This window comes from Micropterus salmoides, unplaced genomic scaffold (genome assembly GCF_014851395.1).
Source record: "Micropterus salmoides isolate LMB-PRFRI ecotype aquatic unplaced genomic scaffold, ASM1485139v1 Ms_hic_scaffold_19, whole genome shotgun sequence".
In the NCBI taxonomy this organism is placed as follows: domain Eukaryota; kingdom Metazoa; phylum Chordata; class Actinopteri; order Centrarchiformes; family Centrarchidae; genus Micropterus; species Micropterus salmoides.
The window spans coordinates 22,983,934-23,056,022 of record NW_024041039.1 but is presented as its reverse complement, the minus strand read 5'-3'; the positions used below and the strand labels follow the sequence as shown (position 1 = coordinate 23,056,022).

At 40.3% G+C, this 72,089-nt stretch overlaps 1 protein-coding gene and 1 long non-coding RNA gene across 3 annotated transcripts; one reads left to right on the top strand and one right to left on the bottom strand.

Moving 5' to 3' along the window:
* Positions 1 to 22,881: 22,881 nt before the first annotated feature.
* On the top strand, positions 22,882 to 68,115 carry LOC119910570 (fibronectin type III domain-containing protein 5-like). Of its 2 annotated transcripts, none has more exons than XR_005445647.1 (6): positions 22,882 to 23,823; positions 50,080 to 50,195; positions 59,449 to 59,647; positions 66,907 to 66,996; positions 67,130 to 67,319; positions 67,690 to 68,115. XR_005445647.1 is itself a non-coding variant. In XM_038729239.1 (6 exons), exons 1-6 carry the CDS (start codon positions 23,766 to 23,768, stop codon positions 67,747 to 67,749), a joined length of 657 nt encoding a protein of 218 aa, XP_038585167.1. In that variant the 5' UTR covers positions 22,882 to 23,765; the 3' UTR covers positions 67,750 to 68,115. The 2 variants fall into 2 exon arrangements, 1 of the variants encoding a protein (XP_038585167.1); XM_038729239.1 differs by having other exon boundaries at positions 67,130 to 67,263.
* On the bottom strand, positions 35,242 to 46,952 carry LOC119910571. Its single transcript, XR_005445648.1, has 3 exons — positions 46,843 to 46,952; positions 46,237 to 46,629; positions 35,242 to 36,956 (listed from the first exon to the last, which is right to left on the bottom strand). It is a non-coding gene; the product is annotated as an uncharacterized LOC119910571 (long non-coding RNA).
* Positions 68,116 to 72,089: the final 3,974 nt, after the last annotated feature.

Here is a 72,089-nt window from a genome sequence, read left to right as displayed (position 1 = left end):
ATGGCTTTGACTTTGTCTTAGAAAAGTATTTTGCTTCAATACATATTTAAATATTGACAGGCTTGTTGTCACGCTTATCACTTATGGTGTGTATTTGTTCGGCAATTGAGTTTAAATATTAACAATCTTTCTGCAGAATCGCTTACCATCTCTTTAATATATACACACACTTACTGTTTCCATCCATCGTCAACCGCTTATCCTATACCTAATTTTTTTTTTTAACACACACACACACACACACACACACGCTTACTGTTTTCTTTCTTTATTTTATTTAATTTTTCATATATTTTAATATTTCTAACAAACACACATACGCTTTAATAACTTTACGCTTTAATTACTTGTTTAATGAAATGTATGGGGTTGATTGTTCTCAGGTAGTTTGTATGATGCTTTGGCAATATTGTTGTTACACATTTATGCCAATAAAGCTAATTTGAATTGAATAGTGTCCTTTCCTGACTTTCAGTTAACACCATCTTATGGTCAAAATTAAAATTAGTCCAATAGCCTGTTAGCATGCTCATGTTTTACATTCTATCTGTATTTGTTATTTTTTGTTGTAACTTATAACTGCTAAATTGAATGTTCATGATTGCTTTAATTCTTGTTGTTTCATATTATTTAGCCCTATAGATTTTGTCGTCATTCATCTTCTTTCTTTCTTCTTTTTCTCTGCTAAATGTGTTTGGGCAGCAAAACTGCTGCACAAAACCTCACTGAAGTGGCATTGGGTTACATATTCCACCCACTACTCAGGCTAAAATGCCACATAGACCTCATGGTGGCGCTATAACAATCAACTTTTATCAATTATCTAAACGGCTTCATTTAGAGTCAAACTTCTTTCATCATTTTAATCTCTGGATTCATCTGCATCTTTGTTCCAATGGTCTTCTGCTCTAAATGTCAAATTATGCGACTTTTTATCACGTCCCAGATGGTTTCACCAATCAACCCAAAACTTTGTCAGGATTATCTACGGACGTCGCTGATCAAAAGAATTCTGATACTTGAATCTGTTTGTGTTTTTTCATACATTTTTACTTTTGTGTCTTTATGTACAATTTTATATAAATGCTCGTAAATCAAAATTGGCTCAGGCTATTGTAACCAAACTTGACGCATCTGTTCAGGTGCTCAGTCCATGCTCCTGGGATGTTCTTCCACTAGGGGGCACTTGCAAAGATTTCATACCTCGTAATTCACTGCATGGATTCATACAAAATTCAGTTTGCACGATCAGGGTCACTACTCAGTTGATGCATAAGATGGCACTCTCTGATCTCAAGGAGATGCTGTAAAAATCAAGTTTGCGTTTCTGTAATTATCTCAAAGTCCAATTCTTTCATCACTTTAATCTCTTAAATCATCTGCATCTGTTCTTCTCCTCTGAAAATGTCAAATGTTCCATTTTTCAGGACTGGCTTGGATCCCAGTCAATTGCTGTAAGCTTGATGTAAGCACTGGCAACATTACTTAATCATTCATGCAAAAAGCACTGAAGAACTGAACCGAACTGTTAGCAGTGTCATTGTGAGCATGGTAGCATGTTGACATTAGCATTAGCTAGGGTGACCATAAGTCTTTTTTGCCAACATCCTCTTTTGGGACCCAAAAAATGCGTCCGGCTGAGATTTCAAAATTGCCCAAAATGTCCGAGATTCTGCTTTTGCTTTCTAAGTCAACATTCATTGTGTGCATTGAGAGTCAAGACTATATGAAACTGGACTGTAGGAAAGGCCCAAAGGCTTGCAGATTATATAAGCAACCTTGTGAGATGTACATTTACTTGAAGTACACACATGCACAGTATGACCTTTCCTCTTGCTAATGCAAGATAATGTCCTAAAAGTGTCAACATCTCATTTGTCACTAATGTAGCAGCAGTGATAGTGCTATGGCCACTTCTGAACCCTGACTGAAAATTATTTAAAATGTTTTTGTCAGCTAAATACTGTTTTAACTGTACATTCACAAGTGATTCCAAGATCTTTGACAGAACAGAGAGTTTTGATATTGGACGGTAATTATTCAGTTTTGATGGGTCTCCACCTTTATGTAAAGGGAGGACTTTTGGGAATAAAAATGTGCACTACAGGCTCAGCAATAATATCAGCTGACACTTTTAACAGAAAGGGATCCAGATTATCTGGACCTGCAGACTTTTTGTGATCAATGTCTGAGGGCTTTATGAACTTCTGACACTGAAATCGGTTTAAAATTAAAGTGTTCCCGATTTACATTTTCAGATGCTGACATGGGACAGATTTATTTACGGTTTGATCAAATATGAATCCAGCCTGAATAAAGTGTTTATTATACTGATTGACTATAGCTGCTTTGTCTTTTATTTCATCTGAACCAATGAGAATCTGTTCAGGGAGGTTTGAGGTGACACGTGCACTTGACAAAGATTTAACTGATTTCCAAAACTTTAAAGGGTTGTTTAAGTTTTCTGTGATTGACTTCAAATAAAACTCAGATTTGGACTTTCTAATCAAAGTACACTTGTTTCTTACAATTCTAAATGCAGTCCAATCAGCAGAAGAGTTGGAGAATCTAGCTTGTGCCCACATTTTATTTCTCAAACAGATTAGCTCTGATAGGCTGTCTGAGAACCAAGGGTTGTCCTTACCACTGATCCTAAACCTTTTGATTGGTACATGTTTATTTACAATGGAAATTAAATTTGAATGAAATAAATCCCATGCCATTTCAGCATCTGAAAACAAAGACACCCTGCTGAGATCACTGTGATACAGATCATGCAGAAAAGCCTGTTCAAAACTTTTAAAATGTCTTTTTAGGATGATGCGTGTTTTTACCTTGGGGATTTTTGTATTTCTCCAAGCGACTGCACAATGGTCACTGACGTCATTACAAAATACGGCAGTTGAGGTATATTTATGAACTGAATTTGTTATGATTAAATCAAGGAGAGTAGATTTTATTTCTGCTTTGGGATTTATTCTTGTTGGTTCATTAATAAGTTGCACTAAGTTTAGGTCATTATATAAGTCTTAAACAATCAGAGTTCCTAGAAAGCCAGTCCCAATTCATTAAGTCATTAATTTCATGTAATATTTCGGATATAGATTGGAAAGCATCCTTTGAGGCAGATGGAGGTCTATAGCACCCAACTACTGTAATATCAGAGTCTTTTGAGATATTCACTTTCACGGTCAGAATTTCAAACTGTTTAGCTTTAGTTAGTGACAGGGTTACAGAGCTTATAAACTTAGATTTCACATATATGGCAACCCCACCTCCTTTGCCAACCCGGTCAGTTCTATAAACTTTATAACCTTCAATAGAAATAAGTTCATCAGATACAGATTTTTTTTAAGCCAGGTTTCAGAGATGATAATGATATCAGCATGGTTGTATTAGCCCAGGTCTTGAGCATATCCATTTTAGGGACAAGGCTTCTAACGTTTAAATGTATGGCCATGTCTGAAATCTGAAGGAGTGACTAAGGATTGCAAAGTGTTAGGAGGACCAGGAACAGGACCAGGATTGGGCTAAATATTACCAGATAACATCAATAAAACCATAATCATACAACATAGTTTTTGTTTGGCTGGGTAATATTTGTCATTACCACTGTCCTCTATGAACTGAGAAAAAAGGTAATCTGAGACAATAAAATAGACATTTAACAGCAGTAGGTTCTGGAGATACAGGGTCTTATTAACTTGTGAACAGTTTTTTTTGGTTACACAGGTTGATTTTCTGGCGGTATCTCTCATAATGACTTGTAGATGAAGTTGAGAAATGACCACAATTTAACTTTATTAATATACTGCTTCTCATTTTGGTCATATTAAGTTCATCTAGTACAGGGCTGGACTGTATAAGTATGAAGAGTATAAACAAATCATGATGTCAAGTTACCAGGTTTAGTTGAAGACAGCCTTAACAGGGGTGAACAGTAGCTTGGAGTCAAAAAGTCAGGGCTACAGGATGGAGGCTAGCAGGGAGGCTTCCAGGTGAGAGTTAGCAAGCAGGGCTAATAGCATCAGGCTAGGAGTAGGGCTATCAGTAGCAGGCTAGCAGCAGGGCATCCAGGTGGTGGCTAGCTAGTGGGGCTAGCAGCAGAGCATCCAGGTGGTGGCTAGCTAGTGGGGCTAGCAGCAGAGCATCCAGGTGGTGGCTAGCTAGTGGGGCTAGCAGCAGAGCATCCAGGTGGTGGCTAGCAAGGGCAGCTAGCAGCAGGGCATCCAGGTGGTGGCTACCAAGTGGGGCTTGCAGTAGGGCATCCAGGTGGTGGCTAGCAAGCGGGGGCTACCATCAGGAGGCTAGCAAGCAGAAGTACCAGACACAGGCTACCAGCAGGGCATCCAGGTGGAGGCTAGTGGTGGCTAGCAAGCAGGGCTATCAGCAGTAGGCTAAGAAGCAGGGCTACCGACAGCAGGCTAGCAGCAGAGCTACCAGTAGCAGGGTAGCAGCAGGGCATCCAGGAGGTGGCTAGCAAGCAGGGCTTCCAGCAACAGGCTAGCAGCAGGGCATCCAGGTGGTGGCTAGAAGCAAGGCTACTGACAGCAGGCTAGCAGCAGGGATACCAGTAGCAGGCTAGCAGCAGGACATGCAGGTGGTGGCTAGCAACAGGGCCACCAGAAGCAGGCTAGCAATAGGTCATGCAGGTGGTGACTAGCAGCAGGGCTAGCTGCAGCAGGCTAACAAGCAGGGCTACCTGTAGCAGGCTACTAGCAGGGCATCCAGGTGGTAGCTAGCAAGCAGGGCACCAGGTGGTCAATGTCCAGGTTTTAAGTTGAAATTCAGCCTTATCCGCAATTAAAATAATCCCAGTATGGAGAAGAATGTCTTGTTTTTCGGGAGTATACTCATTTGAGTTTAAAAGACATAAAACATCACAATAAAAATCTTGAGATCTCAAACACTAAGATCCACACATAGGTGTGGCTTGGCTGCCATCTTGGATCATCCCTTCCTCGTTACTTTGTTTGGGACTATTTTCAGCTGCAGATTTGGTGTGCATGGGCTGTGGCTCAGGAGGTAGAGCGTTGCCTGTTAATTGGAAGGTTGGCGGCTGTTCCACCAGTGTGTGAATGTTAGTTTCTGTTTGAGCACTTTGAGTGTGTGAATGGTGAATAGACTAGAAAGGCACTATACAAATACGGAGCATTTACAAGTTGTTCCGGTTGTCCACCACTGTATTTAGTCCAAAAAAAACAGCTACAGTTGTCATTTTTATTTTTCAACTTCCCGCTATATTTCTACAGGTTTTGAGCATTGCTGCTGCCTCACCATCATAAAACGTTCTCCCCACAATCAGACTGTCACCAAAACACTTCAATATGAATAGCTCATACTACTACTAGTACTACTGTGCCATTGTGACCAACTCAAGTTCAATGAAGGATGAACAACAGAGTGTTAAAGAGAGTAGGCGTGTGAAAGTGACCTGTTCCATCAGAGGCTGGACTGAGGGGGCGTTTGGCGGGAGAGAGACTTTCGATTAGAGTCCAAGTCCAACGTTCAACTCACACTCTGAAGTGAGAATTGGTGCTTTGCCTGCTGCAGCTCTCCAGTGGGCGGGCTTCCTTGAATACCCAAATGCTTCTCTCTCTCTCTACTATACACATACAGAGACAAACACATATACTGATGCATGCAAGTGGAAGCAACAGAAAGAAGGAGAAGAGTGAGGATAGGAAAAGAGATGAGAGACAGAGGCAGTAATATCAACAGACAAATATGAAGCCATCCAAGACATGTCATCAGACACGAGTTTCATTTCTGTTTTGAACAGTGTGCCTCAGCTCAGCTGTTTGGTTGATTTCACACAGACTCACAATCCTGATGCTAAACTCATTGTCACGACACACAGATTAGATTTTTTTTCATGTCTGCTTAAAACCGGGTGGGCCCACACAGGATCGGATTTTTCCACAGTTCCTCGTCTTGAAGGAAATCTCTCCTCGGAGATGAACACTGGTGCTCGGTGGCCCATTTAATTGAGAGAGGCACTGAGTGACAGGTGAGAAGGATGATGGGAAGGCTGCTGCCACAGTGATGTTGGATCTGTGAGGATCCTGCTCGGTGTAGATGCACTCAATTTACTGACCTGCCACGGGCACAAGGCAGAGAGAAATGGCAAACACGTAGTTCCTCCAGCTCAGGGCTCTACAAATTATTTACAAGCACACTGTGCGAGTAAAGACTACAACCTACCGTAATCTCCCCCACCACCCCACAACTAATCTTTCAAAGCATAGTTGGACTGGCCACCAGGAGCACCAGGAGAAATCCCAGTGCGTCGGTCGGTTTGAGGGGTGCTTGAGCAGCCTGTTATACAAAATCAGCAACAGTGTAAATAACCCAATATAATTGTAATTGTAATACTGTAATATTAACATGTCGGTTGTGTTTTGAAGTAATTTTAAACTACTGTAGCAATTTCTTGTATTTTGTTTAATGGGCTGACACAAGGTTTGTGAACTAGTGCTAAACTATGCTAATGCTCTGAAACTGTATGGTAGGTAGCCAATTTATTAGTTGTTTTTGTTTGTTTGTTTTGTAACCAGCTCTTACATTGGTTTTCCGATTTGTAATAAATCCAAAATCATCAGTTCAAGTTGACCATCTTTCGCAGGATATGCTACAAACAGAGAAGCTTCGTCTGCAGCTGAAACCGCCAAATTAGTGAATGGTCATAAAGTTGTTACTGTGATGTAGAGACAGAGCTCAGTTAAAACTTTATGGATAAAAGATACATTTGTTACAGATTAATAACTGTAACGGGATATACAGCTGAAACGAAGCTGTGTTTACTGGCTTCTCATGACCCGCCCTTCTCTGCTTCTGATTGGCTAGTAGTCCTTAACTAGGAACTGTGTATGTGCGACTCCCAACAAAGATCTTGTAGAGGCAAGATGTGTCACTCCATAGCTAAAACGAAGCACACAACAAGAGGTGCAAAAAGGTGTTTTTTGAAAATGAATCCATAAATCTGTTATGGTACAACCCCTAAATACTGAAAATGAGCATAATATGACCTCTTTAACATTATACTAACAGTATAGTATAAATGAACATTGTACTTCTTATTTAATGTTATAATATTACACTAATACACTGATTTATGCTAGTTACTACTCCAGATTGTGGATAGAGCAGTGAATGTAGATTTAGCCAGAGCCATGATGCCATTTGCCAATATTTGCTCCTGGGAGCAACATGTTCTCCTTGTTCTGTTTTATATCTATTTAACTGAAGTTGTTGTTTAAAATATTTATCAGTAATCTTGTTTACAGTGTGGCGTGGGTGGTGCTGGTGTGTCGTGTATCCGTCCCTGGTTCAAACACTTCAAGTCCCACAAGATACAAGACACAATGCACCAATTACAGCAGAGTTTTCTGTTAAGAGTGTGTTCTCTTCAATATTTTAAAAAGCATTGACTTTTAAGTAGTATTTTAAAGGCCTATGCCAGTGTCCAGATACCAGGGTCTTCGCTTTCATAGTCCTCACGTGGTTTTCACATCAGAATTGCACACAAGGAGAAGGAGCACACACATGTAGTATCATGTGTATATAATACATTGTTTGTTAATAATCTCGAACATTTTTCACATGTGCTCCTTGGGAAAAAGGTTAGCATAGAGCCCTGCATCTGAGTGTGTCATTCATATGGCCGGTAGCAAGGAAATGAGCATTAAAATATAAGAATTGCTACTGTAAATTGAGCATACTGTATGGCAACTCTGAGCATGAGTAATGATATTAAATCTACATTTTACATCGATTTTTGTTTGTGCGTGTGCACCCATTTGAGTAGGAAGACAGACAATGCACTAACAGAGGCAACAATTTAACTAGATGTCTGTGGGAAACATTCGTATATTGTTAGTGTGTAAAAGCACACGTGTTTGTGTGTGAGGCAAAACTATGCTACCTCTCTGTGTCTGTGAGGGAAAAGAGGGTGAAGAAGAGAAAGGGCAGCAGAGACAGCAAGGGCAAACCACACACACACACACTCAAAGGGCAGTGTTGCTTTGAGTTTTTTGAGTAGCACATCAGAGCAGCAGGAAGACAAAGCACAATTTTTAGAGATACACTACAGAATGCAGCAGTTTCAGGAGGCAAATGAGCATTGTGGCAAGTGAGTAATTGTGTTCCTTATGCCAGTGATTCTGCCCACACAAGCTCAGTGTGACTGCTTACAGGGCAGCATGGAGGGTGTGTTTCTGTCCTCCTGTTGCTATAATTTATGTTTATTCCTCCTGTGTGAACTTGCTACTCATCAAGGATGAAAGGGGAGAAATTCCGATTTATCATAATTTATCTTAACCGTTTTGTTTTCTCATTCCTATCACCAAGTTAACTGCACAAGCAGTAAACACATCACAAGCCATCATCACCACTTTGGTAAACTTAAGGTGAACGCACTGAACACTATAAGGGACAGAAGCACAACAGGGCTGCCATGTTCAAAAAACAAATTAGAACTAACCTTTAATTAGTTTGAAGTCATTTGAATGCAAATCACAACTAGCAAGAAGGGAGATGGCAAAAGGAGCAAATATTCATACAATGACATCATGGTTCTGGCTAAATCTACATCTGACCACTCCAGAGGCACTATCCAGCTGGAGGAGGAACTAGTATAAATTTGTGGATTAGTACAATATTATAACAATAAATAAAAGGTTTAATGTTAGTATAATACTTATACATGTATAGGTTACACTTTATTTGTCTTATGTCTGCTGACAGATTGTTTATAGTAGGCCTATTTGTAACATTTTAACAGCTTAATGATATTCAATAATTCAACAAATAAAATTGTTTTCTGTCGTGTTGAGATTTTATTAGGGCCAATATAAGTGTATTCAATATAATTTCAGATAATCGTTTCATATATACCACTAGCATAATAATAGTTACATGGTATGTTGTTCTCATTCATTAAATCCTTGTGCAAGAAAAATGCTCTACATGGTGGTTAGTATAATGTGTTAATGTAAGTGCTAACTTGTCGATAATCAGAACCACTCATACAGAACGAGTTCAACATTTCAAAAGTTTGCTGTAGCACAAGTCAACTGTTGTGTATAATTTTAGAGCATTATAGCCTAAATTGTTATTGTTAGTTATTAGAGCAATGGTGGTCTACATTATCGTCATCAGTGTTATTTTATATTGTAAAGTTGGGATCATAGTGTTAAAGCTCTATAGCTCTGAGAGTATGTGCACCTTTTTGTATGTAACTGCCTAGGCTCAGCAGTAGCACGTGTGTGTGTGTGTGTGTGTGTGTGTGTGTGTGTGTGTGCTTTGGGAGCAGAGTGAGGGAGCACAGTAAGACAGCACCAAAACACCAGCTAAGGAATATGCAGAAGTAGATTTTGTGAAAATTGTGTTAGAAAACATACATCAATATAGTCCATCACAGTAAGAATGTCTGTTTCTAGTACAGAGCACAACTTATTCCACAAAGTCAGTTATGGTTGAAATAGTATGATCAGCAGAGGGCATGCAAAGGACATAGAGAGGGGGAGCAGTGCAGTCAAAAAACTGACATCAGTGCAGTCAAAAACAATCACAGTTAAATAAAAATCCACCAAATGCTGAAAGATTGGAAAACAGAGAGAAGAGAGACACCCAGTCAAAGTAAAATAAAAGTGATAAAAATCCACCAAAAGCTGAAAGGATGGAAAGCGGTGGTCGTGGTGGTGGCTGAGGCACGCAAAAATCTGGGACTTTCCCAGCTCCAGATCAGCAGAAAAGAGAGCCAAGAGAGTTTGTGATGCCAAGAAACAAAGCTATAAAGGAGGTCTAAAAGGAGGTGAAAGTCAGTTGTTACATGATTTCTTGTCTGGTAACAGAATGGGGCTCTATTTTGCATCAATCTCTCACCATCGCCAGTGGAACTTTTGTATTCTAATTGGTGTCTGTTTCTGTTGATAATAAAAATGTTGGTAAATTTTCAAGCTTTCTTATCTGGCCCAAGTCTTGAATTTTTTTACACGACACAACCTTTTTTAATGTTCCGCCCCATCCAGGCTGTGATTGGTTGGTTCATGAAAAGTACCACTGATGAGCAACTTTATGCACACGCTTCACCAAAGAGTAAAATATAATAGTGCCGGTACATGTCAAAGCAATGCAAAAAATGCACACAATGAGTGCTGACTGTAGGCAGCAAAAGCAGAATCCCAGACATTTGGGGCGATTTAGAAATCCCAGCCGGACGCATTTTTTAGCTCCCAAAAAGACGACATATGGTCACCATAGTTTATAGTATTCTGTTTATTTCAATGACCCGATTTTTTAATGATTGATTAAAATGAACTTTTCTTTTGGCTTTTGAAGGGGGGCGTGACAGACAAAGTTTGAGAACCACTGCTTTAGTGACGAGCAACTGTAAGAAAGCTTCATTTTACCTAGTCAGCAAAAATTTATACCTTATTTATGATTTTTTTTAAATCTATGATCAATCTATGATTATGTGTATGCATGCCTCACTAGTTGCAAAAAGAACAACAATAGCCAAGTTCAGTAACAGGGCACCATGGCACACAATGGGTCAGATGAAGAGGTCAAATGTGAACCAGGAGCAGTTTGGGTAAAAATTTGACAGCTTGGCTTAATTTCCTCTTACTGTGGTTTGTTTATGTAAAACTTGTCTAATCGTTTGACTCACCATATTTCTTGCCCCATAAGACTGTTTATTACCACATACCTTGATGAGTACCATGTCATGATCATAGCGAGTGTGGCCAAAACTATGGAAATAAGAATTTCATTTAACCTAACATTATGCATTTTGTGTTAATGTTTCATTTTTGTTTATACAAAAACTGTGCGTGTGTAAGGTCAGAGAGATCAGTAGATTTGACAGTCCTATCAGTGCCAAGGAGGATAAGGTGAACTCTCTACTGTCACAAGCCACTGAGTCGCTTGTCAAATGTGCAATTTCATCATGTCTTCCCGTTTTTTGTGCATACACAGACTCTCTCTCTCTCACACACACACACACACACACACACACACACACACACACACACACACACACACACACACACACACAACACCTCACCACCTTCACCACTCCTCTTGCTTTATGAATATTCATCAGACAGCGGAAGGTGATGTCAGCCTTTTTTCTTTTTTCAGCAGCCGCAGTAGTTTTCCTGAGTGCTTTCTTGGAGCACTGGTACTTCAATGACATTGCAGATCAACAGTCAGAGTGGCAGAAACCAGATGCAGAAGCAGCTTAGGGGATTTCTCTCAATCAATCTCTGCTGTTTCATCCCAGATGATCTGCGCACACTTTGAGCTTTTAGAAGTGCTGGAATTCAATGCGGCTTTGATGAACACTAGGGGGGACTTTGCAAATGCCGATTTCTGTTTGGATGTTAGATCATTGGCAGCGCTGGGTATAAGCAGAACATCGTTTGGCCGACTGTGCGGCCCAGAAAGTGAGATGTTTTACTTATTGGGCTATGAATCAGAGAGTTCAGCACTTGCACGCCCACAGAGAGTTACCTAAGCTGCTATATATTTTTTTCTGCTTATCCAATAATCATTTCAGGGAACTTATATCACTGTAATTGGAGCAAACTACAAAGTTCTACTCCTAAAAGCTGGAAAAATTAAAAAATGAAATAAAACCATCTGTGCGTGTCAAAGCTTATGGTGCAGTTAAAGTCAATGAAAAGTTCAGCGCACATTTACCATTCCACAGACCACCAGACATAAACAGGAGTGGTTTACTATTTTTTTCTTTCAAATGCACAACAAGCAGGTAATTTCTTTCACTTCACAAAGTAAACATTAACTCTTCCCCATTAAAGTAAAGATTATGGTCTTGATGAATTGGTGCTGCAGCAGGAGTCAGAAAGCTTTATTCCAATGAGGCCTGCCACAGCCTTCCATAAAAAATAAAAATAAAAAACACTATGCAATTGTGCTCTGTGATGCAAAACGTGGCCAATTAAATTGACTTCTCCTCCAAGGCAAGGAATGCTCCCTCTCCACTGTAACTATTCCACCAAATCAAATCATTCAGCTCGAGCTAACCTGAGAGCAGGCGCCTGTGACACTCATTTCAACACAAACAGCCTCCACTATAGTTTTATCGTCCACTCATAGGGTTAGTTAAGGCAGAAGTGCTGACCGTGGTGCTGAATCCAATGGCTGTCTCATTCATGGGTTGATTCATGGCAGACATTATTTGGGTGGACGGCCTGATTGCCTGCATGAACAAGCTGGACTGCCCTGACCCAGAGACCTTCTCTAAATCCCGCTGTCTCATATAACGAAACGCTTAAGGACTGCAAGATGGTATCAGAGAGCCATTTAAAAAAGATTACAAAACAAAAAATAAAGATAGACTGGAAATCAATAGATGAAGCGTTACCACAAGTCAAAGATGATGAAAGAAAGAATAAACAAGGGAAGAGGATACTGAAAGAAGACTAAACCCAAACAACAGTCAGAGAGATAAGACATTCTTGTGGCCAAGGGGAGAGACTGAATGTAATTAATGAGCCTGTAATTCGTTACTCAGGATGTTGGAGGGAGGGTGTATATGGAGGCAGAGGAGGAGGAGAGGAGGAGGAGAGGAGGAGGGAGGAAGCAGATGACTGTAAATGCATCTCTGACCCGACTACTTTAATCTGTCCCAGAGAGAGCTGGATGTGATCTCCTTGCTTAAGAGAGAAGTCAGGTCTGCCTCCTGCCGTCAATGATTTATAATCTTCTGGTCTTCGCCCTCATTCAGCATTTCACACAGCAGCAGGTGCAGAAAAAGCCAACACAAACACACACACACACACACACACACACATACACTGCTGTATATATGCAAACTGCAACAACAAGTGCATGAAAAGTAATTGCAACATTATAGTATTATTTATTATTTATTTATAGTTCTTACTCAAAACTTTAAAAATACATTTCTCACATGACAGGTCTTTATTTTTTACACAAAACCAAACAAAATCAGGCTTCTGATTCTGGCCAACCTCCACCAGTTTTGTCAGCTGAAATAACAATGGTCGCCAGCAGATTTCAACAGTTATAGCTAGCTGGCTATTTAACCCCCGGGAGTTGGTAAAAAACTGTGTCTCCATATTACTTTTTAACCTTTTTAGCTGTCTCTTTTTTTAAACAATATGGACTTGATGGCTACATACTTCAAGTATATAGTGCTAACAGGTGGTGAAGACAAGGAAATAAAGCATTGCTCTTGTATTGCAGGACATCTAGTCACCATTAGTGCAAATAAAAATGCAGATTAGTTTTAATAAGCCAGCTTTGATGCTGCTGATACAATAGAAAAATATATGTGGAGGAGCAACACAGAGGTTTTGTTTTTTTAGAAAGTACAGGTTGCTGCACTCATAGCCAATAGTCAATAGCCAAATAGTTAAATAATAAATCAGCCTCTGCTTTCAATGATCCAACAGGTGTGTGCAAAGCATGTTGACAGATGAAATTGCCCTTAATCAAATAGTCAGAATTTACAAAAACCAACAATCAAGAGCAATTTGCCTCAGGAGAGAGAGCACATTCACAAAGGCAGGCGTTTAGTTTTTGCTCATCAGAGGTGGCTGTTCTTTTCTCCTACTGTTAAAATTCATTTTGTTTAATTTTCAGTCAGTTTAAAGGCTTCATCTTCCGTGTTCTGCCATAAGAAGCTTTGAGTCACTGAGCTGCTGCCAGTTCCAATTTTCCCCATTTTTAAACGGGAGCGTGTCTTCCCACAAAACCTACAAATGATTTCTGAATCTGCAGCGCTGTAATGGGATTATGAGCAGGAACTCAATCATCCAAGAGCTACAGTTGCTCCACGTGTGAGAGGAACCTACGCATTCGCTCCATCCTAAAATGTCAACAGTGGGTGCCAATCAAAATGTTCAGACTAAGACAAAAGAAGGGGAGAGGATTTTTTTTTTCTTACATATTCCACATGTGAATTATAGTTCTTTACTTTTTTTCCTCTCACAGGTTTAATGATACCTTCGCTTGCAGTCACAGCTCAGTATTTTTTGTGTCTCCTCTCCCTGGGCCAGAGTCCCAATCCTATCAAGCTGAAACAGGAACAAAGACCGTGGTCCCTCGCCTCCTACCCCCTCGATCCCCACTTCCACCCCACACCAATCTTTAAAAATCCCCTCTTGGTCCTGGTCCTCACCTCTGAGCGACCTGGCAGAGCTCATAATCCAAACTTTTTTTGAAAGGCAGAAAAGTTCCAGTAAGCTCCAATGTTGCATCAGGAAATATTGCGTGCAAAATATTCATGCTGAGGTGTAGTTGCTGTTTCATTCAGTGTTTAACAAAAAAATGCTATATCAAGTTGTGGATTTTAGCAACTGTTTTGGAGTGCTTGCTTTTTTATAATCCTCTGTGGCCATTGTACTTGGTCAGATGGAGTTCTTACTTTGTGACTAAACGTGATAATGGCTGAGCTTCATGCCTCAGCAGTTTTAATTAAATGCATAACACAATGACTAATGCCCCCTTGCTGCAATATACATATTATTTTATATTCTATAGGAACTAGAAATGATTATATGGACCGTGATGGAGGTTCAGGTTTGAGGGTATTTGCTAACATCTGAACAACCACCTCATAATGTTGTCATGCTGGCAGCAGACTAAGCAAGATATCCAAGATGTTTTTATTCCCAGCCACCTTCAGGTCTTCTTGGGGTATCCGGTAGCATTCCCAGGCTGGATGGGAACACTTTAAGATGTTAAATTTTCTCTGTCATGATGTCTTTTCTTTCTTTCTTTGATTACATTGTCTCCATCTCTTCAGGCCTGTATAAACTGTGGCTACTTATTCAAAACATACTTAAAATTGAAAAGGCTTCACTTCCTGTGCTACAGACAGGACTGTAGCTACCATGTGGTTATTTTGTCTGTATTTTAAGAAGACATCCTTTTTTTTATTTGTAACTGGGACTTTAGGGAATTTACCAATTTAAAACAGGCATATCTCTGGTGTTTGATAGGCTATAGAGTCCAGTACTTTTATACTCGATATGTTTAATACAGATTTATTAGGCCAATAAATATATGAGTTGTTGTTGATGTTTATTTCTGGTAATTTGGGAAAAGCAGCATTTATTGCTTAATCTAATAGTATAACAAATTAGAAAACATAATTCATAAACAGCTAATTCACTAATTACATGCAAATATTTGTGAAAAAAATTATTTAGGCATTCTTTTGGGTGTCAGGTGAAATTTTTCTGAGGGCTAAAGGTTTTTCTGTTCGTACAGTCAAATTTAGCCTGTAGTTCTAACTTAAGTGTTAGTGGAGTATTATGCATCACCCAATTAAAACAGGTTGCACCTCACAAACTAGTTATTAAGTAGAGATTAATTATTAATAAACATTAATACCCACTAACTGCCAGGTGTAATTGTAGCTAACTGAACCTACTGACAAAGCTAACATTAGCTTGCTAATGTATGACCTGTTTACAGAAAGGGTTAGTAAGTGCGGTCAACAGCTGACCCTAAAACCTGACAAATGCTGTTTGATAATAATTCTTGAAGATTTTATATTAGGCTACATTTCACAAAAATAAGACAACATACCTCAAAATACAAAACGCTGTGACAATAACATTTGACTCACATTTGAGTCACAATAGTTGGCCAAGCGTATTTCTTTTTTTGTCTTTACTGAGCAATTTATTCCTCCATGGCATTTTTTTAACATGGTTGTACAACATTTTGTTCAACGAAGAGTTTAATTAAGGAGTGAAAAACATTCCAAGCTAACGAGCATGCTAACAACATCTAATTACCATGAATGTTTCACCAAATGAATTCTCACCCTTTGCTTTTGTGTTAAGTGTCTCTCGACAGATCACTAACTTGTCTGGTGTGATCCAGGCATTTCTTGCATTGTAAACAGGGAGGCAGAAGTGACCCGCACAGTCAGAGCTTCCTAAAGTCAGTGCTGGCAGAAGGGACAGTTCAAATAGCTGGATAAGCTGAGCGAGACCTCTATAACATTAAATGTTAAACTTCACGGCCTCGAGCCCCTTTTGAAAAATGACAACAGGGACCATACAAATCCTTTTCCCTGACCAAACACTACCACACACACTGAGATAAACACCGTCTCCCTCCACTGGGTAGAAGCTCACAGGCACATAGATGAAGTAGAATGTCCATAAAGATGTCAGATTTATTGCTGATTTTCTGCTTGATCTGCGTTTAATGTAGAAGGCTGTAAAGTATCAAGGAGGCCAATTTCCAGAGGCAAATTATTCGCTTGGGCTGAGTCCTTTATGTGTTTGCTGAGTGCTGAATTTAAAGACTATTAACATTCAGTTGGCCCAGGAATTTGAGAGACCCCCCCACACACACATGATTCAGCTGCCTGGGCTTAAAATGTGAATTTAGCCATAGCTATGTGTGCACCTCTATTTCGCACATGATTTCTGTATGATTATCAGTCAGGAGTTCATTTCAGTGTGCTTCATATGCATTTCTTAATTGGAAAGATCCTTGTTGATGCTCACAGGCATGTGATGAAAATGAACATAACCTGACATTTCTAACAGAATAAGCAAGGAAGAAGTGTTTTTGAAGTTTGCATGCAGAAATTGTAGAACATGGGCATTAACATCTTAGGGTCTTATATTTCAATTTTGCAGTAAGTCAAGGATAATATTCATGAATGCAAATTTATGAATAGAAAGCAAGAAAACTGTTTTTACATATTTGTAAAATATGTAATACTTTCAGTCTTCATTATGTCTTAACAGGATCATGTTTTAGTGGTTTGTTGTTTTGTATTGATGTGATGACATTAATGCAGATGAACGGATTGATTTTGAGTAACTCTACAATGGCTCAGATTAGATGAATACACAGAAATAACACAAGAAACATGGAAATGTTTGCTGATGCTGAACTTTAATTGCAGTAAATTTAAAAGCTTGCGTTTGCTGCTGGCCGAGATTAAAATATTAAGCAATAGCTTTTTTGCTAATGCTTAATATGTGTTGCATGTTTGCAGTAGTTAATATGAAACAGGCCTAACTACAGAAAGCAAACATCACTGATGATGATCATTGATCACGTTTTCTTGGTACACAGACGGGTCAGACACAACAGACATCATCGTTATGAGCTCTATAAATTAAAACACTGACTGAGTCTGCATCATCCAGTGGTTTATTAATTATGCTGCCAGCATTCTGACAGAATAACCTTAGGAGGCTGTCTACAGAAACAATATATTTTATGTAAGTCACTCAAATTATTCAGCCCTTGTGGTTATCAACTCCCCTCTTGACCCATTTCTTGATAACTTACTGACATCAGGTCATCTCTATACAGTGCACCCTAAAGAACCAGTTGTACCATCTCAGTCAAGTGGGAATATGATCACTCGAGATCACGGAGTATTTGTTTCATCCAGCCATCCACTGATCCATCCCTCAGCTCTCCACTCACTCAGCTGCTTTCTAAACTCAGCCTCTCTTGCCCCTGGTCCAAAATTGTTCTCTGAACACACTTTCCCTGAACATCAAACATGGCACTTTGACGTATTCTTCATTGGCGTGTATTGACACCAGACTGACTGAGAGTGGGACTGAAATAAATAGAAATAAGAATTGCATATATTTCACCATGACTGTCTGAAAAGGATGAGGTTTTATGTCCCTATTTGTGTGTGTACAGCACTGTGCAAACATTCAAGAGACTTTCAAGACTTCCAAGCTTTCAAAAATAGACATGTTAATAGATTATATTTATCAATTAACAAAATACACAGTGAGTGAACATAAGTAAAATCTAAATCAAATCAATATTTGGTGTGACAGCCCTTTGCCCTCAAAACGGCATTAACATTTTTGAAAGCATTCTTTCTTGACAGCATTTTTTTCCAAACCTACCTTAACCTTTTGCAATGCGACAGACCTGTGTTCAAATTCCCACTGTGACACATCCACCACTGTGTCCCTGAGCAAGACACTTAACCCCTAGTTGCTCCAGCAATTGTATGTCTCTTTGGATAAAAGTGTCAGCTAAATCAATAAATGTAATGTATATGTTGGTGTCACCTTTTCTGCAAAGGTCAGCCAATCCTGAGAGATCTTAATGCATCACTCATCATCCGGCGATGTTTTCTTACTGGATATTTGGTGTTACAAATGTTAGCAATCTGTTACAAATGTTAGGAATCTGTTTCTCAAGGCCAATTCTTATCAACGGCAGTGTCCGGCATGTACGTCAGTTCCACTAGAAGAACAATGGCACTTACCACAATAGGACACATGGGTCAGGGCTCACTGGCTCTTACACAACTCTGCAACTGGAATGTACTCTAGAAATGTCACACAGTTCATCTCTGTTAGAAACAGCTTTCAGTGCCAATATATTTTTGTAGCCTACAATGAGTCAGGTCCTGCATTTTGGTTCTATTTTCTACCCCAAAGATATCAGATAAAACTCCCTTTCCGTTCTTTTAAAATAGAAACAAGGACTCACCATAGACATGTGATTTTGGTTCCTCGTTATTCCTCAGTCTGGATATCAGCCATATCTGCACCACGCATTTAATACTCATAGCTGATGCCCTAAGCACCTGTTGTTTTTGTCCACACAAAGTCAGAATAGCGAGTGATGAAAAGTCCTCATCCTTGGTGGGGCACATGTGAAACTCGTGACCAGTGTTGGGTAAGGGTTACTGTTGATAACTTCAGTAATCACATTACAGTTACTAATAACAAAATCATCACGATACTTGCCTACTGGTTCTTCAACTATTCGCATAATGGGAGGAGAGAAAAATAAATCAAACGTGCGTGTTTGCGTAACACTTTTCTTCACCTCACTTTTGACTTTAGCGCCATTTCATGAGGATGCAGAAATGGCAGAGCTACTAAAGACGTCTTTGGAGGGGTGGAAGTATTGTATTAGTTTCACGAAAGCACAGCAATACCCTCTAGTGTATGAAGGTATTTTTGTGTCATTCTAAAAAAGGAGACAGCGATAGACTCCGTGGCCTTGCCGACGGTAAATATAAATAATCATTCATATAGCATATCTATCTAGCCTGTACACATTACAACTCCATCTTCAGTAGAGCTGAATGCTGCTCGGAGCCGTCTGAGTGAGGGGATTGTGGTCGTGGCCATGCAGTCAATGCTAACCCATGATTGGTCAGTCAAACCCACCAATAGAATCTCTTATTTTGACCATTTTTGACTCGCAAAACTCTCTCACTTGCAGGTTTAATCTGCAAAACTTTCTGACTGGCAAGGAAAATGTTTTGACTTGAAATCAAAGAGGACATATTAGCAATTAAAACTTTTTGTGACACAAAAAAGGCCTGTTTATTTTTAATTACAAACTTGATTTTTTATTTCAGTGCGATAAATATGCTCTCAAAACATTTTTTTTGCTTGCATTAAAAAGACACAAAAATACCTTCACACTAGTGCATCTGTGGCGAGACTCTTTAGCCTGGGCAGTCTCCGATGGGGAACAGATTGTCTGACAAACGATTTGAGAGACTCCTGCTCATCAGGTATAAACACTTATTTGTTTGGCGTGTCCAGTAAGTGGTAAAAATCTACTTTAAAGCCATAGTTTGGCAAGTGAGGTACAGTAAGTTTGTTGTGCGGGTTTGGTCTGTTAACTGCACAGTACAAATTACATTACTGAAAAGGGGAAGACTCTACCGAAACTATAATAATATGAGACTTAACGTACTTACAGTTCAATGGATGCACACAACAGTCGGAAACAAAGGCAGACGGAACATACCACTCTAAGAGGGGGGCGGAAAGTACCACTTGAAGATAGGGGGTGGAAGGTTCCATGTGTTGCTGGCCTTTTTAACAATTACATATGCTAAGTTTTTCCTTTGAAGCCTCACCATCATCTGATATTGTGATGAGGGCCAGTGTCTTGGTTTTTTTTGGAAATCAGAATCAGTTTTATTCGCCAGGTATGTGACTTTGGATTACAATGCTCACTGTGTTTTTTGTTAAACACTGAATGCTCACATGTGCTTACTTATACACTAATACAATAACACACTTTTTCAACATTATTTTCAACAAATTAATATTTTCACTAGATGGTTGGAAGGACAATCTATTTTAAGTTATGTTGTATTGTAATGAAATTAATTATTTAAAAAATAAATGTTTCCAATGAAATGCCAATTAAGTTCTAAGCATTATAGAACTGTACTGTAGCCTTGTTCTTCTCTTGACAAATGTTGGGCTGATGTTCACAGCTTTGTTGTCAGCTTTGTAATATTAAAGAGCATAAAAGAGAGATGTCTTTGTTCTCATTATAATAAGGATTTGTGTTTATCTGAGCATATAACTTGTTATTTGGCAGTTATTGTGCATCGCAGGTGATGTTACGCAGTAATCCAAAAGTAATGTAGCTAGTAGTGTAACTAGTTACTTTCAGCAGTGAGTAATCTAGTAAAGTAAGTATTACTTTTTAAAAAGTAACTTGTAACTTGAGTAACTACCCCAACACTGCTCATGACACGTGAAACTGACAGTGAATGATCCTACTGCAATTTATCGCCAGTGTAGCTTATGTGATGGTTAAGTCACGTTTCATATACATTAAAATTAATTCTTCATGATTAAAGTCCGTTACAACTGCACTTTTCTGTTTTGTGTTTATCAGTTCATCAATATTTCTACCTTAGTAGAAGTTTAGACTTTTATTTCTTTCGAATTACTGGCATTTCCACTCTACCAGAAGTAGACTCTCCACTCACTCTGCTGTGGTCTGGATGGACTATTTCTAATAACAACCACAGCGCATTGTAGGAGAGCTGAAGGGGTCAGGCCCACAGGGGAAAGGGAGAGAATGGGTCTCTGCTGTAGATGGTTTAGTATTGGGCAGCCTGGTTCATTTGACCAGACAAACACTGTGGCAGACATGGTGCAGGCTTGAAAAGTCTTTGTTGTTGTTTCACTACTTCAGCTCCAGTTTTTTAATTCCATTCAGGAGAAAAGGCAGCAAGGCATGAAGCCAAGATTTCTGAGCATAGAAGCAGAAGAGTGGCATAGATGAGAGGGAGAGAGTGGACAATGGATGTCCAAACCAATTACAGATTTGGGTTAAAGAATGGGGTGTCTTGGAGTGAACACACCTCTTTTGTAAGATGTTCCTTTTGTCAAATGTGGACATATCATGTTGTACCAGGTTATTTGTGCTTTTAAAAGACGTCAAACATGATATGTCAAGCACAGTGGAAAGGTAAGTTATTCTGACCTTAATTATCACTGTTGCAATATAAATCAGATATATCATTTAAATACCACATTTTAGTAACATGAACATACAAGAAACATTCTAATGCATTCAGAAGTAGGTTTTCTGATACTTCAGGCTTAGTGTGTGCAGCTTTTGGAGGGAAACAGTCTTGGGGTCTACTTGGTTTCTTGGTTTATGGCAGAGGCTTTTGAAGCTGGACTCTTAATGTGCAAAGGATCCTACAGAAAGAGGTTTCTGTGTGTAATTAGATTCTGACCTCCTCTTTCACACACCATCATCCTGAGGGTCACTTAATGTATGTATGAAAGAGTGGCATAGATTCTGGTTTAGGGGGAGCATTGTGCACTACAGTTTTATCACTTTGTTGCAACCCTATTGCTATACAGGAACATCTATATTTCTATATTAACAGAATAGATTGACTCTTTAATATGCAGATAAAAAACAGCTGAAGTGTGTTTTTGTTTTTTATATATCGCTTGTTGTGTTTACTTGACAGTGCCTGACGAAGATCTGGATCAAAAATGTTGCTCTGTTCCTTTAAATATACTGGAAGCTGTCAGTATAGTGTGCAGCTTATTTTCAGACTTCCACAGGATTTGAACATGTCCAAAGATGATTCTGAAGAATGTACTCTGAGAAAAATATGTTAAGAAAATGTTAGATTTGTTCCCAAACCCCCTGAAATTATATGGTAGGTTGGCTTTTACATTGCCTCAGTGAAGGGCAACATTTTGCTGAAGAAGCTCAAGAAGTAGCTAAGACTGTACATATGATCAGTATATTGCAGTGGTACAGATTAAACTACATAAGAGTATATGACATTGTTAAAATAAACTATTACACACACACATTTCTCAGCAATTGTAACCTATAGTAGTATAACACTGAAAGGAACAGTATATTTTGCTAATGATACGTTTAGAACATACTTTTCCAGTGTAGGACTTTAACCTGTAAAAGAGTATTTTTACATTATTACAACTTAAAGTCAAGTAAAGGATGTGAATACTTCCTTCACCACTGCTGCTCATGCATTATTGTGCTGATAGAGGTGTTTGGTCCAGTGCTTCTCTTTCTGTGTCCCTAAACTCTCTTCCTCTCTCTCCTTCTCTGTGCACACACACAGATGGAGGGAGAAAGCAGTACAGGAGAGTGAAGCATGCATAAACCTCCAGCAGTCACCTCTCCACCACGCGTCAGTGGCAGCAGACTGTGAATCGAGGTGCACAGCGGGGTGAAGAAAACACTTCTTGGGGACACAGCTGAGGGACAGTGTCAGTCTCCTGACTGGGGACTACACTCACCACACACACAGATATAATTATCCCGGAAAGCTGCAAGTAGCCTACACAGCCCGCTGCAGGGAAACCATCAGGTACTGTATGCAGACTTTATCCACTTCTCTACCCGCTTCATCAGGCGTTCTCAGTGCTTCTGAAACAACGTGAGCGCGCCCGCACGCGCGGGAGGGGGGGCTGTTAAAGTCAGTGGAAAAAAACAGTGGAAAGCAGATACTTTATCTTTGCACCGGCGAGTGTTTTGCGTGGGCCAGTGTATGCATATTTAATCGATGAGTGGGCAGCAGTAATTCAGTACTGGCTCACCAAGTGTACAAGTAATGCAGGAGGATGCGAGAGAGAGAAAGTAGCCATGCTCGATCAAAGGAGAGGGCTTTAGGTGACAAGTTTGCATTTGAAAGGCTCGTCCCTCGGTGTTGTGTTTCTGGAGGCCTGGAAGACGTCTGAATATTGAATTATTACAGCTGTTAGTGTTTCTGGTCTCTGCGTTTGTGATGTGAAATATGTGGGATGGAGAGGGCAGAAGACAGCAACAAATGGACAAAGGCTGCTACTATAACAATAACCTATAACAGAATTATAGGCCTGTAATTAGCCTATACTAACTAACTCTTTCATTTTATACTCCTGTTTCTTCCCCACATTTGGTGACTTGTATTTTTATGGATTTTTAGCCAGTTGGTCTTGACTGTCTTGCAGCCTCCCTCTCTCACCGTGAGCTCTTCAGGAGTTAGTGTGGCAGGCAGGGACAGCAGGCGCTCATATACAAAGCCAGCACGTTTCACTCTGTCTGCTGCAGCCGAGCGGCGCTGAGCACCACCTCCAGCATCTCCAGCAGCAGCAGCAGCAGCAGCAGCGGATCGGGGAGGGTTTTTTTGGAGCACACTTTGAGGACCAACGACGCGAGCGAGCGGCTCCAGGCACGAGACCAGTCGATAATAATGCTCACCTGGCTGGTCGCTGGTCGACGGTCGCCGGTGGCTCGGGGACGGTCTTGGCTGTTGATTGAGCGGAGGTGTTGCTGTCCGAGGTGCTGAAAAAGCGGCTGACAGACCGTCATTGTGCCTCTTCCAGTCGAGACGATACGCATGAACTGACGTGAATGCCGATCAGCACAACACACCAGCACACCGGCGGGTTAACACAGCACCCCCGGCCAGAGTAAATGGGACCGCACGTCGCCCCAGCGTTAGAAAGATGGAGAGATTTTCCCTGCTCGTCCTCAGCTGTCTCTGCGTCTCTCGAGTCACAGCGGGTAAGTTTATGTTTATGTGCAATCAGAGGGATGTTTCCGTGGATTCTGGAGCAGCAGCTGGCAGAGCTATATTTTATTGCCTAATTCTGCGAACCATGGACGGATTGCAGCGGCATGTGTGTGAAACGCTGCTGTCTCAGATTCTTACATGGAGCTGTGTTGTATAGGCTTTAGATTTTAAGCGGTAGTGCTGCGAGACGTTGCGTAGTCTATTGTATTTGTGGAAAGGCTGGCTGTGTTTGCAGACATTTCTGTGTTGTCATCTAATGAAACAAATATAAAGGGTTAAAGTCTGATTTGAACAATTCACAGGAGTCCAAACCAGGCAGTTGCATGTGGATTAATTCATGTTAGTGGGGCTAAATTGACCTGTAACAAACTATGTTGTTATCTGTCTCTTAAAGCAAAAAAGCAAAGGTGTGTGTGTGTGTGTGTGTGTGTGTGTGTGTGTGTGTGTGTGTGTTTGATGTGAGCCAAGCTGACCTTTTGAATCGCATTTCAGGCAGGTACTATAAGCTGCTGCGCACACATTTACAAGCGGAGTGACCTGAGCTGATTAACACGTCTGTCAGTGTGAAAACTAGAATATTGTATAAACATTTGTTGACTACTGATCATTACTAGACATTAGTATCCACAGAGCCCAAACTCAGAGTGCAGATCTCCCTCAGGTGTGTCTAGTCAGTGTTTCTGTACAGATGCATGCAGTGTTTTTAATAAATTGTTTTTGTACATTATAGTCTCAGTTTTCTTTAAGAAGAATAGTCTAATGTTATATTGTAGCATATGTAAGTGTAGGGCCTACTGCCTAATTAAGTCTAAGAAGGCCTATAAACCTAATAAAGAAACAATAAATAAGAAGATAAGGCCAAATTCCTGTATTTCGACATTTTTATTTATTTAGAACATTTGTTGGAACACAGCACACTAAATAAACCCCTCCCTACATCCCTCTCCCCGCCCATCCAAAGAAGAGATGAATCTCACTCAATTGTCCCTCCAGGCTCCCTTACTGTCAAGATGGCGTCGAAGAATACAAAAACGAGGATTTATTCATCTATTACTGTGCCTTAACTATGATTTTGGTGGATCACAACATATCAGGTATGGGATTAATCTGCAGATGCTCCAGTTCAAGTTGAGACCAAACTTTTCTAAGGATGTCAGTTTTTGAGACGCAGCTGCTAGGGTGACCAGATGACCACATGGGTAAAATTCGGGAAAGGGGAACTGGGTTTGGGTGTGGCCTCCAGTGCATTACATTCAGTGTCAATGAACAGCAAAACAGGTGAAAGTCAAAATTCAATGGTAAAATGTTTTATTTTTGATCATTAGAACATCAGGTTTTATTTTATTCATTTCACCAGTGTGTCATGTTTGCGTGTGAGATCCCCTGTCCTTGCGACTTCAACTTCCACTATCTTTATCTACACTAGAAAACAAAAAGGGGAAAAGAGCACACCTGCATGTTAGCCTACGTTTTGGCTCTAACAACACTGTTCACACAGTGTCCACGATACCCTGCAGTGCCAGTGGAGAGCAGAAACAGCGCCCATCTGTGGGCAACACCAAAAGAATGTTTCACGACGATCAGTATTAAATGTTTCATTAGGCTATAACTAATCAAAACTCAGGTTAAGTCTAATTTTCGGGACAAACAGGACAGGATGCGGCATTTGGGACATCTGCTCATAATTCGGGACTGTCCCAAATTGTTTCTAGCCTAGCTGATTCCCAGAAATGCGTTTCGCTGTGTCGCTATGTAAAATGACGAATACTGCTGAAAAGACAAAAGTCTAAGCTTTACGATAGGCTCAGTCAATAAAATAGGTTTTTCAAAAATTGTGAATCACTGCAACCAGGAGAAGTCCTTGAGCACACAGTCATAAATGTGCATAAAAATAATTAGGCTGATGGTTCCAGTATATGCGAGAGCTGCTGACAGATGACACACACACACACACACACACACACACACACACACACACACACACACACACACACACACACACACACAACCAACGCATGATCCCCTCCAGACTTATGTCTTTCGAAGATAATGAACTGCCACGAACACTAGAAAGACATGATGGGATTGCTGAGGAGCACAGTGGTCCTCTCACACAAATCCATGGAAACGATGGGTGTGTGTGTGTGTGTGAGAGAGAGAGTGAGAGAGAGAGAGAGAGAGAGAGAGAGAGAGAGAGAATATAAAACATGCTTTTTAGTGCCCAAACTACACACATACTCACACCTTAACTCACTGCCACACTTCACTCCTCCTGACACACTCTTGCCATCAAAACTCTGGTCTGGTTCGCTCGCCATCCTCCCACTCCTCAACCTTTCCACTGATGACGGATCACTGTGCTGCTTCTCTCTCTTGCACGCACACACACACACACACACACACAAACTTACCCTTATACAGTTTACTGGCACACTCCCTGTATTTACAGTTTATAGGCAGTATATTAACACTTCATAAATGGTTCATAATACACTGTGCCACCCTCTAATGAGCAGTGCATATTAAAGCATTTATTAAGTGTTTATACACATGTAGGAATTATCTTCATGGGGAGAGTATCATAATATAATTCCAGCTAGGTTTATTATCTGTTCATACACCATTTATGGATGCTTCAGTAGGGGAGTTACAGTTACAGATAAATACACAAATGAACACTTAAAATGTCCTTATATGTACTTACAGCCACATTATAGTGTGTAATAAACCTCTAAGTGTTGACATGCTGCTTATAAATGCTAAATACCTTGGTTAAAACATTGGCAAGAACAAGAGTAAAAAACAAAAGCAGTATGTGATTTGCCACCACAGTGACTCTATGGCCCAGTGTCTGCAGAAAAACATTTTTCTGCTCAGAATGCAAAGAAACAGGATGCATCAAGTCATCGTGTGATGTGTTTAAATGTTCACAAAACAAGCTCACAGTAAGGTCCATTCACTAGCTGCTCTGGAGCTTTAGCTCACATCAAATGATTTTCATCTGCAACATTGACCCGCAATGCAAACGCAGATGGAAAGTCTGGATTAAAAGGTCTTCTCCCACCCTGATTTGAAATCCTCCATTAACATTTGTACATTGTATTGTACTGATGAAGACTCAGTAGAGTCGAAATATTGCTCTGTTTGCACTAAAAGCTGCAAATCAAGTAGTGTGCTCCAGTCCCTTTTTCCGATGGATGAAGTCCTTAAAGTGCTAAGAAGGAGCGCCCCCTGTAGCTTAGGGGTTAAGACGCCAGAACCACCGCTTCTCTTGTCCAGCCTCTCTCTCTCTCCACTTCCTTTCATCTCTTGACTGTCCATAGTAAAAGCATAAAAAAGTGCTTAGCTACCATTTCATGACAATTAAGTGAATTTCATCTGCTGACAAATAGAATGTGAAATGACCAAAAGTGTCAGAGCAGTTACTAAGTGGACCTTGAAGTGAGATTGTTTTGTCAACAACTGTGCTCAAGGTCAAGGATAACTCCTGAACATCAGTGAGTCCAAATGTTTAGAAGACTTGACCACTTCAGAGACCTGCAGACTGTGTGTAGTCTGTGTAACTGCGTTCATTTTGGATTCACATCTCAACTCGATTCAAGTTTTTGTCTGCCAGTTTAATTTAGGACTTAGTCAGACACCTGCACCAGGAAAACCAGGCCAAATCGATTTTGAGGCAGAGTGGTGGACTTGCAGGAGTGAGTGGGTGTGCACCACAGCACTATAAAATTTACACCACGGTAACATCTTAAACGTGTCTGTGTTTATGGCGACTCATAAACAGTCTGTTGATCCTGGGAAAGGAAAGGTAATGATTCCATTTAAAATGTAAATTGGCTCTCTAACACATTCATGTGAATGAGGTCATAAATCCTTGTAGGCAATTTCCCCCAGTCCCTAACAGTTCTGAGTTTGGAGGAAGAAAATCAATGAATCAATCAACAAATTGAATAGTGATGCAAGCGGTGCAAGCTCCAGGCTGTTTCTTTGTTTGAGCGACGCTTATATTAATGAGTTCAGAGGTTATTTTTTTATGCTGCAAACCAAAAAAATCGAGGAAAGGTTTGGCAGCCACCTGCCAGGGGATAAATTCTCTGTGAGCACAAAATATTATGTGCTACATTCAAGTGCTATGCCGTCTAATGTGGCACCCATAGAGAGGAGTTAGAGTTTGCAAAAGCTACCCATCTTCTTCCCTCTCACACCAAAAATAAGAAACTGACATCCAATCAGTCAGAGAGATGCGTAAAAAAAGAGAAAAACCAAATCAATGTGGTTTCATAAGATTCTCTGCGCTTTGTTTCCTGATGTTATTGTTTCCACTTGGCGGGTTTTGTCACATGCATGAAATTAGATGAGTGATCGCCAGTGAACACTGTATCCATCAGAGGATAAGCTGACAGCGTGCAGGGCTTGTGTTCGTGGTCCGACACGGAAACAATGATGTGGTTAGTTTTACCATACACATTAGAAACAGCGGCAGAGTGACTTTTTGGTGTATTTTTAGTCCTTTAAATGCAACTCTGCTGCCCTGATTTTATTCAAATGACTGTCCTTTAGACCTGCTGGGTATCTGGGGCAGCCTCCTGATAGGAGAGCTGAATCATTACTGTTCCCTCTGAAGAGGCTATTTAACAGGGCATGGAAAGGTGTGTGTGTGTGTGTGTGTGTGTGTGTGCGTGTGTGTGTTTTTTTTCATTAGTTTCCCTCCAGTCAAATGTGTGAGCACAATTAGCTGTTTGTGATTATTAGCTTGTTTGCTGTTTGTAAGTTTTTTATGTGCAGTTTATTGCCCTTTTTTCAGGAACCTATTACAGTGCAACATGGTCACTGGGTTTTCTTCTTAAAAGTATGTTGCATCAGATTTGCGGTATTGACAGGGAAATACTTTTAAATTATGTGTGACTTTTTAACTTACAGCATTTGTTTATTTCACAGTGCTATTTCTACCATATATTTTCCAAGAAGACATAAACACATTGGCAAACCGCCACCACAGTTAACTTAAGTTTCAGAGATAAAGTGGACTTGTAAGGAGGGCTGCATCTCATGAATCCATCTCACCCACTCCAGTGATGACAGCTCCTTGTTACTACAGAAGCAGTGGGCCATTTCTTTCTAGATGGACAACAAATCAATGAAATAATCAAATGCTTTTATTTTACTTTACAAAAAAAACTACTAAAACAGGCAAATTGAACAACCAATCCTATTTTTGATCATCTATACACCAGAATATTTCATGGGAAATGGACACTAAATCATCATAGTTTGTACAGCACAAAAGAAAATGAATCCCTTCTCCCAAATCACACAACTCACATAATCTGAATTTTCCAACCTCAATTGCCAGAGGAAGAATATTTCTTTTCAACTGTGCAACATAATCTTTTGCTTCTTGATAATGAGACGTAACATAAAGTTCAGGGCTATAGAATTGTTTACTGCATATACATCTTTCATTTAAGATGTCTTCAAAATATTTTTCTTCAAACTTGAATATAAGCTCAAGAGTTACATGTATATTTGTGCTCTTTATTTGTTTTTTGGCTGCATGCACGCATGTATTTTTTCTATGTAGGTCTGTGTGAATACAGAACAAGCTTTAGAATGCAAATATGAAGCTAGAAGTAATTTAAAAGCTTGCCTTACTTTCTGTAAAAGTGAAAACAAAAAAAGAAAAAATATGTTGGAGACGTCCGTCCTCTTCTTAGCTTTGCTGTTATTGCTGTGACAGTACTGCCCAGATAATCTTCCTTATCTTTCTCGCACCCTCTCATGTTTCGGTTGTCACCCATCCTCTTACATTAGTGCCAGTGTTTGTATCAACATACTACTGCTGCTGCTCTTTCCTCTGGCACCTCGTCAGCCTCTTCTGCATTTCAAAAAGCCTCTTTGAGTTCCTCTTTGAGAGCTCGCCAATGGCTTAGTGTGACTCAGATAAAATAGAGCGATGGCCTTGTGGTTGAGAGCGAGGGCTCTCGCGCGCTAAAGCTGGCAGATCTGGTGGCAACACTAGAATTAACACCAAACAATAGGAACTAGAAAAACAAAGAGAAACATTTTGATTTTAATGTTTTGTTTGCATTTGTTAAGAGATGTCAGGATGGCAATTTTTTTTAGGAAAATGGAATGACAGAGGCATTAGAGGACAGATTGGTGCGATCATCTGGACACAGGGCCTGTGGGAGAAAGAGATGGCAATGCCAAAAGACAGACGTGGCAATGGCAGCTCGCTGACGCAGTCTGTCATCTGTTCAGTATCACGTCTGTCATGTTGTGTGTGCAGGTGGAAGACCGTCCGAGCTGCCATTTGGAGGGACAGAAATGCTTCCAGAATGCCATATACAGTCAACCCATTGTTAATGTGGATTAATGCTGTTGTGGACAAAGGCAACCACAGAGAAAAATGAAGACAAAAAAGATCCAAGACAGTTAGGATGAGATACTAAAAAAAGTTGTTCTGGCTGAAATGCTGTTCTGGCTGTTAATTCTCTAAAAATACTACATAATGGTAAACATTGGCTGTTTTAGTGTTTGTAGCTGTTAAATCGCTGCAGTATTTAATGCAATTCAGATAAACTTAACAGTATTATTTGTCACATTCATAAGTGACTTGTACAGAGATAAATAAATACTGTAAAATGATGCAGTATAGAGAGGTTTAAAAAACCCTTTGTGTCATACACAAAACAGACAGTGGGCACAGAACCACTTCAGTGCAATTCATTGATTACAAATGTGCTTTTTGTTTTAACAGTTTCGGCCTGACAGAAAATATACTTGTGTTAGTTAAATCAATTAAAATTAATTATCTTAATTCTCAGTTCTGCTCAGCACTAAAACAAGGACAAAAATGAGGTGGCATTAATGGAATAATTTCACACTGAAATAAATGATTTCCTTGTTTTTCAGATAAAAATGGAAATGCAAGCCTCCAGGAACGATAGATTAGTAAATCTGTGCGTAGGCCCCTGCACTCCTCCTCCTCCAGTTTTCCTCAGCAATCCAGCAGAGCATAAAAATATTGTTTTTTATTAGGTACTGGGCAGTCAAATCCACAGGGAGTCCAGATGGTGTGATTTTGCATTTGAGCAGTCTGCAGCACAGGTGGGCTCCCTAAGAGGTTACCTGCAATACATTCACCAACAAACACACACCTTTCCTTATTTCTCTCCTCTTACAAAAGTTTTGTCTCCTGTTGCAGAAGTTGTGTTTGACACAGAGAAGTCAGGAATGTATTTTCAATGCTTCTGTGTTGTTCACTGTAAATAGGACCATGTAGACAGACGTCTACATTGTTAAAGTGTATACATGTTAAGGTGTGTGTGTGTGTGTGTGTGTGTGTGTGTGTGTGTGTGTTTGTACTCTCCAGCTTATCAGTCAGTTTCCCATGATCAGAGATATTATTAATGAGTTACATTTACTCTGTTGCTTGTACTTTGTCTAACTTTTATGAGTAAAATGTACTTGTCAGAGTAGTTTTAATGTATCATACTTTTACTGTTACTTGAATAGATTTTTGAGAAGAATCATTATTTTTACTCCGCTACATATTGAATATACAATTACTTTTCATGTGGATGTAACAGATATAATGTTTCAACCACAGATCTTCTTCTGGTGAAAGTGAAGCAGTGAACACACCTGTATTTGATAGGCAATAAATTGTGAAACATCACAGTATTATCTCCTACATTGATTTGTTTGCCAAATCATAACGTAATATCGGAGACAACAAGAAAATATATTATTAAACAATAGAATGTTTTTAAACAATCTTTACTTATTGGTGTACTTAATAGTAATGTAGTATTTTGTAATTACACTTGATCGATATACACTGGAAATATGTGGCTGGCTATCTAATCAGGAGATGATGACTTGTCATTTCAATAGTGTGTTTGCTTCTTTACCTTTACCTGAGGAAGACCATCAGTAGGGGAAATTGTTTCAGTCAAATCCACATCAAATTTAGCAAAGTTACTTGCTAGTATTTTTTCAGTAAATACTTTTGTATTCTTACTCCTGTAGTTATTTTGATGACAACATTTACTTCTAGTTGTTGTATTTGTTTTGAATACTTTTACTTAAGTACAGCTTTTGGCTACTGTACCTACTTTTGCCCATGATCATCTTTTGTGCTGGTAGTGGCTAGTCTAGTTTGGTTGGGGGGCCTCAGTCTTCAGTCAGGGTCAAGTAGTCACCCAGCACATTCCTTTCTTAGGGCAACTCTTGCTAGAGAGTGACACAGAGATGAAGGGAGTGATGGATAGAGAAAGAGCAAATTAAAGTAAAATGCAAAAGGTAGAGGGGGTGCTAGTGTTAGAGCCACAGGAGAGAAAGACAAAGCTGGAGAGAGATAAAGAGAATGCTAGTGGCAAAAGAGAGTGAAACATGAAGGAATCATAGAGAAAATATTATTCACATTCTACCCCTCCACCTGCCTGTGACATCCATCCTCCCAGGCAGCAGCTACTATAGGTGTTACTCTATCAGCTGTGCTCAGCAGGGTTGCAACAGAGAAAGACCGGCTATACAGTGAGTCTGACATTAAAGACGAGAGAAGACGCGCTAATGTCATATTTATAACCTTAAATAAATCTGTGAGGTCCTTTAGCGTTATCAGCCCCATCCCATAATCCTGCTGCTTCCCGGGGGGTTTGCAACAGATTTGAGCGTAGATTTCATTAGCATTGGGCTTGACAAATAACTCAAATAATCAGACTCACGGCACTCCTTTTCCTTTGAATTAGCTGGCTTGTATTCTCTCTGCACACAGTGCTGCATTGATTTTCATACCCTGCCTTTTGACATTTAATTTGAGAAGTGTGTGTGTGTGTGTGTGTGTGTGTGTCTATCAGATGGAAAGAGGGGGAGAAAGATTCTGTTTTGCAATCCCACCCTCCCCACCTCAGCTTTCTTGTGGCCAGCGGGGTTGGAAAATTCATTTCCTATGAGTAAATAACTCATTTCTCTACAAAGGGACAAAAAGACCCTTAGGTGTGATTATTCAACTGCGCTGGGCTGCTGTGTACAAAGCCTGAATGGACCACAGAGAACGCACAGGCTCTGTTTCAACATACACATGCAGAAAGCATACACGTACAGCCTCCTACACACACACACACACACACACACACACAAACACACACACACACACAAACAGTCGCTCTGTGGCTGTTAAAGGAAGACATCCTAAATTAATTTAAAATTTAAATCTATAGCCAGACTTTAATTTTAGCCTCAAAACAATTCTTACATTTATAAGCTGTGCATCTGCCTACATTGTAAACCAGCTGATCAGCAGCCAGTGTGTGAGTAGCATGAGGCTAATCAATAGCAGAATAGTACATGAGTGACTCACAGCTAGGCTACCGTCTCCCCTTTTCACCCACCATCTCCTCTCTGCGCCCAGATTCCCATTGAAGTGTCAGTTACAGGCTAGAGAGCTTAACACGCCAGGCTATGGAGGAGCTGCCAAAAAGCCCTGGTGTAGTAGCTGTTCAGAAATATAGCGAGGGAGTGTTGGAGAGACCGACAGAGATGAAAGGAAAGCGAGACAAAAACAGATAGACAGTGAGGGTGTGTGCGTCCATTATAGTCACAAAGTGAATATGGGAAGAAATAGAGGAAACGTATGAGGTGGATATCCTGTGACAAGGGGGTGGTGAATACAGATCCAAAAGCTCTGGCAGTTGTATGAAACAAATGGCGGGACAAAGAAGAACAAAAGAGGCTATACATAGTGGAGCTCCCTTTTGTGGTTTATGTAACATTCAAGCAGTCAGAATGGAAACATGGTGGAACGGCTGGGAAACAGTAGGCAGTCTCTAATAAAAACGCATTATGGGCAGTAAGTTATAAAACATGACACTGCGTTACAGTGTAACTCCGATGCGATCACATGCGTTAGCACTTCTAAATTATTCATCAGATGCTTTTGCTTATAAATGAGACACATTAACGCCTTGTGCTCGCCTCCTCTCCAGAGTGTCATACTGTGATCCTCATAACTTCTGTGCGTGCGTGCGTGCGTGCGTGCGTGCGTGTGTGTGTGTGTGTGTGTCCACCAGGACGAGACCACGTGCCAAGGTCTCTTCTGACACATGCAAGGGCGAAATCCAGATCAGCACAAAATTCTGATGGCTTTATCATGGCACATTAACTATGAATGAAGGGGAGCTAATGTCTCTGCCAGCTGTATGTATGCTAACCCCCTTGAGAGCACAGCTCATGAGACTCAATAACATGTTAGCGGGGGAAACAAGCAGCAAGAAATTGTAATTCCCCCAGCGCTGCAGCGCAAGGCTTCTCCGCACTAATCAACATGTGCTAATTTACAGACACTAATTCCCCCATGGCCTCATGCTTCCTAGCCGTTATGGGTGCAGTACAAAGCTTTTTTTTCTTCCCCCTACCAAAGCATTTCTTGAAATGCACGCCACTTTGCTATTTGCTCCCACCTTCTGGTTATTACACCTTCCCCACAAACTGTTTATTTTTAGCCGTGATAGGAGCTATGGTGGCTTAAGTTGCTAAACACAATTAGTAGTAGCACAGTGATCCCCAAAAGGATTCAAAGAACGGAACAGGAAGTAAGAAACACCCGAGGCCTGTGCCTGTCTCCAAAATGCTAGATAACAGTAGAAGATGATGTAGCTAACAGGCAGTTTCCATGTTAGTTCACAAGCCTACAGACTAACTCATTAGCATCCCAGGGAGCAGAACCAGCCCAAGGGCCTCACTCTGAGAAATGCATTTCTAAGGATTGCAGAAGTGTAATAAGGTGGTACAAATCAGTAATATCTCCCCACGGGGCAGATGGAAGCTGGAGCACCACCCTGCAAGGTTTCATATTCCCTCAGGCTCAAGGCTGCTGCTGTCTGCTCAGGTGTAACACATATCAGACTGTTTCAGCTGACTGGGGTCATAAGTGTAGTACAACTTTACTAAAGACACAATCAAACAGGCACTGCAGACATTTTGACATGTAGGAAAAGCACCAGTGTCACTAATAACATTAATGATGCCTCTGTTCTGTTTGAGTGTCCCAGTAAGCTGAAGCAGCTATATGTAAGTCAGCCATCATTCATTTTTATTGATATTTACACATTTACACAAATAAATTATGGTGATAAATAATCCTCTCGACCACAGCTAAGCAAAGCGGGTAACTGCCCCAAGGCCCCAGCATAATATGAAAGGGGCCTTAAAGTCAGTTCTGCATTTCCACTTCAGGCCCAGTCTTGTAAAAAAGGGTCCCGGTATAAAAAATAGGTATACTACTTTTACTTTAGTATTAACTATGCTTACATAGTGCAAAATCCTCAATTAATTTATGTTTAATCAAATTACCACATTACGACCCAGCTCGTGGGGAAAGGGAAGCAACATGAAACAGAGTGTTTTTGGTAAAAATGCAAGTTGTTTATTGTTGACAGCGTTTACAAACAGAACGGAAAAGGGCTGGTGGATGCTGCTTAAATCAAAGAACCAGATATAACTTAAAGAGGTCTCTCCAACTGAGAGATAGCCACTTGCTACTTCGAAATCAAACTAAACAAAACTCTGACTTGCCCAGTAAGAAACAAAAGGAGCAGCACCCTCTAAGCCTAGTGTATCTAACAAACTTAACTGCAGGTGTCTGGTCGACATCAGTAATCCCCCACTAAGGTACTTGCTCAGACACTAGAACTAAATTTAAACCTTAAGAACTAACACTTATCACTAGAACTAATGCTTCTATAGCAGTTAACGCAATTACCACTATAAAGGACGATACGAACAAGGCGAGTTGATCAAGGGGAAAATCACAACTGCGAAGTTCACACATGTAGGCAGCTATTTAAACAGGGGATGATCTGGAAGGCGGTAGATGACTGGAGGAGGTTGCCAGGCGCCGCACCAATCAGACCACCAGCCGGAACCAGGAAGTAGGTGGGTCTCGCGCCAGCCAATCCTCGGCAAGGGTTCGCACATCCTGCTTAACATAACACACAGCTGCACAACACAGATACATATACACAAATAAGGGCGAGGCCGTAACACCACAAACTACCAGATACATAGCAAACATGGCGTGTGCTAGCACACCTGCTGGTTGTTTTACAGCTGCTATGTGTAACCTTGCTGTAAGTTCTGTACCTGATGATTATATAAAGGCAAAAGTAGACATCTGCAATACAAACGGATGAGGACCCACAGTTCAGTCTTGCCCTGAACTGATTGCATTCAATGCGTTCTGCCTCCATTTACACCTTGCATTAGCATGCGTTTTCCTTATCCAGGTAAGACACACCAGAAACAGATGGTATGTTAATCCCAGGTGTAAATGTGGTCCCTTATACAAGATGATTGTTAGAAAGTAAACAAATTCCATAGTGGATTATGTGAATTACACATCTGGTTAAAGAAAAAACAATTTGTTTTTCATAGCACACTATGATTTCTTTATTACATCATCCCATGTTATCTGCAATATTTCCCCTCTATAAATACACTAGAAATTCACTACCTTAAAAGCAGTGAACTGCACTTTACCCAGCTTTGGGAAGCGTGGTGCGGACACACAACACGCTGAAAAGAGATTCAGAGGAGGAGTCAAGAGGGAGGGAAGGAGGTGTTGGAGGAGAGATCCTGTCTTTCTGAGGTTGACAGAGAGATAAGGAGAACATTCATTAAATAATGATAGGCTTTATGGACCAGGGCTGTACCTTTGTATGTGTGTTCGTAACACATCTGTGTCATCAAACAGCTGCTCGGCTTCCTCTCCTTGACTGTATATGGTTTCACACACACACTCCCAGTGAGTTCTTTAATGAACAGGGATATTAAGGAGCTGTCACCCTTCACAACCTCAGCATGGGTTAGACAACTAGCTGTCACTCTGATCATCATTGAGCTTAAGACACACACTCACACACACCCCAGGGACATCCGTCATAGCTCAAAGTCACCTCCGTCTCTCAGGGTGAGGCAGACTGAGTGCCACTGCAATGAGAGAGGTTATGAAGACATCTGTCTGGTGTTTCATTAGAGCTGACTCTTGTGTCTTGTGGATATTTAAGGCCCACGGTCACGGCCAACGTCTCTTCTCATTGTACCTCAGCGTAGTGCAGTCCTATGGGAGAGAGGAGATGGACAAAGACAGACCAAAAGTGACCGGAAGCTGTGGTACATGAGGACACACAAAGAGATGGTTTAACATTGTTTTGCAGAAACCTAAGGAGAAAGAACAAGGGAACCTTGTTGCAAACTCCTGAGATCTAAATGTAATGTAATCATCTTTTTTATCATTTGTCTCTATGTAACCTGGCGTCTCAGAGAGATTAAAGTCTGAAGTGGGGACAGAGTCTTGTACAACCAGGCCAGGAACACAATGACTAAAGAGGTCAAAGCTGCAAAGAGGTGCTATGCTGAAAAGCTAAATAACAGCTTTGCAGCCAACGACCCTGCGGCGTTGTGGAGAAGCCTACAGAAACTCTCAAACTACAAGAGACCATCCCCCAACACTGCTGGTACTCAACAACTGGCAGACGAGCTGAATGGTTTCAACTGTAGGTTTGAAAAGCCCAGAGTCACACCTCTCCCCCACTCCAACACCATCTTCAAACAGTCACCTTCCCGCTCTGACCTCTCACCTGCACTCAAGATCTGTGAAGAGGACGAGAGCCACCTCTTCCAAAGGCAGAAGATCAGGAAGGCTCCTGGACCTGACGGTGTCTCACCATCGTGCCTGAAAATCTGACCAGCTGGCCCCCATCTTCACTCAGATCTTCAACAGATCACTGGAGCTGTGTGAAGTTCTCTCCTGCTTCAAACGCTCCACAATCATCCCAGTCCCCAAAAAACCCTCCATCTCTGGACTAAATGACTACAGGCCCATCGCCCTGACATCTGTAGTCATGAAGTCCTTTGAAGGCTGGTGTTGGCCCACCTGAAGGACATTACAGGCCCCCTGCTGGACCCCCTGCAGTTTGCCTACAGGGCTAACAGGTCAGTGGATGATGCAGTCAACTTGAGTCTGCATCGCATCCTGCAACACCTCGACTCTCCAAGGAGATATGCTAGGATCCTGTTTGTGGACTTCAGCTCGGCATTCAACACCATCATCCTGGACATCCTCAGCACCAAACTCACCCAGCTCACTGTGCCAGCCTCCACCTGTCAGTGGATCACAGACTTCCTGACTGACAGGAGTCAGCAGGTGAGGCTGGGAAACATCACATCCAGCAGCCGGACTATCAACACTGGCGCCCCCCAGGGGTGTGTGCTTTCCCCACCATCTTCTCCCTCTACACCAATGACTGCACCTCAGGGGACCCATCTGCCAAACTCCTGAAGTTCGCTGACGACACAACGGTCATCGGCCTCATCCGGGACGGTGACGAGTTGGCCTACAGACGGGAGGTTGATCAGCTGGCTCTCTGGTGCGGTCAGAACAACCTGGAGCTTAACACGCTCAAAACTGTGGAGATGACCGTGGACTTCAGGAGGAGCCCCTCCACTCTGCCCCCCATCACCATATTCAGTAGCCCTGTGTCTGCTGTGGAATCCTTCAGGTTTCTGGGTTCCACTATATCCCAGGACCTGAAGTGAGAGCCCAACACTGACACGATCATCAAGAAGGCCCAGCAGAGGATGTACTTCCTGTGCCTAAGGAGCTGCTGATCCAGTTCTACACAGCCATCATCCAGTCTGTTCTCTGCACCTCCATCACTGTCTGGTTTGGATCTGCCACCAAAAAGGACAGGAGCAGACTACAACGGACAGTCAGGACTGCAGAAAAAATAATCGGTGCCAACCTGCGCTCCATTCAGGACTTCAGGACTACATTTCCAGAGTCAGGAAACGGGCAGGAAACATCACTGCAGATCTATCTCACCCCGGACACAACCTGTTCCAGCTCCTCCCCTCTGGTAGGCGCTAAAGATCACTGTACGCGAAAACCAACAGACACAGAAGCAGTTTTTTCCCACAAGCCATCACTCTGATGAACAGCTGATTTCTGACTCACAGTGTCAAGAACAATTCCTGTGCAATAACCCAGTAACTCTGCCTCTAATCAGCACCTGTTAACTGGTTTCCACTTCACCATTCTCTATTTCAGTGCTGTTCATACTATGTCATATTGTATATACTGTATACCAATACACTTACCTCAGGTCATAAGGTCATAGGTCATATTTATTTTTTCCAGCATCCTTTGCACTATGCTCCATCACACTGTGTACATGTATGTGTGTGTACCTGTATATCATATCCACCTTCAACATGTACATAATGAGAATAGTTTACTCTTGCATCCTTTGCACTCTGATTACTGCACTATTTGGCAATATGTCTATATTGTTTTGTTCATAGTGTGTATATTAGTGTTGTCTACTCTGTAGTTTGTGTCTGATTTTATTTTATTATTATTATATTATTATTTTATTATTGTATAAGTAAGCACATCGTGAGCAATGTACAATCCTGAGTCAAATTCCTCGTATGTGTACACATACCTGGCAATAAAACTGATTCGGATTCTGATTCTGATTTACCAGGAGAGACTTAAATCACAATCATTAACTTACACATTCCAACAGGCAGCCAGCAATATATACAAAAAAGAAGGAGAAAACAAAAGAAATTCTTCTATCTACTACACTATACAAAGTGACAATGAGATGTCATTATTTTAAAATCATTCAGTGGGAAAAGATTTTCTAATTTCAAGGGGCTTTGCAGCAGGCAGAGCAAAGAGAAAGTACACGCATCACGATAAGAAATTTAGAGGCTTTATTAAAACCTAACAAGCTCTGTGCAAAATTTCCAAATTTAAAAGACATGAGGTGGGAGGTATGGAGCAAGTAGAGCCTTACAGGTAAGACTGTTGTCAGGCGATTATGGAGAAGAATGAGGGGTCAAATGACACCAGATTCTATTCTCATGTCTGGATGAGAACGTTGCCTATTCTATTAATGTCGTCAATCGAAGTCATGTCAAAAGTCAAATCTATTCTTGCCCATTAAAGAGGCAGTCCATCAATTTTACAAATGCAGATCAGTTAACTAGTCACAAGGAGCACCTCACAGCCTTCTACACTTAAATACAGAAGATGTGTCGTGTGTGTGTGCGTGGAGGTGTTGGAGTGGCACCCTAAAGTAGCGAGTAATAGAACACATTACTTTGGTACTGAGTTATTAGTAATGTAATTCATTTTGGTCAGTGTAGCTACACTGGTCCCAAGAAATAATGGCCACGCATCATACAGATGTCTTTTGAAGATTTATTTTATCGCAACTCTCTCCTTTGTCAGCAGACACCGTGAAAACTACAAGAAAATAAAAGACATACAGCTTAAACATTCATCTCACATTCACTTTAAGGCCTTTCAAGCTAGTGTCCATTGATAAACAGGCCCAAACACATTAACACAAGCGAAATGCAATGAAATCATACAATATAACCAAACATAAATATTGTCCACGTAAAGTACACAAACAAGTACCATACACAAAGGTAAACAAATGAAAGGCAATTACCGTGTGCGCCTCTTGAACCAAGTGCAGAATACGGTTATTTTGGGGCTTTATTTTGTTCCTCTGCATGCTCTGCTCTGCCTCCACATTATCTCTTACCCATAATGCCATGGTTATGCCCTTATCTTAACTCTGTTCATGTGACCCATTTCCCATTACTCTCTGCTGTTCGTTGAAATAAACCTTACATAACAGTATTTAAATTAAAGACATTTTTGTGAATGTTACCCCTTTTAACATCTTCACATGTTTTTCCTATTTTTAAATGGCTGTATGAACTCAAATATTCATGAACTTGCACATACAAATATACAAAATAGACATTTCAATTAAACATGTCTTTAAGACAGTTACACTCCCACCAATTTACTATGATTCATGATAACCTTTATGCAAATCTTTGAATAAATCTAGTAAATTCCAGAACCAAAACAGTCTGTATCTATGAAACCTCTTGGGTCAAGACCGATACCTTAAACTGTTCACACAGGTAGGTGTTTAGAGTGTAGCTTACTTCCCTTGTAACGAGTTAGTTGTTTTCTACAAGTACAACTAATTTATGAATAGTACGTTCAAGAATGGATGGATTACTGAGTCGCTGACCCTCCTTCCCAAGTTTTTTAGTTCCCATTTGAATTGTGGCTTTCCGCACCAGTCCGTCTTCATCCTTACAAACATCAAGTACTCTTCCAAGTCTCCACTCATTGCGGGGAATCTCTTCCTCTTTGACAATGACAATGTCTCCAATCTTCACATTCCGTTTTGAAGAATGCCAGCGTTGTCTGAGGGTGATGTTTGCTAGATATTCCTTCCTCCATCTGCACCAGAATTGCTCTGTCAGATACTGTACTCTGCGCCATCTTTTCCTGGCATACAGATCTTCTGCTACAAATTTTCCTGGTGGAGGCAGCGGGACAGAGGTTTTCATGGTAAGTAAATGGTTTGGTGTAAGTGGCTGTAGGCCTTTGGGATCATTGATGCTGTCAGTGGTGAGTGGGCGGCTATTTATAATTGACATGGCTTCATAGAAAAACGTTCTCAAAGAAGCATCATCCAATCTCCCAGCGCTCTTTGCCAGGACCCGCTCCCAAACGCCTCCCATGTGACTGGCATCAGGTGCGTTCATAATGAAGTCGCATTGTTTTCTGGCCAGGTAAGCAGTCACTTTGTCTTTGTCCACTTCTTTTAAAGCTTTTGTCAGTTCATTTTTTTGCCCCCACAAAATTTGTCCCTTGATCCGACCTGATTTGTCTCACAGCTCCACGGATAGCTATAAAACACCGTAAGCCATTTATTTCTGTTGGCCTGCGAGCTCTCCTGCATACAACACATTGTTTAATGTAGTTCACCACAACTTTGCTGCCACCAACAACCCAGTAACCATTTGCTCTCAACTCATTAAGGGTTTGCCCTCTTCCTTGGTGCTGAGTTTTTTCATGGCAGTAACCTAGGATCAGACGTGTGATCACACTATCTCTTGGTAGGATTACTGGATGCTTCAAGTCAAGGGGTAAGGAAGCCTGTTTTAATCTCCCTCCCACCCTGAGGATCCCGTCCTGCAATATTGGATCAAGCTGGAACAATTGATGGCTATGTGGTAGTTTGCAATGACTCAGTGTCCGTATTTCCTCTTTGAAGGCGTCATTTTTTGCTAATTTTACAAGCATCAGACTTGTCTTCCACATGAGTTCTGCTGTTTTGACTCTTTTTCCTAGTTGCTGGATCCGAGCAACAACATTCACTGTGGTGTGCCATTTCGAGAATCGTTTTAGTCTGTCCAAAAAATGTTCCTCTTTTACTGCATTTGTTTGTAGTACTTGTGTCGTTCTTACTTCAGGATCACCCACTAGAAGCTCTGAAGTTGGTTTTGGTGTAATATCTCTTTCCCAAAGGAACTTGGGTCCCGTAAGCCAGTCTGAGCTGATCAACTCTGCCACCTTGAGGCCTCTGGAAGCGTGATCTGCTGGATTTTGATTAGTGTCGATGTAGTGCCACTGTGCTGGGTCTGTTGCTTCTCTGATTCTTTGGACTCGATTTGCAACGAAAACGTGAAACCTCCGGGCTTCATTGTTAATGTACCCCAGGACTACTTGCGAGTCTGTCCAAAAATACTCTTGATTGATTTTGAGCTCCAGCTCCTCCTTTAACATACTGCTGATTGCTGAGAAAACAACTGCCGCTGTTAACTCCAGCCTTGGTATGGTTACAACCTTTGTGGGTGCAACCCTTGCCTTGCCTATGACTAAGGAGCAATGCACTCTGTCTTCACTCACCACTCGGATATAGGAGCACTGGCCATACCCATGGCTACTTGCATCCGAAAAGTGATGCAGTTCGGTTCTCCGGATCGTCCCTAGATTTTCAGGAGCAAAAAATCTTGGTATCTGGAGTTTTTGCAAATTCTCTAGATCACTCAGCCAGCTCTCCCACTGAGGCATTATTCTCGTTCACTCTCAGGAATTGACTCCAAGACTTCTCTGTTATTGGAGACGAACTTGTGGAGGTGTAATCTCCCTTTTGCACACACACTTTGAGCATCTCTCACTACTTTGACGGCTGTTTCCACTGATTCCACACTGATAAGGCCATCATCAACATAGAAATTCTTTGTGATGAAGTTAGCTGCCAAGGGATGTTCCTTTTAATTCTGGCTTGCAAGATACTTCATTCCATAATTTGTGCAGCCAGGAGAGGATGCCGCTCCAAATAGGTGGACCTTCATGCGATACTCTTTTGGCTCTGAACTTGTATCGCCATTTTCCCACCACATGAAACGCAAGTAATCCCTGTCTTCTGGATTTACATGGAATCTGTGGAACATTTTTTCTACATCACAGGTGACTGCTATCGGGTGTTTGCGAAATCTGCAGAGCACTCCTGTCAAGCCATTTGTGAGATCTGGTCCAGTTAGTAAATGATCATTCAGAGCCGTGCCATCATACTTGGCGGAGCAATCAAACACAACCCTAATTTTGTCTGGCTTTCTAGGGTGATATACCCCTTGGTGAGGAATATACCACACATTTTCCTACTTTGGATTGGTGATCAGCGATCTCTGCATCATGATACTTTAACATGCCTTCCATTAATTTGTTGTAGTCATCCTTGAATTTGGGATTTCTTTCAAGTTTCCCTTTCAGGTGCTTCAGCCGCACCAGGGCCAGCAGCTTGTTTTCTGGCAGTTGTGGGCGTGTTTTGAAGGGGAGGGGCATTTCCAGGTGCCCATCTGCATTCTGGTGTATTCTCTTATTCAGTAATTCCATCAACTGTATGTCATCTTGCGATACGCTCTTTTCCCCCAGGGTTTGTGTCTTTGAAGTCTGCTTCTAGGGCTCTGATGACAGTGGCTGGTGTCAATGGCGGAAGTTCCTTGACCAATACACGATGGCACAGCCCTGTCACTTCAGTTGACTTTGCGACCTGTGACGAGCTGCCGACAATGCTCCACCCTAAGTCGGTCTTGATGGCATACGGCTCGTCATCACCTCCTATAATAACTTGTCGTGGTGCCAATGCTCTGGAGCAGTCGTAGCCTATCAAGAGTCCCACCTCACACTCCATCAGCTCTGGCATTTCCTGTGATATCCTGTTCAGATGTCTCCACCTTTTGGCAGTTTCACTGGAAGGAATGTGGGAACGTTCAAGTGGGATGAAATCTCTTGTATAAGCAGGTGGCAAGTTGATAAAGCTTTGAGAGGTAAACCCTCTAACTCTAAGGCCACTAACTCTTTGACTTGAACAATGGAGTCTTTTCCCATCATAGTGGTGAGCTTCAACTTGACTGGCTCTAAACCTACACCCATTTTCTCACCTACCTCTTGGTCTACAAAGGTGTTGCTACTCTGTGTATCCAGCAGGGCATACACTAAGGTCTCTCTTTCAAGGTCATTGGTTGAAGAGATCCATACAGGAACTATCATGGATGTGCTCCCACCATCGACTCTGTCTATGGAGCAAGAAAGGGAAGAAGAGTTTTCTTCCACTTGCCTTGCATGAGAAGATGTGTCTGCAGCCGCAGATGGACGATCCTCATGAAGTGGTGTTGGATGGTGTTTCTTACATATGCTGCAAGTAGCTTTATTCTTGCAGTCTTTTGAATTATGTCCTCTTCTAAGACAGCCAAAGCACAGGTTATTGTCAAATATGAACCTTCTCTTATGTTCCACAGACTTCTTGTCAAACTTCTGACATTCGTGAATGGAGTGGCTTTCTCCACAACACATGCATGTGACTGGTTTTGAAGATGGAAATGCAGCGTTTACTTTCTTAGACCCATCTGAGTTCTTTGAGTCGTTCTTTGAGCATCTTTTGGTTCTCTTCACAATCATTTAACACCTGAAGTCCTTTAATTTGAGGCATGGCATTGCTACAGGCTGTTAGAAAATCACTGAATTGCCTCAGTTTAATGGACTCCCTTGAGCCAATCTTTGGCCAGTTATTTAGTTTTTCTTTGAATGCACATTGGATTACGAATGGGTGGCCGTACCGAGCATTCAATGCCTCCCATGCTTGGTTGTAAGCTTCATCATCCTTTCTGTAAAAGCTTCCTTCCAATACAAATTGGGCCTCACCACTGATGTATTTTTGTAGATAGAACAACATGTCAGCCGGATTTGTGCATCGCCGTTCTATCAATGCCTTGAAACTTGTGCTCCACTCTAAGAACTTAAGTGGGTCCCCTGAGAAGACTGAAGGCTCAGGTACAGGAAGTCTGGTGAGAACCATTGTGTCATGTAAGGTTTGTACTAATGAAGCTTCATTGTTAGTGTTTGTTTGTTCGCTGTTATTGTTCTTACAAGTTTGTTCCATTTTTATTTCTTTACAACGTACTGGAGGGCAATTGGTCACCTCACTGCGTGCTGTTCTACTTTCGGCACATGCCTTACCTGTGTCAGCTTCGAAGTATGCTTTGAGCTTAGCAGCTATAACTTGCAAATCTCTCTGATTTTCCAGTCTTTTGAGTTCTTGCTTGTGTGCAGCGATTGCCTCTTCCATCTTTATTTCAGCCTTCTTTGCAGCAAACTGTGCAGCAAACTGTGCAGCACACTCTACTCTTTTTGCTGTGATACTTGTACTGTTCTGATGAACTGTTTGAGTGATGGCTACGAACAGTAGTAGTAGATTTTCTTCTAATCTCAGTAGAAGGTGCTGACTTAGATCGTATATTTTCATACCCGTCTCTCACTTGTGTCTCCAGCCCTTCAACAGTATCCATCATGTCACCCAAGTCTTGGTCAGAGCACTCATCCTTAAGTTTGGTACGTGTGTCTCTAATTTGCTCTTTCCAGCTTTCATATAGCGTGATAAATTTGCTCTCTCTCTGAGAAGACTCTTGTTGCTTTAGCTCCTGCATCTTTGGGGTAAATTTTCTCTCCCGTGAAGATTTTCTGAGTTCAGCTTCTTTTGAAGTGGCAGGCTGTATCATTGCTGTTTGCTGCATTTCTATTTTATGCCGAATATCACCTATGAGTGATTCCAATCTCTCTCTTTTAGCATAATCAGTTTGTGATTTTAATTGGTCACTTAACCTAGTCAGTTCTGCCTGAAGGAATTCAATTTGCTCACCATTTTCAAACTCTTGTGATTTTTCCTCATGAACTGACATTGTAAATGTATTAGAAAAAGTACTCTATCACCAGGTTAATGCTAAATATGTAAATGACCCTAACTCGTGTTACACCCTTTGATTAGGCTAGGTATTTGAACTCCACAAAACCAATGTCACTACTAATGCAAGAACAACAATTTGTGTATAATAATAAATCAAAACAATAATAAGCATAAATTGCTTCTCTTGTTAATAAACCAGTATTTTTAACAGTTTCTGTTAATATCACAAATGTCCATAAATTTATAGAGGTAGCACAGTCAAACCTGATGCCGTCTGCAGAGCCGCACTCTTCAGCCTAAGAACGGCAAGGGAATGAAACGTCTCTGCACGCTGAAGCCTGTAACGGGGATACTTGCAGCTGTATCTTTCGCTGGTATAAGTTGCCCTCTCTTGGTGGATCGCGGTAGGACACCCCACGGTGTCAGGAGCCGACACGCCCTTCTTCTCCCGCGAATTGGCAAGCGTCTCCTCCAACGCCTTCTCCGGCCACACTCTGCCCCAGCGCTAGTGCTTCCTCTCAACTCCCGGCCGTGCTGACGGTACGTTTTCACTGTAGCTACACTGGTCCCAAGAAATAATGGCCACGCATCATACAGATGTCTTTTGAAGATCTATTTTATCGCAACTCTCTCCTTCGTCAGCAGACACCGTGAAAACTACAAGAAAATAAAAGATATAACAGCTTAAAACATTCATCTCACATTCACTTTAAGGCCTTTCAAGCTAGTGTCCATTGATAAACAGGCCCAAACACATTAACACAAGCGAAATGCAATGAAATCATACAATATAACCAAACATAAATATTGTCCACGTAAAGTACACAAACAAGTACCATACACAAAGGTAAACAAATGAAATAAAATTACCGTGTGCGCCTCTTGAACCAAGTGCAGAATACGGTTATTTTGGGGCTTTATTTTGTTCCTCTGCATGCTCTGCTCTGCCTCCACATTATCTCTTACCCATAATGCCATGGTTATGCCCTTATCTTAACTCTGTTCATGTGACCCATTTCCCATTACTCTGTGCTGTTCGTTGAAATAAACCTTACATAACAGTATTTAAATTAAAGACATTTTTGTGAATGTTACCCCTTTTAACATCTTCACATGTTTTTCCTATTTTTAAATGGCTGTATGAACTCAAATATTCATGAACTTGCACGTACAAATGTACAAAATAGACATTTCAATTAAACATGTCTTTGAGACAGTTAGAGTCAGTATTCTCCATAATGAGTAGCGCAGTAATGCATTAGGAGCTAAATGTTGTATGTCCCTGTATGTAAGAAAGAGAGAAAGGGAGAACTATCAGAGAGAGAGATAATGAGTTTGATTTGTGACTTCTTCAGTCCCATAAGCTGTCAACAGAAAAAACTCCCCAAAAAAGCCACTTCAAACATCACTGTCCCCACTGATGAAGAGATGCAGCAGGTCTCCATCCTGTCATCTACTGTTAGCCAGGCCATTCATCAAAACGTCTGCAGCAGGCGGGTGGGAATGTAACACAGACGCCTGGCTTGGATATGGTGTGCTGTTTCTGAATGCACAGTGTGTCACAGTGTATACAAGTGCAACAACAGCCTATCATCCTGTAATTACCAGCTGTGTGATTTATACCCGTCGCAGGGCAAGTGAGCGTTAACCTATTCAATAACTTATTGACTGCATTTGGTGGGCTGAATTAGATTTATATCCTATTAAAGACAGAAGAGCGGCAACACTGAGAGTGACCACTTCTCGCCGTCCCTATTCATCTCTAAAAGTTCCGCTTCACATTACACAGTCACATAGCGATCATTCCCAAAAGTCCACTGATTCCTAAGAATCGATGTCTGCTGCAAAGAAAAGATATAACAGCAGAGTCCTCGCAAGATCCAGTGCCATACAGGATACAGACTTTATGGTTCAATACAGATACAATATTTGCCAGTAATTTGAATGAAAGCAACTGTGACAGTTGTCAGTTGAACATTAACACAAACTGACAGAAACCACTTCCTGTTTCAACTATCATGATAAACACTTATACACACAGTATGACTTTTTGGGAAATGTGCTAACTTAGATGGAAAGATCGCTACCACTCTCATGTCTGTGCCCTAAATATGCAGCTATCACCGGTGGTACAAAATGGTACAAAAACTGACAGCTGATTCAGCTAAGAACAGAGCCAGTCTAGCTGTTTCCAGTCAATACAAATCAGCTTTATTGGCATGAATGTATAACAACAAAATTGCCAAAGCTACATATAAATTACAACAACAATTAATTTCATACATTTCATTAAATAAGTAAATAAAACAGTAAAAGTTGTGTTTGTGTGTGTTATAAAAAATTAAATAATAATTGTAAAACATCCGTAAAAATAAATAATAAACTAAATAAATGCAACTGCAATGTGTGTTATAATAATATATTAAATTAATTATTTAATTATATTAAATGATTCAGTCTGAGTTTCTACTGGTTGTCCTCACATCATGGCACGAGGAGATATATGTTTCCAGTCTTTCTGCTAAGCTAAACTAACTGGCTGCTGGCTGTAGCTTAACATTTTCTATAGGCCTACAGGAATGACAGTGATATTGATATCTTCTAACTCAGTGCAACAAAGCAAATAAGTGCATTCAACAAAATGTCAATCTAAATCTTAAATAAATTACTCTGTAGTGAAGAGTAAATTAAGATTTAGGACTGTACTGTACTGAGTCATTACCATTGTGTGTCACTACTGTGACAGCTGTTTTAACAAGCAAACCATTTATATAAAATTATAATATATAAACTGATGAATTATTCCAACATTAAGATTAAAAGCTGATGTCTGAACTTGGTTGGCCGCAAATCCTAACTGAAATACAGCATCTTCAGATCAGCTGATTTTATGCATTGGTTGATTCTTTTCTGGCCTTCACACTGTCTCTATCTCTGACAGATCACAGTATTTATACAATTGAATTAGCCCCTCAAGCATTACTTGCATTTTGCATAAAACAAATGCACATTTTGGGAGTCATCACTGATTAGATTAATATGAATTATGATCCCCATGTAACCACTGTGCATACTGTAAAATTTTTGTGTTGCAAAATATCGAGCCCCAGGATCTTGTCACACCTGTACTGCAAGGAAATGAGGTCATGAGGCTGACAGTGAACAGTCAGAACTTTTTTGTTCATTATTGTTGACACAATTTACACTTCAAATGATTTTTATAATAAAAGAAAAGATACAGATGAGATGGTGTAAACAGTGTGAAAGAAAAATCTATTTCACACTCATTTGAAGCAAACTATTGTGTTCCTCTCTGATGTGACTCTGGTCTTCTGATCTGCACACACGGTCATTTAAGACTATAGCCATAACTTGTGTGTGTGTTTATTGTGCAGACTTGAGAAACACATACAGTAATTAGAGAGTCTTATTTGGCGGCAGCAGAGGCCAGCAAAGTACACATGGACACACAAACACACACATATTCTCACACTTAATTATACAATGAAACCAAATCATTATCCTCAACTCGTGTACCCTGTGACCCTGCATGTTTTTTCATTTAATTGTACTTCCTTCTGATTCTGAACTTCACAGAATATTTAAATAGGGCAGTCACTGTACACTTCAGCAATGGAATTTAATGAGTAGCCAAGACTTTCATTATCAGCTCTGAGCCATCAGTTAAAGAGAGACAAAGATCCATTGATGAGACCATATTACTGTCTAGCTTTGCAAAGTAACAGGAGGTAAAAATAAATAAATAAAACTAATCAGAAAGGGTGGTGGGTTTAAATTTTTATGTCTCACAATTGCTTTGTACCATAATATTTGCAGCTTAATATTAATGTTACAAAACTTTGAGTTAGAGTGTCTAACATATTGAGATCTGCATTTTTTTTGTTTGTTTGTTTTGTGTTTCCATACTCATAGAGTCTTCTTTACATAGTGCATTCAGCACAGCCTTTTATTCACACCGCTGAATTTGGCTTCCTGCCATCCTGGTGGCCATGTCTGCAACCAGCAAAAACATAACTGAGCTGAACTTCTCATTTGACACCGCAGAAGATAAAACAAGCTTTTGTTTCTTTTTCCCTCTGTTTCCAGATAGCTTGTCACCTCCTGTCAATGTGACCATCAAAGCGGTGAAAGCAAACTCTGCTGTGGTGACATGGGACATCCCCGAGGGAGATCCTGTCATTGGCTTTGCCATTACACAGCAGGTGAGCAACGCACACACGGCACAGGCACTACATGGATTTACCTGTATATGTAAATGTACCAATCCCCCCCCCACAAAGCATCTTTTGTATTCAAATTGTATACAAATAGAAGGTTTTTCAGTATTTTTATCAAAGCTCCCGTTGTCGATATGCATCACGGGATGTCTGAGGGACGGCCTTTAACGCTGATGAGAAACATACTCACTCTTGTGTTTTGCTGGCAACATCTTGATTATTAGCTAGTAAACAAGATACTTCAGATGTGATACGTAAAAAACAAATGTTTCAAATGCATGCTTGGTTATTTTTCGTTCGCATTCCTCCTAAGTAGTGACGTCACTGATCGAAGGGGGACCCTACCCATGCAATACAGGGCGACCCCTGGCGATGAGTTAAAAGAAATAGATTGTGACTTGTTGTAAACGACATTGAAATAGTGTTATTTTCCATGACAAACAGCGCATCACATCCATACCATTTTCCGGTTTTATACTGTATCACAGAGCGTCGGACATTATGGGATTTCAACTGAGATAGAAATCACCCTATCTACTATCCTAACAATAGGAGACAATTTAAGTATCTGAGAGGCTTTCGAACTAAAAAATAAAACATTAGCCGCAAGACTTCAGGCCGTGTACACAAAACGCAGAGTTTTTCCTGATCTGAGAACTTTACCATGCCATGGCTGTTAGGGGGTCTGATGGTTTTGATTTTAGACCACAACATGAAAATGTTGTTTATTTTTTCGTGTTGGCAACCATTATATGACCAGTTATTGAAAATTAGAAATGTGAATTTCGTTGAAGGATTGCGATCTTCTTTATGTGATGATACATTGTTGCCTTTAGATAAAAGCAATTTGTTGATTATTGATGATTTAATGAATGATGCTAGCAATAACATTGAGATCCAAAATGTGTTTACAAAATATGTGTATCATAGAAATTTAAGTTATTTATACCTAGTTCAGAATTTGTTTTTTCAAGGCAAAGTTAGCCATACTATTAATTTGAATACCAATTATCTTGTTTTGTTTAAAAATCCCAGAGATAAATACCAAGTCATGTTAATGGCTAGACAAATGTTTCCTGGGAAGAGTCATTTTTTTATGGATTGTTTGAGGATGCCACGAGTGTTCCTTACGTTTACTTGATGGTTGATTTTAAAGCTAAGACACCTGATGATTTCAGGCTCAGAACCGACTTGCTTTCAGACCTGCCTGTTGTGTATGTGCCTAAGAAAAAGTAATTAAACATGTCTGATTGCTTTAAAAGAAACCTGTCTTTACTGCAAACTATGCACGGAGCATCTCCATCTCAGAGAGTGAATATTATTAAATCTGCATCACCAGACCTTTTGGTAGCGTTATGCGAAATAGCTTACAATGTTTTAAAAGGTAAAATTCCTTTAAATAAGACACAGTATCAAAAATTAAAAAAGAAGCAGGCGGGGATTAGACTGCTTGCCAATAAAAAGGTTTGCGCTTCAAAGAAAAAGAAGATGTTGCTTTAAAAGTCTGGCGGTTTTCTTCTCCCCCTCCTGAGTATCGCTGTGCCTTTTATAATGAGTCTTATTGGTTCAAGACAAGCTTAGATGACTATGGAGTATGCACAAAAAATGTTTCTGGTACCTAAACAACAGCTTGATCTTTTAAGAAGAACTCCGGCACACCAGTCAATTCGAGAAACTGTTGAAAATGACCTGGATCGTACTATAAAAGACTTTCTGGATCAAAAGACTGAAGATCTTCATGAAAAAGCAAAAAAATATTCCATCGCATTGCAGAGATTTCTCACCATGGTAAAAAAAGGAGAAAAAGACCAGAACACACTAACTTTGTCAATGCCGGTCGCTGAGGATTTACACTCTTCAGAGCAGAAGAATCACGCAGGAAGAGACTTTGTTTTTGAAGAAGTTTTAAAAAAACATGTCAAAAAACAGCAGGAATAAAGTCCAGCATATTTTGGATAAAATGTCCTCCTCAAAAGAAATATCTGCATGGACTGAACGTGGGGAGTTTGTGTTTAACGGTAATGTTATTAAAGGGTCTCGTGTATGATTTGATAAGAGGAGTAACTGCTTCTCACAACGTGTCTGACAGCCAGAGACCTACAGGTTGGGATGAATATCTGCAATCGTTGGCTATATTGAATATACCTTTATCAGTTGTACCAAATCAACAGGTCAAAAGAAAAATTGACGAGATTAAGAGAAAGACTTTTGGAGAATCTTCTCCTCTTATTACTGGACCACCATCTACACCTCTTATTACCAGAGGACATCGATTAGCAAACAATGAAACAAGTCCATTTGTATCTCCTAAAATGCGATTGAGTGATTGGATAACTTTTTAATTGTATATCGTTATCGGTTTTAAATAAATACATAGAGACATAACTTTATCATTTCAGTGTTTTAATTTATATCATCATAATAAAAAACATTGTCGTACACGTTTCAATCTATAAATCATTTTGATAATGAATGGCACACAACTTCTAATATTATTATACACACTTAAAAGAATCTGATACTTGGACACACTGGTTACATTCTGCATAATTATTTTGACCACATTCAACCGAGGGTCGTATTTTTTTCACAAATTTGCACACCATAAAATCATTGCATGACCATTTACTACTATATTTAGTCATTACATTGTCATAAGATAACCCTCTATCCATATGGTAAAGAAAAAACACACAATGCTGATCGCACACTACAGAATCCACATCTTGCACTTGTCTAACAGAATGTTGTGTGGACTTACAATTACTGTTGAGAAAGACAGAAAAGGATTCAGGAAAATGTGAGTATATAAGAGAGTTCCCAAAACTGTCAAAGAATGACCCCACACCCTACTTGTCAATATAGATAGCGACAAAGTGTTGTCCTACCAGGTGGGTGGGGTCTGTGTTTACCACCAACATGGCGGGTCTCTTTTTAATAACTGATTTGGGAAGTTGGTTACTAGCAAATACTCCAAGAAAGACGCCTTGCTTCACTACTTTATCAAGTACTTTTGATAATTCTATCGTATTCATACTATCGTTTGTTAAAGTTAGAAAAAGTCATTGAGAACCTGTCTTCTTGATGATATCTCAATTATAGAATCATATGTGGCGTAGATAACCGCATTTATTGTGCGTTGAAGCGGATTTCTAAAACGAGCCTCTAATCTAACACTACCGTTTTTAATGAGCGACATATGGTCTCCTTCATCAGGGCTCAGGTTAAAACAGAACAGACTATATCCATTACAAAACTTGTCGCAGGTTATGGCCATAGCGTTGTTTTTAAGATACTTTCCAGTTGCCGAGTATAACTGATGATACTCCCTGATGGCATTCCCTCTGGTAAAGTTGGGTTGAAAGGGTTTTGAAGGATATTGTTGGCTGTCAACGTATAAACATAAAAACGCCTTAGCTGTGCTAGCTTAACAGCCGGAGATACGGTGACTTTCTTTACAAACAGGCTTGCTGACATAATGTTAAAACGAAAGTCAAATTTCGGTTTTAGATCTTATGAATTTTATCTTGAGGTCTACGCCATTTATCATTAACTTGCCTTGCCAAGTCAGAATGTTATGTTATATTAGCTCCACTACGCGGCCGCCTTGTGTGTACTCCATTCTTTTAACTAGTCCCTCATTGCGTCCTCCAGCCGTTGTGTCGTCCATATGACCTGCTGTATCCATGCAAAATAGTCCGGATCCAAACTGTGTCTGCAGAGCGTCCTTTCCGTAGTTCAAAAGGCACTCTATTATACCCCTGTAAGGATATGTGTTTGATGATTGCGTTATGAGTCGGTCCCCCAACAATATGTCGACCTGTGAAAATATTGTACATCCAGGGTAGTTGATAAAGCCCACTTCATCTGCTTGATACAGGTTTCTGCCATTAGCTTTGGTGATTTTTAGTCCTCTATACTAGCTGGAATGAAAAATTCAAGGGGTATGGAGTCTGATATCGCTGCTAGAGGAGGGAATTTGATGTAGATGCATTTCTCAATACTTGTTTGTGTTAACGGCACCATAAACAGGTCTAGCTCCGACTTGACGCACTCTTGTGACAGGCTATGTACCAACGACATTCTCGTTAGAAAATGTCTCTTGTCTTCTGACGTTTTGTCTACTTGCTTCTCCTTGCTTGTTTATTTATTCTAGTCTTAGGATGGGTCTTCTTATTTGTTTGTTTGTCTTTGGTGGGGAACTCCCTCTTTTCCCAGGAGGTCGTTTTATTGGTCGGGGGGCCACGGCCACTATACCCGACCCCTCTTGACGTCTGTTCATGACGTTTGTAATAACATCCGTAGCTATGTTTTTAAATGAGGGGCAACAAATGTAAATCATTTCTTGAATAAGGGGAATTCTAATCTAAACAATCCCCTAAAGATACCCCCTAACCCTGCACCATACTGAGCACCGAGCCCACTGTATCCTGGTAAATCACCACCCGCATGGGCTGTATAATATGCAACGTACTTGTCCTCATTGTGAGCATATGGATGGTACATGTTTGCTCCTTGTCTAATACCGATATTTTATGGGTCGAAAGTGTAGCTTTAATATCACTTTGCCGTACGTAAAAGGGATATGTTGATTCTGATCTGTCTTGAGAGAAATCTCAGTACTGTCGATGTGTGTTTTGCAGAGCCTCAGATAGTGTAGTCTGCCACAAGTATTTGTGATCATATGGTTGTTTGGACCCGATATATGTACTATTCTTAAAAGAGGGACGTAACTATCCCCTACCGTTTGATGATCAACAATATCGGTATGAACAAATATATTATACATCCCTATGTTAACATCGGCAGGATGTGGCACCAAATTACGGCATCTGTGTCAACACTGTGTTAGTTCGCGGCTGAGATCTAATTGTTGCAATTCCCACAACATTTGAGCAAGTTTTCCTTGAAACGTTAATTCTGAATCTCTCGTTGGTAAAAGGCTTACTCTGTTGGTAATGTTGCTGTAATCAAGCTCAATGTGACCCATGTTGTTTTCAGATAAACAACTGTTTAGTTCAGCTATGATCTGTGATATTGTTGTATAGAACCCCTGTGTCACTGATGGAACTACCCTCTTGTTGGATTTTTTATCAAACACGACAAATTTTGAGTCTTCTGATGAAAACAATTTCCATGTTTGGAATTCCCATTGGAATTTCCATTTTGGATATTGTATTTCTATCAAACCCACCTCGTATGCTGATTTAAAGTGTAAAGGCTTGGATAGTTTCATTCTGAAGTTTGCTATTGTATTGCTCGGGTAAAATAATGCAGACGAGTTGCTGGGCAGGGTGACCAAAAAATCCTCTGTGTCCATTTATACATGAGTTTGTAATCTACTAAGGTAGCTGAATGACCTGTTTTTCCAAAATCCACGAGTTAAATTTATCTGGCCATCCGACCCATTTGACTAACACCATGTCCCTTGTCGCCTTGTCTTTTCTTTCTAGATAAAATCTTTTCTATTTTAAATGTTTTGTTTTTATCTATTATAAATTTTTGCATCTTATGCTCATAAAATGTCCCCTGTAATATTTCGCCGTCATAGTCTTTTAACCTGTAAACAGGAGGGTCCCTTGACATGCATTCCTTTACAGTGAAATATTCATCAGTATAATTTTGCTCATAACCTTTTTTAAAAGGGCCGCGTAGTTTTGAAATTCTTACAGTATCGCCCACCTCATATTTGAAATGAATTACTCTTTTATCTTTTGTTTATACAAGTTGTTAAATACGATATCTTCATTGTCTTTTTTTACATCATTCGGTTTCATTTTAATACTACGATGATAACTATGATTGTAGGAGGTGACTAAATCCTGCAATATATCTACGTATCGTTTAGAATTATTGGCTGTTAAATAACGCCACATTTTAGATTTCAGAGTCCTGTTAAAGCGCTCTACTACAGATGCCTTAGTCTCATTTGATGTGGTAAAGTGTGCGTTACTATTAATTTTCATTAACGCCTCGAAATCTTTGTTTAGGAACTCTTTTCCCTCGTCTGTTTGAATTTTATGCGGTATTCTACCTTCAGCTAAGATATCTTTAAAGGACGCTGTGACGCATTTACCACTCTTATTTTTTAAACAACTCACCCATGCTTATTTTGAAAACAAATCTATACATGTTAATAAATAGCATACCCCATCATTTTCAGCAGAATAAGCGGACATGTCGACTAGATCTATCTGGAATTGCCAATCTATTGAATTCACTAAAACCTTGTTTCTCTTAAAATGCACTGGAGCCGTCTTGTGTAGAGTATAGGCATCTTGCTTCATGAGCCAGTTTTCTACGTCTGAACCGCAGTAGTGTCAAATATGGCCTTTTTAAGTTTTTGCTTGCCTCCGTAACCCCCTGCATTTTCAGTCACATAGTATATATTCCTCATCACCTCCTCCATGATCTTTGTTACAAAGACTGACGCTTCAACGTCTGTGTTCAAGTATTTTATTTTCAGCAACATACGCAACATATCCGTCAGCAATGATTACAAGTATACACTTTTCAGAAAATCAGTACAAGCAACTATGTTTTTACAAACCAAAGATTCAGTTAAGCAATACATCACATCAGCAACATCGACATGTTGTTTTCTGGTTAGCATTAAAACACAAAAATCAATGCTAAAAGTACAAAAACAAAACACATGACCCATATGAAAATCATTATCGTTCACAGGAAAAACATTTGCTATATGGAGTAGGGTAGATTTCACATCTGCATATTTATCCGCCATCCAGAGGTCATTCGTCTAACACATTCTGTCTGTTTGTCAAATCTAGAATAACATCGTGTCCTATCTGTGTCACATATCGCATCGTTAACAGCTTCACACAACAGTGTTCTCATCTTATACACGATGTATCTCTATATTTACATAGTTTAGTAGACTAGACACATTTCCCATTGTTTTTGTAGTGTTGTTCCCCCTTCCAGATCCCCAGAGAATCCTAAACTACTGTGCTCACACTGTCCTCCACTCTAACTACCTGTTTAAGCAAAGCAATGAGAAAAGGCTTCCTCAGCCACATCTGTAGAGCAGCTGCTGCAATGTCTCGAATACTGCATTCACACGTTGACACCAACCCAAGACCGCGTAGTACATACTTTTGAGCATCAGCGAAATTTTTGTTAAAAAGCTTCTGCGTAATTTCTCTCTTATGTCCTTTAATATAAAAGAAGCCGCTAACAGTAGTGTTGGGAGATGTGTACTTATCACAACTGTCCAAACAGGTACCCTTAAACGGCTTGGCCCTGCTCTTGTCCTCTTCTGCTTTTTCTTCAGGAACAAGAAATGTTTTTTTTCCCCCAGTTCTTTGCCATAGTCATCATAGACACAGACTTTAGACGTGATGGGGTAGCCTTTTTGTTGCTCTGGGGTTCCCATCATTGCCTTTTGAATGATAGAATCGTCCTTGCACGATCTAAAAAGATGTAGGATTCTGGCTCGTAGACTTCAAGGTCTGTTTCTACACGGTAGAGCTCTCCTGGCACAGACCCGCACCATTGTGTGGTATAGACTCCTTTTGAAGCACTCATATCTTTACAGACTTTGTTTCTGAAGTAATTCCAGTCTTTGGCTGAAAAACAAATGTGTGGTGTGCTTTCATAAAGTAAAATTTCATCAAGCTCTCTTGTAGAAAGATGAACTGTTCCGTGCTCAAACAAGAATCCCGACATTCTAAAATCTTCCACCGCCCATTCAAACTGAGGCGCCCAGGCCTTTCGGTCCAGAAAATCAGCCAATGTTGTTGGGGGAGTCTTCTTTCTGGGAGCCATACTCATTGCAACAGGATCTATAATTATACGTCATTTTGGAGTCATTACTCCTAATTGATTACATGCGACGTCCATGATTGTGATGCTGCAAAGATGGCGCTGTTGTTCTGCACGAAAATAGGTCTTTCCTATACGGATTCACCCAAAAAATCGTTCAGTCACACTGTTCCACGCTCTCGGTCAGATATAAGTCAAAAACTAGCCCGCTATATATATACACAGTATGCTAAAGCCACTCCCAAACATCGGCTTTTAGAGGATAACACCGGCCATCCCATATACCCCCCTTTTCACACCCGTTAATTTTTAAAATGTATTATATTTTTTATATAATTTGTAATTAAATTTTTAATATAATTTTTTATATTTTTTTGATTAATTAGTTTTTGATTAATTAATTATTTTATTAATCAAACATTTATTCACGTGCACAACTGTTACGCGCATCATGCGTGTGCACGTTCACATGCATGCGCTTTGCTGGCCTTTATTTACTACTCACATTGTTCACACCTACATCAATGGCATTACTGTACAAGCTCCCATCTCATGACTTTATGGACACAAACACACAAATACACACTCATTCACAGGAGTCAGGACTGATATGATTGAGGAGGACAGCTGCTGGGTCAGTGTGGGTCACTTTCTCACAGTGGTACTGACGTGTGTGTGAAGGGGAAATAGAAATGCTGTGATGTTTTGAAGGTACAAATAAAACATGAAATTATGTTATTTCCAAATAAATAGCAAGTAAAGTAGCAGCAGAAATATACGTCTTCGTATATTGTGATATTTGTATACTAATGTATTTTTTCTCTCATCTTACCTTACTGTACCTGTTCCACTTACATGCTTTTTGTCTGTATTTTCACATTAGAAGATGACATTTTAAAAGGAATAGTTTGACATTTTGGGAAATGTTTATTGGCTTTTTTGCAGAGAGTTAACAATAAGAAGATTGATAAACATGAAGGAGTCTTATTCAGGAGACAGCTAGCTTAAACTAGCATAAAGACTGTACACCTAGCCTGGCTCTGTTCCAAGATTTAAAAAATTCTATATACCAGCATCAAAAGCTCACTATTAACATGTTATATCTTGTATGTCTAATCCATACAAAACAGAAACAGAGCCAGTCTAGCAGTTTCCCCCTGCTTTCACTCTTTATGCTAAGCTAAGCTAACCAACTCCTGCTCCAGCGTGATATTCACCGTACAGACATGAAAGTCGTGTCAATCATCCCAACTAACTCTCAGCTAGGAAGCATTCCTAAAATGTTGAACTAGTGCTTTAACAGTGAGGTATTTGCGTATGACAGCCTGACCTTTACAACAGTGTCAAACTTTTTTTCGTTAAGTGTAACTTTTATTCAACCAGGACTTCTGCCCACCCTAATAGGACTCCTAAACAAAATTTTTCCATCCTCTCCCGTGTCAAACTCCAACAGAAGAAAGACGTGCGCATGCTGCGATTCATCCAGGAAGTCAACACCACCACGCGCTCCTGTGCATTATGGGACTTGGAGGAGGAGACAGACTACATTGTGCATGTCCAGTCCATCAGCATGTCTGGGACGAGCCCACTGAGCGAACCCCTGCGCTTCCGAACGCCGAAGGAGGCCGAGACTCAGGCCTCTAAGGGTAAAGGTAAAGTAGCACAAAGAAAGAAACACACACACACACAAACACGATCACTTGCTCAGTCACAGCACTTATAGAAAAAGAAACATGCACATTTCCTCACTCTGTTTCTGTGTGCAGAAGGGGCCTGGCCTTTTGACAATATCTTGACTGATTTTGTCTAAAGACCAATAAAAATCAATAGACACACAAAGCGTGAAATGAAATTTCACAACAGAGTGCTTCTTAAGCTCGACCCCGCTGATCACAACTCGGGAATAAAATGTCCGAGGGGGGTGCGTGCTTCATCATGTATTGACGTGCCTCTGCAGGCCTCACCCTGCATGCACCCAGCTGCACAGTAAACCAAAATGAGGAAAGGCATTTATCGGATGTAGAGAGGAGGCAGTCAGAGTTGCGAGGGGTGGCGAATCGATGTGCTTTTGGCTGAAGTCCCACTCCATCTATTCCTCCTCTCATTTACACTCATGTCTCATGTGAGCTGCCACTATACTTTGATACTTCCCAGGCTGTGGAGCCAGAAGGAGTCTAAACTTCTGTTATGGTGACGAGTGGGCTGGCAGAGACATGTAGAGGATAAATACAATCATTGCAGAGCACCAAAGACATGCTCTTCTCACCGCTGAGGCCAATTTAGCACAGGAAGTGTTGTCTGTGTTGTTTCTGCAAGGGGAAGAATTTACAAAAATCAATAACTGCACAGGATCCAGATAAACAAGTGATTATTTTTTTAGATTCCATCCTGTTGTGTACATGCTTTTTTCCCCTCAGGTTCCAGATATGATTCTTTCTCCTGCTGTTTTTGGAACCCATGACGGCAGAATGAACAGTGCCTCGTGACCACAAACACAGACATTTTTACGAGGGACTGTAACAGGAAAAGTATATACTCCTTAAAGGAAAAGTTTCACATTTTTGCCAAGATCCTGCCAAGTCTGTATGCTAAACATGTAGCTACCGCCATCAGTCATCTTATTTAGTTTAGCATAAAGACTGTTTTACTAATGTGCTGGACTTTCTTGGCCGGAACAAGAAATAATCTAGTACCTAAAAGGAAAAAAAAAAGTTTTTTGTACAGATTAAAGAAACAGGATATAATGTGTTAATTAGTAAGCTTTAAAGTGCTGGAAGGCAGATTTTGTTTCCTTTACACAGACCCAGATTTGCGGTTTACTGCTGTGGCTGATCTTTATACTAAGCTAAATTAGCTGGCTGCATGCAGTAGCATCATTTTTGGAATACAGACATGAGAGTGGTGTCATTCTACTCATCTAACTCTCAGCAAGTAAGGGAATAAGTGTATTTTCCAAAATGCCCCAAAAGAATTATTCATTTAAAATGAGCAGGTCATCACTGCGTCAAACGCAATAGATTCCTCTGTGATATAAATGTTTGTTTGCTTGTTTTATTTGGAAGGCTGTGAGAGAAAGCCTCAGTTCACTCATCCATTGCCCAAAAGTGTAAGATTTCCACATATTGGCAGGCTCTAGTCTGCAAACACACACACACACACACACTCAGCAAGTCTAAGTCCCTATTCGCTGCAAGGAAAAAAGATTTCCCCGCTCCTCCACACATTTTGCACCATGCACACGTTTCACAAAGCAAATCTCCACAGAGAGCAGGTCTGTAATCATCATTCTCTCGTACTCAACAACAGCTTCACCGTCTAGCTCAATGGCACACATCAGTCTCAGTCTCATTGGCAGCATTTGCTCAAGGATGTCAGTTTAATTAGCTTAGCTGTGTTGAAACAATGAAACCTTTTGATGACAGATGAGCAGATGTTTGTCAAGTCAACAAGTTTGTAATGCAGTGGGAAATCAGTGTAGTTGAGAATCCACCACAGTGCCAATGAATGAATGAGTGTTAGTTCATTTTCCAAATAAGAGCGAGACAGTGATTTGTTTGTTTGGCTTTTATACTGGAGGGCTTTATCTTGTATGATTTTCTAAAGGTAAACAATCAGACAGAAACTGCTCAGGTGATAACTACTCATTTTTACTTTCTCACTATCTCAGACCTTCTTTAGAGATTAAAATGACGATCCAATCAGTAGGGAATGGGATGTGTGGTTAGTGTAAAGGACTGATGCACAAAATGAGCCAGAATTGTGCAGAGTAAAGAGTGAGGGAGAGATAGTCTCTCAGTACAGCTGTTAGTCCATTGTCTCGATATGACAGGCGAACGTCCCCAGAAGAAAAGGGGAGGTTTTTAACCATCCTCGCTCAACTGCTCAGCCCTTCTGTTCTACCATATCATGCTGATCTCAGTGGAAAGAGCAAAGGATGAGCCCAAAATGCTGGATTATTCCACATTTCTTCTAATTTTGTCTGTCACAGTGGTTTTAAGCTTCAGGAGATCAAAAGAAATCAAAGGAAAGATTAAAAAAAGACAGAACAACCTGTGCACAAAACAGAAGAGAAGAAACAGGAAGTGACAAGGAGTCAGATAAAGAGAGGAGGGTAACAGTGACTGACAGAAAGGAGACAAAGGGAGGATGCAGCAGTACAGGAAAATAAGAAATCCTGCCAGTGAGCAAGAGACAATTAAATTCTACTGCTCCCTAAAAACACACAAACTAACTATATAATATGTGTGTTTTCACACAGATGTACATGTACACTCTCCATGGGCAAATTTCTTGAACCACACTTTCAAGCATGGAAACGGGGCTCATTGGTCTCCTCAGATCTGATAAACTGAGAACTTTCTCTCTATGGCCCACAGGGAAATCCTCAGTAACAGGGATGGAACAAAAATTTGTCATTTCCTCTGTCACGTAAGAGTTTGATATGCATGTCAAAACAGGGCTGCGGGAAAATACTGTAAGATATCTCCCCAGACAGCATGCCTCAGCTCTGCTACATCCCATAGGACAAACAAAACTACTCATGGGTTTTCTTTTCCCCTTTGTGGGCACTGAAGTGGAAGTAGTTGCATACAAGACAAAGGAAAAATCCTATTTGGCTGGGAACCTGCCTAGGCTCAACATTTGGGGAAATACATTTATTCATTTTCTTTCTGATTGATATCGATCTCATGTCTGTGCATTCAGTACGGAGCTAAGTCAGGATATGTTTAGCCTAGCATAAAGACTGTAAATGGGGAAATGGTTATTTGTCCACCCAGCAGGGCCATACTGTAGCTACAGCTGAAGACACAGGGGTTATGTGCTGTATTTTTTTCTGGGAATGTGGAGACATGAAGTGCAGTATATATTTTGCGTTCCTAAAATTTACAATTTAAAAAAATACAGAAAGGAATTCTACAACAACATAACAATTTATTCCTGGCACGGAGTATAAAACATTCATGTAAGAAAAAGAAAGAAGGAGAAACTCTGGAGACATACAACTGTTTTAAATTTAAAAATGTTCAAACATAAGATAAGATAAGATGAATCTTTGTTATCCATTTCTGGAAAGGTTCATTAAAAACAAGAAAGAGAACATTTGAGTTAATTAAACATGAAAAAATATCCAAATGAAAAGAAAACTTGGCTTCAAAATCATTTGGAGGTGAGTGGACTTCTTGGACTTCCCACTTCTTCTGTTCTTGACTCCAGCTATGGCAAGGTTCACCAGATACATTTGCTGAGCATACTGTAGGTTTTGGTTGCAGTGCACCCAGCCATTGCTCGCCAAAAACAATAAGAACATAATGCATGTAAAAATTTACTAATCTCTAATCTAAACTAATCTAATCCTTTAAAGGACAAACATTCTTGTAAATTAAACCCACAGTTTAATCCAGCAAATTAGTTGTCATCATGACTTTGTAAAACTGATAGTTTACAACATCATAACAACACACAATCTAGTAGTAATGTAGGTACATCCATGGTTATAAGGATGTCCGTCTCTAAGATCTTCAGCTTTGCACTTTATGAAAACTAAATATTAGATTTTGAAAGTGACACAAGAGCTAAATAGTCTGCTCTTGTCTCATATTTTGAACAGCAGTTTCTTTTTTATCTTATAGAATTAAAGATGACATATCAGAAAGATTCTAGCGCTGCTGATATCTTAAAGGTCACTTTTGAGCTGTTAATTAATAAAATCCAGAGCCTCGTCTAGTGAATGGTCAGTGCGCATGAGAGGTGTCACAGCTGACCAGTTAGCCCCAGTGAGGCAGGCTGCTAACAGTGTCAGGCACCTTGGGGTGTTGCACTTTGATTAGTTAATGCTGGGCAACAGAAGCCAATCGATCGGCAGAATTGCTTATTGCTAAAAGCTACTGGGGCGTGGGGTTTCTGCCACACCGTGCCCTCCAAATGCCAGCCACTGCATCTAATAAAAGATTTTACGCTGCGGTGAACTTTAAATCAAGCCACTGACTTCTACAACATTCAGCAGTGCAAGAAGAAAGTTAAGAAAGTGTTGTTGCTTTGTTTGATAGAAACCTGATGGCATCTACAGGCAGACCACTGAAGGTGCAAACAAGGAGAAAACACACTTCGCTCTTTGATATTTCTCCTGATGGTCATACAGCTTTAAAGGTGATAATGGGGTTTTTTATTGAGGCTGGTGTAGATTGATCCTGACCACTGTGATTAACTTGCTTGCATTGCTTTGTCCCCCCATCACGCTTTAGTGTAATAGATCCCCAACAGCCTAGATGAAGCCATAACTATTCTCTTCATGTTCTGACTCCGTGTGATCTTTTGACTCCAACAGGAGAGCACAGACAATTAGTGATCACGCAAACACATCTCTATAGCTGCTGTACGCGTGCATCTGGCTGTGTTCATATAGTTTTAATAGCCCTGCCTGAAGGCAGTCTTTTGAAAATCATCACATCTGTTTCCTGCTGCAACCAAGGTCCTTATCAGCACCTGTGCTACAGATCCCTACTATTACTTTGCTGCACCTGTAATTTAAGACGTAACGGCGTCAGCGCTGACGAGTGCCAGTATTCCTTATGGATATACAAAGTATAGACAGACATCTGAAGCGGTAAAAGCGCTCACAGAACATCCAGGGAATAAGACACCAACCCTCAAACACTATGTGAGGAAGTTCAAGATAAAGAGTTAGAATATAGAATTGCAACTTTCTAAAATTAAAGTGTGTGGAGTTTGTCAGTGAAACCCCACATGGGTAAAATGACTGAGGGGTATGGTTCAATCAAGTTGGGAGAGAACTTGGACAGCAAAGTCAGAGAGAAGAATCTTATCCTCACAAGAACAACAGCAAACAAGGGGATGATGGGAAAGGGTGACTTTAATATAATCAGTGGAGCACTCAGAGTCTTAGTATTGAACACAATCAAAGAAAAAGAAGCATTCAGATATTCCATAAGACATAGACATAGATGTAGATCATGGCTTTATGATACATAAAGTTAATGATCTTATAAAGACATGACCATGAAGTAGTTTTTGAGCCTCTTCATTAACATTAACATAATCTCATTTAAACCTTAATATATTTATGAAAATAATCATATTTATGGTAAACATAACAATATGCTGAGGATTGTGGTACTCTATTTTTGAATAAAGAGATAAATAAAATGCTGAACTTGAAAAATATATAGACCAACTTTTTATGACATATATAAGTTTTACTTTATGATATGAAATGTAAATTAAGGTGGAAACAACTATTGGTAGAGATAACATTCATTCTCTCATATCCATTAGGATCCATGCATTTTCTATGTTTCTCAAAGCTACCATATTAGTCCTAGTAGCTAGCTGAATGTGATGAAACATACAGGACTGTTGTCCCTCTGCATGTGGTAAAGGGGATCTTTATAACCCCAGTGGTTGTATGTAATACAAATAAATTCAAGGTACTTGTACTTTACTTGAATATTTGCATTTTATGCAACTTTATACTACCTCTATTGCATTTTTTACTCCACTGTCTGACACCTTTAGTTAATAGTTTCTTTTCAGATCACACTTCCTGTCCAGTGAAAAACATGTATCTCCAAATTTGGTGATTTAGAATTAGATTTTTTCCGATAAACTGAAGTATTAAGTATTCCTCCTACTTCCTAAGAAAACTATTTTTTAAAAACCTTGGATTAGCTGGGAAATGTATTGTCACAAAGCTGAAAGCAGGGCTGTTTTTATTGAGCTCATGGAAAGCTGACTTTTGAAAGATGGTTCTTGCAAATATGATGACCCAAAACATCATATATAAAAGTAAGTTTTGCTGATAATACTTACGTAAGTACTCTTACGTATGTTTTAGAATGCAGAATTTACTTGTAGTGGAGTATTTTCACATTATGGTAATAGTACTTTTACTTAAGTAAAGGATCTGAAGACTTTCCCCACCACTATTTAACCATCTCTACACACTAAACTTTTCTTTGTTAAATTAATCTTACAAAGAAAGGCTGTAATAAATATACATGTGCTCTTTCAAAAATCAGACTACTTCCTCAGCCAAAGAGAAACTAGATAAACCTCCCCTGTTTCTGACCCTCCTCCTTCCCTGATCATTTTCATACAGGAAGGAAATGATATTAGGTGTTGTTTACCATTTAATATCTAATTGATATATCAGCATGTCACACATTTTAAAGTTATTCAAAATCCAAACCACCGTAAACCGTCGGCTGTTTTACATCTGAGGAGAAGGTTGATGCAAAGTTATATCACGCACAGGATCTGTGTGCAACCTGGCCGTTCTTATCACAAGATCCCTGTACAGCATAAACACAGTGATGCTGACTTATTTGCCCCCAAGCTCACTATGCGTCACTCACGTCAAGTGTCACTCATTAAATTTTACAGCAAAACATTTTTCTTGATATCTTGTATAATTCTGCTGTTTTGCTGCTAATTAGCTCCTCATCCTGTAAACAACGCCTGACGACTCAAGAAAAAGTGAAAGGCATAAAACAGGCTGTGACGATGCAAAAGCTTTATGACAGGCCAGTGAGTGTAAAAGGGAAATGACCTAAACTTCTGAGACCATCTGAGAAAGTGAGACAATGCACAATACTGTTGTGTTGGCAACATCAAGAGAAAATGTAATTGAAAAGGTTGCTCATAATAACGGGCTCTTAAGAAAGATCAATAGCACATTGACCTTGTGTCTTTTACAGTCAGGCAGTGTGATGGGACATTTTAATGTAATAATTTAATATGTGTCTGAAGCTAATTTCCTCCATATCATCCAGTGCTAAATGTTCAATAATTGTCTACTGTTTTTTAGTTATGGTACAGAATTTGAAATGTTTGCTCAACCCTAATCCATTTCCAGTAACAGTCAGATAAACGTGTTGCCCCTTGACTCCTTCAGACGAAGTGACGATGGAGGAAGTGGGCCAGACCACCCAGCTGAGGGCGGGGGAGCTCATCATCATCGTGGTGGTACTTATCATGTGGGCAGGTGAGGACATGTGTTTATTTAAGCAGGATCAGCGTTTCCCAGTGTTTCTGTCATAATCTTTCTCAAAATAACGGACAGTCCTGCATTTGCGTTTAGATGTCTGATCATGAATCCATTCTCCCCCTCCTGCCAGGTGTGATCGCTCTCTTCTGTCGCCAGTATGACATAATCAAAGACAATGAGCCCAACAACAACAAGGACAAAGCCAAAAACTCCTCAGAGTGCAGCACTCCTGAACATCCGACTGGGGGGCTGTTGCGCAGTAAGGTATAACCCAACCCCCTCCTCTCCCCGGGTGCCTCCCCCTCTGCGGCGCCGGGCAGGTGAATGGTCCCGGCCACTTCTAGACTTTTTACACTGACACTTCATGCAAAATCATAGTGTCATCTGAACCTCAGCTTCAGGCCACTTCACCACAATTGTGGCACTATTATGTGCATGACTTTGCAGCACGCTCAAGTCATGGCTTCTTATAAGTTCTGCACAGAGCCCCATACCATATCCATTTCCTGTGCTCCAACCAGTGCAGAAAACAAAAGTCAATTCTTTATTCCTTATACTCTCCTGCTATAAACATCGATAAAGCATCCAAAGCACAGAGGCATCCTCATGCTCATTGAAGAAGCATATTGTATGATTCCTGTGAGTCCTCCAACCTTCTCATACCTGTCGTCTTCCTCTTTCCTCCCACAGTTCCCCAAGAAGAACAACAACAACAATAGGATGCCATCTGTCAACATCATTGAGGTGTGACTGCCAGGACGTCTTTTCTTTATCCAAAAGACTTTGTGTTCTCACAAACAAGCGAGCCCCTTTTAAGCCCATCTGCTTGTCAGGATGAGGCTGGGACTGTGGGCCCCTCGGCGGCGCTTACTCTCCTTTGGCATGGCGCCTGGCGCTAAAGTGAACCTGCAGGACTCCGGGGGTCAGGCACGGCCTGGCCGGTCCTGGTCTGAGAGCAGATTCGGTGGTGGAGTGACTGTGGCGTGAGTTCAATGGCTGCGGTGGGCTCAATACCTATAGTACCATGGGGCTGGAGAGATTAGGGCCAAATGGCTCCGGAGTCAGAGAGACTGCAGATAAACCAACCCCAGGGACCAAAGCCGATGAACAGACCCAGAGAACTTCTCATCTCTCTCTCTCCCTCCGTCACTTCTTTCTTCTCGCCGTCTTTCAGTACATTAACGACCACAAACTTGTACATTTTTCCAAACCTGGGGGGCACCGAGATGCATCCCCTTTGCTCACAATCGTCCCCTGTACATTATTCTCATCTTTTACACCTTATTTATTAACTGTTTGTTTTTTACACTTTCTTAATTGAAGGTAAACACTGTAGATCATTTAAGCGTACCCTGTAGTTTTGGTTTTACTATTCCAGTATTTCACTTTTAACAAGGTGCCACCAGAGCAGTCCTGTTGTTCTGGTATCCGATTTTCTCTATTTTTTGTTTCGTTTGGGTCCTTCCCTTGGGCAGAAACTCTTTGCCGTCCTTTGGGGAATGTTTTCATTCTGGCGAGCTCGTTTTTCCCCCTCAGGGAATCCAGACTCCACCTGGCTAATTTAGGAAGCCATTTCTTAGACGTGCTGTGATGACGCCAGAGCAGCTTTAGAGGGATCACTCAGCTCACCACCAGAGCTGAATCACACAATCTTGTCAGAGAAGATGAAACTCATGCACTGATATTGAAAGGCATCTTCTCATGTGAACCCATATACACAGTAAGGTCCATAACGGGCATGGTTTAGTATCATCTTTCTCATATTCGCTTTTGTCCTCTTCTACTTCTTTTATGCTTTTATTATAGATTTCTGAAATGTTACATTCCACATCCAGGATGAGCCCTTTAGTATTTCCTCGTGTCTTTCTCTTTGAGCGCGGTGAATTTCAAAGCATTCTAGGGAGGAAAAAGAACAATGCATTCATCTAATTAAAGAATTTTAAAAGGGACAGGACTCTGTGGATGTCTCCGGAGAAATGGACTTGCCTTTGTAGAGACGCTGAAGAGATCCCTAATTATCAGCAATAACGGCCTTCGGAGAAGCACGGAAGCAAGGACTCTGTAGCCTCTTTGTCCAAATGCTCAACCTCCCAGCATGCAACGTTCAGACAGATGAACAAACTGCACATTGAATATGAGGGAATGAATCCTGAGCCTCATTTGCAGGTGATCCCTCTCCTGAACTTTCAGAGAAAAATATTTCAGCGCTGTTGTAAAAACTTTTGTTTCTGATGGAGAGCGTGGAGAGCGCCCAACCTTAAACCCTAAGACATCTTTATGACATCCTGAACAGAAGGGCTTCTATCAAGACTTTTTTCACAAATCACAGTTAACAGTTGTGTTGGAACTCCATGTTGAACAGGATAAAAACAAGGATAAGGGATCAACTGTCGCCATACAGTACTGTGCACTGTATACTGTGAGGGAACTTGTTTCAGCAAATGGTATGTTTGAGGGCTGATTCAATCTCAGTAGTGCTGCCTTAAAAATAATAATATCATATGGTTTATTTAATAAGATGGAAGGCCCTATATCTCACTTTTGTGTCATATTAATTAGCTTTCACATGATATTTAAATGTGTGTGCAAAGTACAAGGAAACATTAGCTGAGGTAAGTTTGAAAATGTGGAAGAAATGGTTGGCATTTAATGTGTAAATACATTTTTTATTTCATATTTGTTTGTTCGTGTCAGGCTTTAATGAAGCGCGACAAGACTAATGTGGAAAATGTATCAACTCCTAATGTAAAAGGACACCGCGACTGGCGAAAATGTAGGTGATTCGTTTTTGTTAATAAATCGCTTAGTCCTGTCAGTAATGAGCTTTTTTATAACACTCCTGTATTATCTACTTAAATTACATTATGTCATTGTGCTGTTCATGTGCAAGAAGAAAATACTTTTTTTTTGATGAGGGAAAATGATGCGAAGCGCTGGATGTTTTAAATAATGATCCAAACTTAATGGTTGAGAGCCATTCAGCCGCTGGAGATCTGTATTGACAGGCAGCACGATAAACACACCAGCTACTCTTGTTCTGCACGGACTCCATCTCAATCTGCCAATTATGAATAGTCATTCATTGTAAATTCAGACACAAATACATGTGTGCACACAAAAACAACACGTCACAACTCCCATAGCCTTGAGTGTGGTGGAAGAGAGGCGGTTAAGAGAGGAAGGAAGGTTGTGGAGGAAGGAAGGAGTGGGAAGAGTGATGACTAATGCACTGGTAGGCTTCTAGCAATGCCCTCGCTTAATAAGAGTTGAAAGGCTCAAGCTTGCGCTCCTCCACTGAGCACTGATTCATGTCAGGAGCATAGCCGCTTTAAGTTAAAGTCACAAAGTGGGAAAAGGTACCGATTAACACGGACGCTTAGCTGTTGCCAGGACAAACCTGGTGAAGCCTCGAAATGGTTATCTGCTGCTTTACCCAGAGTGATCAGCGCTTCACCAAAGACTTCTGAAGGCTGAATCCATTTTCTCCCTGGAACACTGGCTCTCCAATCGATAGGCATTCATCTAAGCAGTAACAGATGATGATGATCGTCTCCCTGGATGATTTCTTTGAGTGAGGGCCATGTCTTAAGTTTGCCAACAATATTTTTCTTCTGCATTTTATTATTTACTTTCTTCCACCTGAGTTGAATTAGTAAAACTAGCAACATAAGAGGTTTCAGTCTATTAAAGCTGACACATTGGTTCAGCTGAATAAAGTTCATTCCTAATATGGCAAAATTAGAAATGTTTCAGTAGCTCAAAGTCTTGATTTCTCCCAGTCTTTCTCAGTTTTGATCAACTCAAAATCACCAAAGATGACGATGCAGTTGAGAGCGCAAAGAACTGTGCAATGTGCCTGTCACTATAGGCGTAGTTAAGGGCTGACCCATTTTGAGTCACAATAACTTTCTGTTTTTCCAACATACAAATCCTGAGAGTTGGCGCTCTTAAACATTTCAGACATGTGTTCAGACAACAAAACAAAATGATTGCCTTAAATATGCACATTTCAAGGTTCTAATTTCAGTGGCTTTGTCATATCTGAACATACTGACATCATCATGTCTTTTAACCTCGCACAGCTATTAGTTTGTGAAACAAATCTCTTAACACAGTTATGTGCATACATTTCACAGTTGTCATTTCAATAGCTTGCATTTCTTGTGAGGTAAAGTTTAAACATTATTAAGATTTAGTGAATATGTCTGATGGGGGAGCCATCAGTGCATCAGGAGCCCCTCTGTCAGTACAAGGTTGTCATGGGATGGTAACTGATTTGGTGTGCTGGGACCATGTCCTGTGCATTTTCTCTGTAAATATTTTGTAAATGTTTGAAGTATTTTTTGTCATCTTATGCACAAAATAAATCAGCACTGTACCAAAATATTTTGTGTTCCATTTCCTAAATGCGATTTATATTTTGCTTTTACTGAGACTGAGGTAAGAACTTCCAGAAACATTGTATTGACTATAGAAGTCAATGCCTCATTCATTCCCAATGGATCAGGTTCTCTCTATTTCAAGCTGAAGTGTATATCTATAATAATACAGTAAATATTTATAATGATGTAAGGGATTTGCTAAGGGCATTTTCACAAACTAACTACTGTGAAAGCTGTGAAGGGATGTCCAAGACAGATGACAGATCAATATGTTTACAAATGAGCAAGCTCTTGAAATTACAACATTGGAATGTGCGTAATTAAGGAAATAGGTTATTGATAAACATGATTAGCTGAGTTGTGTTGCTTTTTTGAGATGTGAAATGTTTTAGGGCTGTCACTCTCTATAATGGCAGTGGTTTGAGATTTGTATGTTGAAAAACAAAAAGGTTATTGAAGATTGAAATGGGTCTTACTGCACTTTTACGATGGCCCCTAACTACGCCTGTAGTGACAGGTGCGTTGGACAGACATTCAGTTTCTTTGCAATCTCAACTGCATCGTCATCTTTGTTGATTTAAAGGTGATCAAAACTGTGAAACGTCTGCCTAAATTAGGCTTTTTCCCACCACACTATCCAACATATCCTAAATCAGGGAGAAGTCAAGGCTTAGACACGGAGCTACTGAAGGTAACAGCCACGAAAAC

What these genes read in the sequence shown, in the direction of transcription:
- LOC119910570 (XM_038729239.1), top strand. Translation starts at nt 23,766, where the DNA reads ATGGAGAGATTTTCCCTGCTCGTCCTCAGCTGTCTCTGCGTCTCTCGA. An exon ending in TCAGGCCTCTAAGGGTAAAG is followed by an intron (nt 59,648 to 66,906) that starts GTAAAGTAGCAC and finishes TGACTCCTTCAG; the next exon opens with ACGAAGTGACGATGGAGGAA. An exon ending in GGTACTTATCATGTGGGCAG is followed by an intron (nt 66,997 to 67,129) that starts GTGAGGACATGT and finishes CCCTCCTGCCAG; the next exon opens with GTGTGATCGCTCTCTTCTGT.